General features: G+C 38.4%; 1 protein-coding gene across 1 annotated transcript; it reads right to left on the bottom strand.

Annotated features, from left to right (window-relative positions):
- Nucleotides 1–21516: 21516 nt before the first annotated feature.
- Nucleotides 21517–34222, bottom strand: LOC122805942 (vomeronasal type-2 receptor 26-like). Its single transcript, XM_044076187.1, has 2 exons — nt 33847–34222; nt 21517–22418 (listed from the first exon to the last, which is right to left on the bottom strand). Exons 1-2 carry the CDS (start codon nt 34220–34222, stop codon nt 21517–21519), a joined length of 1278 nt encoding a protein of 425 aa, XP_043932122.1.
- Nucleotides 34223–72089: the final 37867 nt, after the last annotated feature.

Here is a 72089-nt window from a genome sequence, read left to right as displayed (position 1 = left end):
TTGAAAAAAAAAGAAAACCTTAAGACACAGGACCTAACCCAATTTAGTTTCATCAAGGGCAAGTCATGCCTACTCCATCTGGTGGACATCTTTGGGAAGGTCATTATAGGAATGGATAAGGGCAAAATGGTTCCCCCTAACTACCTTGACTTGGCAAAGGCATTTGACACAATCGGGCATTGTTGCCAAACTTAAGAGGTTAGGTATAAACCCTTATGTAACTCAGTGGATACCAAGTTGGCTCACAGGCAGGACCCAGGAAGTTAGAATTGGGAAGTCCTCCTCTACAAAGAGGCCAATCACAAGTGAAGTTCCTCAGGGATCAGCCCTGGGACAGGTCCTTTTTGATATTACTTCTCTTAAGTCAATGTCAATACCAATGGTCTCTGGCTAACTAAATTAATTTGCAGATGATTGCAAATTAGGAGCTGCCACTGAATTGCCCATCAACACAATTGTTCTCCAGGAAGAGCTGACACAGACAAACACCTGGTGCCAGAGCCATGGACTAAAACTAAATGCCAAGAAATGCATAATAGTTTCCTTTGGGAAGTCATCCACCCCTGGTAACTATCATATTGCCAACACGCCTCTAACAGCTGACCCACTAGTCAGGGACTTGGGGAAACACATCAACAGTAATCTAGCCTTTGACCATCACATGTCTGCAGTAGTGAGGAAGTCATTCTATGTTGTGCAACTTATAAGCAAAGGTATGGCATCTAGGTCCAAGGAAGTCATTGTTCCACTGTATTCGACATTCATCAGACCTATCATTGAGTACAATGCCACCTTTCGTATGTAAATAACTAGGCATATCCAACAATTGGAACATCCACAGATGTTCCTCAGTAAAATAATACAGGGCATAAGTAACATGTCCTATGCAGACTGCCTCTTTCCCTGCATTCTGTCTCCTACAGGCTGTTGAGGGGAGATCCATGCATGGCCTACAAGGAGTTATCAGACCCCACTCTGATGGAGCTCCTGCACATTTCCAAAACAAACAGATAGAATTACCCATTCTAAAGAATTAATCTTTACCTGTGATATAAATAGAACAGAACTACAAGAACTAAGATAACTATGGAGAACTATGAGAACTAAGATAACTACAGAGAACTGCGAGATTCAGGAACAGTTTCTTCCCTAATGTCATCAGGCTACTGAACTCTAGTAACCACTACACTCCATGATGTCCACCTGGGTCAGTAGAAACTGTGTCAAATTGTGCATTAACCTGGTTACTAGTCTCATCTAATACTAAGTGCAGTATTCACCATGACTGTAACTTATAGGCCATCTAGGGTATTAGCAATGCAGTAAAATATCTCTTCTTTCAGTGCAATACATGTTGTGAATTCATAACTTAACTACAGTGCAATACTTTAAGGTCCATAGTGCAATACTCTAATGTTCACAGAGCAATACTCATATGTCTCTTTCTGTGCAAGGATGTGCAATGTCTTAACCAAGTACCTGTGCAATACTAAAGTCTCATGCAAGTAAGTGTTCAGTTCGAAATGTGTTAAAATGTGTTTCTAATTATGTGCAGTATTAGTTTGTCTACCTGCATGTCCACAATGTAATAGCTAGGTGTTATATGTGTAAATGTCTGTGAAAATAGTCTATATGTTGTCTGCACACTGAGTCCAGAGACACAGAATTTTGTTCAGTTTTTGCACTTGTATGATTTCTGAATGGCAATAAAGTTTACTTTGACTTTGACATTGACATACTGCCCATCCACGAGTAGCAAAGTTCTTCCATAAACCATTTCATAGGGCAGGACTCTGGTGAGGTGCCTACTGTGTGGAGTCTGCATGTCCTCCCTGGTTTACATGGGTTTCCTCCTGGTACTCTGGATTCATCCCACATTCCAAAGACATGCATCTGGAATGTCTCCCCCAGGCCTCTACTGAAAATAGGCTCTGTCCTTGTCGGACTTTCCCAGTCAACAAATGTCAAATAAATAAATAAAAATAAAGTGTAACTTGGACAATTGTATGGGGAACAGGAAATCCATCCCTGGTTTGACAACTATGTCTCTAATGGACACAGGCAGCCTGTAAATGGTTCACCTCCCAGGCTTCTTCTTGTAAATGTTTAACCTTCCATGTTCCTGTTTACACTTTTCAAGGGTGCCAGAACTTGTCAGAGATTTGGGATGCATGGCTAGGCTTAAAAAGTCCTTTATGGTCATTTGCCTAGTAAACACACATGAACCTATGAACCTATATCTTTTGCATTACTTACTTGTATTGAATTTTGAATTGCACTGCTGTCTGATCCTGGGTCATGGCTGAAAAGGGCCAGTAGACAATTGTACCCATGATTTAACAAATAGAATGTAAACAAATTAAAAAAATAAGATGAATTTCTTTTCTGAGCAACAGATAGGTGGTACAACTATCATGTGGTAAGATGTCTGATTTTCCTTTATATAGAGGATTATGATGGGGTCACATGTTTATGTGTCTGAGACATGGATGTTAAGTAATTAATCTTGAGAGTGAAGTTCTCGAGGTGAATTTTTTGGCATCCATGTTGAGAACACATAAATTGTTATGATCATTGTCCTAATCATATCATAATTCTTTGTAGTGCATGGAGCTTTATCTTATCCATGTAATACTACTTGCAAAAAAGGAAAAATGTATTTTATGGCTTTCAAAACTATAAAGCACCTAAAGGTGGTGTGCTGCCATGACTGGCTGAAGTTCTGTAAATAATTGTAAATTACCCTGTGTTAAATATGCCAGCATGACTAGCTATAATTTTGTAAATAAGTTTATTTCTTTTGATTGTTACTCTGATTTTTGCAAGACATTTGAGTCAAATTGTGGTTTTCTACCTGACTAAATGTACATGTTCTTTTTAAAGAGAATTCTGAATGTATGTTAAGCCAGAGTCAGCGGACCTAGATGTGATGTCATTGTGTGCCAGAGCTGAGAAAACAGAATCTTCACAACAGCTGTTTATTTGCTTTTCAAAGTCTGATATGAGAGAGTAGAATTCTCATAGCAGCTTCATGTTACTTTTAAAAATCTGCTAAAAAGCAGGATCTGTGTCAGTTAATGTTTAGTAGTAGTAGTTCAATTGTTTCCATAGCTGTTTGGTAGTTGTTATTCAGTTGTCTGCAGAGTAGTTGATCCAGTCATTGAGGACAGACAACAGCCAGGAGTGTGGACATAATTTCTCATCTTGCCTTGTAGAAGTAAGAATATAATCTTCCTTTGCTGAGTTATTTAGATTAGATAGGGAAAGTTATTCTTCAGATAGTTAGGGAACTACAGCTAGTTAGTTAGAGGTTTTCTAAAATGAGTGTGAAATCTGTCCTACAATGTTGTTTTCATATTTCCTTTGTGTGAAATTCTATTGTTTATTGAAATCAGTTATTCAGTATTTACATGGTGTAAATCCTTTTATTTATTATTAAATATTTTACTACCTCTCATTGTGGCTGTCTAGTTAATATTTTTAATAAACTGAGTGTTTATGTTTATTGTGATAACACCAGGGCCAGTCCGAAAAGCCTTACTGCTTGGGACACATACTACCATTTGTTTCAATATCCATTTTACCAAATATAATTGAACACACATTTTGAAGGGTATTGTGGTATTTAATTGAACACCCCTTTTGAAGGGTATTATGTTATTTGATTGGTGTCAGCCATTACCTTGAATTTTGGGCAAAGAGTAGGGTTGCCACCTTTTCAAATGGCCAAAGTGGGACATTTTCGGTACAGACATCAGATTTTACAGGCCGACACATACCCACGGTCAGTACAATGGATAGAACTTAGCTTTTTTGCCTAAATAAAAGCTTATTCTTGTAGGATTGTAGTTGCTTATTCTGTTTCTTATAACATTTAAGTATTTTAGATACAGAATAATTGTTTTATGCAAATATTACATAAAATATAGGAAATAATTTTGTCCTACAATTTCAGAACATTTGCCATTTTTTAAATTTTTTGTCAGGACACAACTGCCCAAAGAGGGACTGTCCCTCGCAAAGTGGGACAGGTGGTAACCCGAGCAAAGAGACAGAGCAGATAAGTGTGAATATCAGACATTTAAGAGTGAGTGCATCAGATACTTAGAACTGGGACACAGTGCTCTTCAGTGGTTAGAGTGGAGACTCATTTGGGGAGTGAAGCATATAATCCGGTCCCAGGTTTGGAACCTGTTCCTAGTGTAATCTTAGGGGAAATTGTGTATTTCTATCCCTGTTTTTAGTGACACTACCTTACTGGAGACAGTGGTGAGGATTGAGACTCCTTAGTTACTGCTCCCCCAGGTGAAGAGGGCTCATCACAGGGGACACTGTCAGAAAGATAGTGTAGCAATTTCCATTATGTTTGCACTTACTTTTCATGGCTCTCAACTGTGCAGATTTTTGGAGAATGTCCAGATTTTTTCCTCATTTTTTGGTCTGTTCCTCATAAATTTCATAGCTGACAAGTCATGGAGGATTGAAGTGACTGAACAGTGACATACATTTGAGTTTCAGTTAGTACTTTTTACAAAAAAAAAACCCACTTCTGGTGAACAAATCCTCTTATTCTAGCTACTTTCCAAGTTTGTACAAGGAAGGGACATTTTATCCCTTGGATAGCAGTACTGCCTCTGTCATTTACTTGTCAGTACTGTCAGAGTTGACTGCCAACCTCTAGAACTGACTTTAACAACTTACAATGGGTGCTTAACAGTTGTCCTGGTCAGAGCTTGTACCACTTTAATACTTAAATGTGTCTTTTTCTGAATTTTAGAGTGTAATCAGCACACTCCATGCACTACAAAGAGGTTAATCTGAGGATCTTTAATCACTATACTAGATATGTTCAAAAATAAATCACTTTTAGACTAGTTTATTTCTTATACCCGTGATTCAGCATTTACCAACATTATTCTTCCTGAGAAAAAAATAAAATATACAGTTATTTAAATTCAGATGGAAAATTTCAGGTACAGCATTTCCTAATGTTTAACACTTTTTCAAGAACTCACTGAATAGGATCATAGGATCATAGGATCATAGGAGTTTACTAGACTATCAACGTGGAGGTCATTTCAAGCCTAGCCGTTTCATCGCAATCTTATTCCACAGATATGCAAGTCAATACCCAGGATTACATTTAGTAATGACTGCTCATATCCAGAATGATTGTGGGTGATATCCCTGGTAAGAATTTACAGTGCCCCATCCATTCATCCAGGTTCCTTTTGAACAGTGTCATAGAGGTGCTCTGTTTCACATGAATTGGTAGTCTATTCCACAGACGCTGTCACTGGGAGACAAATATGTCTCTCCAGCATGTTCTGTTTAAGTCGCAGGCCATATTTAAGTCCCTGGAATGGGTAACTCTAGTCCCATTTGATTTACAGATTGTGCAGCAAGTTTATTAGGTTTGGGTCTGAGATTGCACTGTAAGTCAGGCATAAGTCTCTCCTAAGAAGTCTATATGATACAGAGTATAGTGACAGGGACTTTAGTCTGTCTGTTTAAGGAATGTGCTGGAGTCCTTTAATCTTCTTTGTTCGAAACCTCTAAATTCACTGCAGTTGCTGCAGGTGCTTTGTATGGTACATGCCAAATGAAGCATTATACTCAGTTATGGGCCTGAATAGTGTCGAGTACAGAGGGATTATTATCTCCTCTGCTCTCGAGGTGATGCCTTTATTAATCAAGTGTGTTATGCCTTCCTTACTACAGTAGACACATAGCGGTCAAAGTTAAGGTCGCAGTCAACTTGTGATCCCAGATCTCTTACCACTTCATAGGTACTTGGAGTCTTGTTGTTGATTTCATAGTGTGAAAGGACATTGTTTTTGCTGAAGGGAATGATGATGCATTTCTTTGCTTTCATTTGAGACAGTGAGTAAGACGCCAGTAGTTGATTTGCATAAGACCCTTCTGGAGTATACTGACATCATTTGGGTATTCAGTAATTGCACGCAGTTTGCAGTCATCTGCAAACTTTGTCAGCCACAACCCCTTAGTTTTGGCCTGAACTTCTGAGAAGTTTATACCAAACAGTAGGGGGCTCAGCACTGACCCTTGTGTCACCTCACTGGTGACAAGTCTGCTGGTTGATGTGAATTCACTCACTTTGATAGTGTGTGTGTGTCTGATTTGCCAGTTGGCAATTCATCTTACAACAAAGGGGGTTGCATTCAGTTTGCTAAGTATATCAGTAATGCCTGAGTGTGAGATTGTGTCAAAAGCCTTTGCCAATTGGAGGTATGCTGTGTGCACAGATTTGCCCTCATGACATATTTGAAGAAATCCACCAGATTTAACAAGCAGGATCTGCCCTTGACGAAGCTGAATTGGGTTGGATCCAGGGTTTGGAGGTTGCCTATGTCTTTATTTATGAGGACATTAATGATATGTTCCATGGCCTTACAGATTAGGCTGGTCAGATTTATGGGTCTATAATTCCCTGGATCCATTGCTAGGCCAACTTTGTGGAGGGGAATAACTGTTGCTGTTCTCCATTTTGCAGGAACAAAGTTTGTGGTTAGGCTGTGATTGAAAAGGGTACTTAATGGTGATGCTAGTTCACTATTTAGCCTATTTAGAAGAGAGCCTGGGATGCCATCTGGTTCCATAGAGGCTGTGTTTTTTCCTTGGACAAGGCTTTAATGACCTTCTCTTCAGATATGTGGGGGGGGGTGTGGCAAAGTTTCTGATAAGTTTGGAAAGGATAAGTTAGTGAAATTTTCACCAAACCTATCCACTAGCAGGTTTGCTGTCCCTGTGGGGTCAGGATGTGTGATATCGTTAGTCACTAGTTCAGCACACGCTTGGGTCCTACCTTTTAGGATACATAAGTGGCTGTAAAAGGCTTTATGGTTAAACTTGGCTGCACTTGCTAAGTTATTCTCAAAGATCTCCTTAGAGAATTTGACATGTTGTCTTATTTGCCTGTTGAGGCTGAGGAGGGTGCTTTTGTATAGTACATTGCTAAATTAATGCCATAAATTTTTCTTCTTTGGCACTGTATTTCTTTCTTACCCAAATGAGTCTATGAATCTTTCTTCGTCATGTAACAGCTGTTTTAGGAGTGTACATCATTGTTCTAATATCAAAATTAATAAAACTGACCATTGTCATTGACTGTTGCTGTTAATGCAATCCTTTAGTATGTATGGAATTTGGATAGACTTCCATTCCTGGAATTATTGGTGGCAGAAACTCAGGAAAGTTGTGGGACCTTATCTGTAAAATGTTATAGTGATATTCAAATTCAGCTTTATTTAAATACTTAGAAGTAAGCATGCCCACAGTAAGTTCAACATGAAATTAAACACACAGGAAACAAAATGATTAAATGTTTGCAATCAGTAAATAAAAGCATGTGTTTGAAAGAATTAAAACTACTTATGAACGATACAAACTATTTTTTGCAATATTTAAGGATCAAAACATGTCTGTTGTTTAGGAACATTTTATGGCTGCACAATGTAAAACAAAAGTATCCTAAGCAATTCAAGAATTCATCATCTGAGGGCATATGGAAAAACACCAGTGGTTTATCTGAAAATCTGTTACTGCTGTATCACAAATCTGAGTAGTATTACTGTGACATTGTTCTAGGTTTCAAATTAACCAGTAATACCCTAGTCTCTTTCTACATCAATTTTTATTGTTCTTCTGCACTGTATTTCAGTTTACTAGCCTTAACCTGTTGTTTCTGCACTCTGGGTGGCCCAAGGAAGTTTTTTTTTTTAATTAGGATGTCTTTGGTCTGCTCCCTTATGGCAGCAGAGTGATGCCAGCTCGCATCTGAGCTGGCATACACAATGTCTGAAACCTTCAAATGCAGACTTTTGGGCAGCTATTGGGCAGAGGGCTAATTTGTTTATTTGAGCTTTGTTTCTGCCTGATTCATTATCTTAGATCTCCTGCTCACTTAGTGATGAAGCTATTGTTTCCAGAGGCTTTTTGATGCATCCAGATCATTCCACTATAAGTGCCCGGAATGTTGGTTCATAGGTTAGTACTAAGCTAACTGCCCTTGCGAGCCATTTTAAGCCTAGCCAATTATCCCTTGTGAGACTCAAACTCTGCACCTTGTGCTTGCAAGGCAAACACCTTAACCATTAGGCCACCCTCCCAACCCCTTCTACACTGTATTTCAAATATTTAAAGTATTAAATGTTGCTATTTTCAGATATGAATTTTTTTTCACTTTAAACCTGTTTTTTAGCAGTTATTGCTAATGTGTGTTGGGCTGCATCCAGACCCAGCCAAAACTGCATATTTACTGCACTGTACTTTATCTGAAAATTCTGTTTGAAACCTCTTTGTACCTGCTTGCTATTGGGCAGAGAGCTAATTGTTTGTCTGAGCTTTGTTTCTGGCTGTATTAAGTCACCATGTCTGCTAACTGCACAGCCACATTTGGCAGTTCCCTGTTCGAATGCATCTACTTAGAAATGATTTTTTTTTCTCTTCAGCTGCCACTCTAATTTCCAGACTCCCTAGTTGCTCACTGAGCAGGTAGTTTGCATGCTGAGAAGCAACCACCCCTGGAGGATACCCTAGGCAGTTTTATTCAGTCTTGCTAGTAACCTACATTCCTATAGCAAACTAGTCAGCTGTGAATTTACCTTGAACTAACCCCTGTAGAGTAAGCAATTAGGATCCAAAGCCATGTAGATGCACTTCACCTGCTATCTCTGCTGCTGACCTGGTGGACATGAGCATGCTGAGACCATGTAGCAATTGCCTCATGCACACTGACAACCACCTAATCCTCAAACATATGAATAAGGTATGCAAAACTATACTTATACAACATCACCTACAATACTTATACTTATCAGTAGCACACACGACACCCACCTCAAATAGTACAGAGCAGTCACATAGACCTACATATGTGGAGACTCTAACTGTAGTCTCCCCAAACCACAATGGTGTCCCAGGCACTGCACACACAAAAAAATGTTCTCAGTAGCTCTCCGCAAAAGCAACAGCCAACAGGACACATACTGTTATAACTTATGGTGTCTCAACTTCTGAGTCCATAAGGTATACCACCACATAACCCAGTACTGGTCATAAGTGACTCTATAGTGGGGCTCATAGACATCCCACTCACCAGACTAAGCAAAGAGAGAGTCATGGTCAGCTGCTAATCAATGGCCAGGATCCCTCATAGCACTCATGCACTGAAGTCTGTCAACCTAAAGTCCAAGTTAGATTGGGTCATATTCCATGTTACTGTTACTGGTCATATTCCATGTGAGTGTTAACCTGAGATGTACTACCCTGGACTTTATGATGAGAGACTTGACTGATCTCTTATACTGAGTCTCAGGCTGTTATGAATCTAGCACTGAGCATTATTCCATCTTCTCCTAGGATGATGACACAATACAAGCAGAAAATAATTAACCTGAACAATTGCCTTAATGTATGGCGTTACTCAAAGGGGGAAAATATTTGTCAGCCTTTAAGACATCATCAACAGACCACACTGCTTTACTGGTGATGGTCTGCACCTATCCTCCATGGGATTTCAAATCTTGGTTAAAACCTCTTCCACCCCATACTGCCCTTTATTGGCATTGCCAAACTGATAAACCTTCCAACACAACTGTACCAAACCAGGCCAGTCTGAAGCTGTTAATGTTCAATGTGAGGAGTCTGAGCAAGAAACTCCACTTCTTGGTTGTTCTCCTCACCTTGGAAAATGTAGATGTCTGTGCAGTTATTCAGACATGTTTTTGTGCCACAGACAGCACTCCAGTAGTGCAGAACTACAATGTCATCCATATATTTAGACTACCTACTGCACAGGAAGGGACTTGAGCTTCTCCACATCCAAATTGCTGTAAATAAGGTCCCATATAACCTTGCAACTAATGCAGCCCCTCAGTGACCCAGAAAAACTGCAACACTTACTTAAAGGCACTTGTCACACCCTACATTCAACAAAATGTTGTATTCATGGGTGAATTCAACTACCTTAATATAAAATGGAATCATACATGATCCCCAAACATATATGTATAGACACTCCTGAACTTTGTAGATGTCAACACCCTGGGACAGCTAGCTCATACAGCCACAAGGGCCTCAAACATCCTCAACCTGGTCTTCATGAACATGCCAAAATGCTGTAACCCCTCTACCCTTTGTAATGTCCTCATTAGTCAGGCAGACCATAAAGCTCTCTCCTTTGAGGAAAACATAAAACCAGGCACACCTGGGAACCATAGAACCTTTAGGAATTGCTCCAAGTTAAACTTTCCACTACTGCACGACACCCTAAATTGATATCAAGCCACCCCTGAGAAATGTCCACAGAAACCCTGTATAACCACATTAACAGCTGTACCTACCTGAAACAAGCACAGCACCAATGCAAAAAACAACCCATTCTGGTGGAGTTCCACTATCAATAGGCTACACAACAAAAGAAAGAAAATCATAGCAAAAACTAAAAAGGTCAGTACCCAGCATGGAAAAAGGTTCTTCATCAGCCTAAGTAATCAGCTCAGGGGGTTGATAGTCCAAAAAAGCTAAATTTGAAGTAAAAATAGCCTCCCATGTAAAGGACAACCACAAGGCTATTTTCGGCTATGTCTCAAACGTTAAAGACCGTGCATGGCAATGTACCAATGAAATTGTAAATGGTACCACCTACACAGAACCAGAAGATATAGCTAATCTCTTGGCTGTTAAATGTGGCTCAATCCCCCCCCCCCAGATCTTCCAGTATCCATCTCACCCCTAACCATCAGTACAGATCAGGTCTGTAAACCCAAGAACACTGCACTGATGGATGATGATAACATCCTGAGATGCCTTTTTATTAACATGAATTATGAACTGTTGACCCCACTATAATCTCTGTTCAGCCACATTCTCCAAATGGGCTTTGCACCTAAAGAATGGAGGACCTGCAACAGTGGTAAGACTGCACAACAGTGTCCCATCCATGGATCCAGTAAACATTAGCCTCATGAGCCTATGGTGCAAGTTTATGTAGAGGGTAATCATGGATATCACAGATATCATAAAGGTAACCTACAAAGACTGGACCCAAGTCAGTTCAGGTTTGTCAAAGGCAGGTCTTATCTGCTAACCTGGTGGACTTTTCTTGAGAAGTTTAGTAAAACAATGGATGAGGGCAAGTCAGTTCATACAGCCTACCTCAACCTAGCCAAGGCATTTGACACAATACACCACTAGGGCTTTAAGAACCTCACTAAATTAGGTATTATCCCACATGTCACCTGACACATAGCCAGCTGGCTCACTGATAAGACACAAGATTGTAGAATAGGGGAATCTTCCTCGAGAAAAAGGTTAGTTATTCATACTGTCGCCAAGGACTTAATGTTGGGGCCACTGCTGTTTGGTATCTACTTCTCCAAAGTCAAGGGCCCTGGCTGACAACTTTTGCAGATGATTGCAAATTGGGAGCAGTCATATATTCTCCCAAGATAATCGTATCCTTCATGATGACCTGACATAGGCTAATAACTGGTGCCAGAATTAAAGCTTTAAATTCAATACTAAGAAGTGCATCATAGTATCTTTCAGCAAGGTATCCATCCTTGCAAACTATTAAATCGATTATACACCTCTGAGAGTAAACCCTGTAGTTAGGGACTTGAGAACACATGAAGACAGAGATTTGGCATTTCCACATTGCAAAATGTGTAAGTAAAGGTATGGCATATAGGTCCACACAAGTTATTGTCCCATACACTGCCCTCAAAAGCTCTATCATTGAATAAAACACCCCCTTCAGTATGTACCTCACTAGGCATATGCTGTAGTTGGAGTGCACATAGAGATTTCTTATAAAACAGACACAAAGAGTAGGAAACAAGTCCTATGCAAACCATCTCAAATCATTGTCCCTAAACTTTTTTTCATACAGACCTCTGAGGGGCAACCTATGCCTATTCTACAAAGCTTCCTCAGATCCAGCACTAATGGACCTGTTATACATTCAGAAGCAACTAGCATCAGAAACCTGATCTTGGCACCTAAACCTCACTAACAGTATAAATAGGACCTGATGCAATGATAGATATGTGCTTCAGAGGTTCTCCACTCTGTAGAATAGGCTTCCTATCTATGTAAAGCAGAGTTCTTCCTTGCATTTATTCAGGCAGAACTGGACCACCTATATCTCTACTAGCAAGAGAAAGCTAGCATTTTTTTGTCTGCCTAAGAATATATACCCTCCTCAAAATGTGATACATAATGCTTCCTAAATGTTTTATTTTGAGGAATTTGGTTAGGTTTAAAATGGCCACTTGGGCTATTAGTTTAGCATTCTATTTTGATACTGAGGTTAGTCATGATGCATGTTTCTTATTGTTATTGTGAAGCTGAGGACAGCTGTACATCAGAAATCTTGGAGTGAAGATTCTGGCCACCTGGAGCAGTGTAAAATAAACAAACAAGATCATTGGAACACTTTTAACAGGACAGTGTGAGAGAAGTACAGTGGTCACTCCGATCATGCCAATGATGGTCAGGGAATATGTCTTTGTTTACACCCCTTCTACTACAAGTACTCCAAAGGAGAAAGTTGTTTCCTAAAGCATAACACATATTATCCCTGTTCTGCCTCAGCCATATTTAATAGTGTGGATGATTCATTTTTTCCCCAAATTGCTAGTTTGAGCAAGCTTCTGCCGTGTAGATGATAGTGAACTGAGTTTGAGCTCTGCAGAGTACAGCAGTACAATATGGAGCAGAATGTTCAGAAGAAGATAGGCAGCACAGGTTTCAGCACCAAAATATGGTGATAAATGTATAGAAAAGGGTATGAAGAAGGGTTTATACCAATATGCATTGTGTCACAGGGGAGGATATAAAACAGAAAAGGGATATTTAAATACATATGCTAGAGAAGTTGATAGGTCATGGAGGGAACCGCATTTATTAAAAAGATAAACATAACATAGATGTGTAGATGTGCAATGACAGGGAGGACAAGTATTTTACAATTTGCACACTTGAGATGACATACAGCAAAACACTTATCAGATTTCTTGGGCTTGTATGTAGAGTAAGAAAGAATGGCATTTGAATACTTCCAGAATGGGAGGGTGAAAGTATAATACAAAGGTGGAATTGGGATGCATCCATTTGTGTAGTAGGACAGATGTAAAATGTAAAATGTATGTTTAATGTGTTCATAATGTACCTTGTGTCCTCTGCCACCACAGCTTGGTCAATAATAGGTTGTTCTCCTGTGCTTCAATGGAAATGCTATAATTGGGCAACAGATGGTAGTGACATCACCAGATCATACTATCTAGACTATAAATAAGGTAAAAGATTCTGATTTTTGCAAAGCACATCCATTGTTTCACACAGAAGAAGAGTTCCAAATGGGGACATGGAATCCTCAATAGATGATATGGAGAGACAAAAAACTGTGTATAGAGGAACCAGCATGAATAAGTGTTCATTTCTGGTGTCAGGACAGCGAAAAGTACATTGTAGAATATATATTCCTGCTAAAGTGCTAGGCTAAACTCAGTTTGAGGGATTTGCATAATGTCCAGTTAGAAATGCACAGCAAGGGATATAGCAGGTAACAGAGATCTAAGAGGACACCCACAGTCCTGAAGAAAATGATCTAAGGGAAGACCTTATGGATTTAATAGAGATGGACTGATATAGTAAGATGGATAAAACAAATAGATTACCAAACATAAACATAGCAATTGGGAATAAAGCAGAATTCAAGTGAAATAGATAAATAGAAAATGCTACTGCCCTACCGCAAAGACATAGAGCAATGAAGGAGAGGAAGGGAACAGGTAGAAAGCCCTACATACACCCACTGAAGCATTAAATCGAGAAAACCATAAAGCAGCAAAGACAAGTATTACTGTTAGTATAACATAGAAAAGGGAACAGATCCTCAAAAACTCTTAGAAAGAAGTGGTAAAAGCAACCACAGTATTAGAACAGACTAGGATGTATCTTACACTGTTCATAATACTAAACTAAAAATATAAGCATAAGCAAACAAACTTAAAATGTATGCGGATATATGCAAAGGAAGAGCACAGAACAAGTAATTCATTGATAATCTTAACAGGTTTTATAGAAACAAAGCACAAGCAATACAAATAACAAAAATGAGGAATTGGTACATTTTGCAGAAGTATAGAGAAAAACGTTGTAAACTTGGTTTAAGACAAAAATGTAAAAACAGAAGTAAATACAACCAGTCAGCCATGGCAGTTGCTGTATAAAATCATGGATTTTATTCAAGAAAAGAAAAAAAAACATAAAAGTAAGGTTAAGACACAGATAAGTGCTTTCACACCTTTCTAAACAGGCACTTCATCAGATCAAAAACTGTTAAAAACAAACCATCTTTTAAACACAGTTACCTCACCAAGTCACAGGACCTAAGAATTGGTCTTATAGGGGCAGTTCCATTAAGTCCCTTCCTACCATCTGCATGTATTTCTAGAATCCACTTTATCTCTTCACATTCTGTTTTATTCCTTAGATCACCTTTTCTATTGCTAGGTGTAAGTAATTCCAAAACTTAAAATTTAAAGGCATGACTGGTGTCATTTTTTAAAACGTTTATACAGTGCATTATGAACATCATTCTTCCTGATGTCATTTAAATGTTCTCTATTCTGTCTTTCGAACATATGTTTGTCTTACCTACATAGTAGGATTCACATTTCACACAGAATGACAGATATACTAGATTTTGACTTCTGCAATTTATAGAATGGAAATACTCAAATTTGTGCAAAGTTTCCATAGTGCCTGACCGAACAAAAAGCACATAATCAACAAAACATACATAAAAAGGATAAACTTAAGAAAGAAATTACCTTGATTGAATATGTAGAGGGACTCTCAGTATACCAACGCCATATTTGCATATGTTATCCCTAATGATGTTGACATTGAATATGTGAAGTTGTTCTTGTTGAAGCATTCAGGGTATAGTGTTGATAGGACAGAGCTTGTCTGCTCCCTTCTTGACATCATTTTAAGCAATAATGTGTTTATATTTAATGATAAGCTATATCATCAGCAAATTGGGGTTGTGATGGGCACCATGTTCTCCAACAGCTATGCAAATTTACTCTGACCTCTTCTTTTACATCTGTTGATTTCCTGGATGTGCATGTAATGATTACGGAGAATGGGATAACTACCAAAGTATATAAGAAAGAGTGTATGTAGTAAAACTAAAGTTTTACATGTAACAGCATGTATCCAAAACATGTACATGCTAATGTGCTAAAAGGACAGTTCTACAGATATGCATGTTAAAGTCCTGATGATAGCATTATATATGAATCATGTAAGAACCTTAAAAGTGACTTTCTGTGTAGGAGCTACCATGATGTGGAGGTCGAGGCTGCCTGTGATGAGGTCCTCCAACACAGGAGGGATGTTGCTAAACCGTACTTCTCTGAGAGAGTAGTGAACAGTGAAAGAAAGATCTCTGATGCAAGAGGCTCTGACTTAAAAGTGTGCATGATGTATTTTACGGATGTTCAAACTATCTGCAATATTAATAAAAACTGGAAACTACTTGTATCTGATGATAGGTATAGGTCAGTACTTGGTAATGCACCTAAGTTTTGCTATAAGAGCAACAGATCATTAAAACAGTTGTTGTGTTATTAATCCACTAATAAGAAGGTCTCTGTCTCTGAAAAAATGTGGTACATTTCCAGGAAGAGACTGCAACCTGTACAAATATATTCATAGCAGTGATTCTTGTGTACATCCAGTGAGTAAGAAGAGTTATGTCTTTCATTTTTATACAAATTGCAGAAGTCATATTCTAGTCTATTCGTCATTCTGTGTGAAATGTGAATCCTGCTATGTGGGTAAGATGAACAGATGTTTGAAAGACAGAATAAGAGAACATTAAAATGACATCAGGAAGAATGATGTTCATAATGCACTGTATAAACATGTTCTACAGAATGACACTAATCATACTTTTAAGTTTTAGTTTTGGAATTACTTACACTTAGCAATAGAAAAGATGATCTAAGGAATAAAACAGAATGCAAAGAAATGAAGTCGATTCTAGAATTACATGCAGATAGTAGGAACGGACTTAATGGAACTGCCTTTTAAGACCATTTTTTAGGTCACGTGACTTGGTGAGTTAATTGTGTTTAAAAGACAGTTTGTTTGTAACAGTTTTTGATCTGATGAAGCGCCTGTTTAGAACGGGGTGAAAGCACTTATCTGTGTTTTAACCTTGCTTTTTGGTTTTTATGCAGCAACTGCCATGGCTGATCGGTTGGATTTACTTCTGTTTTTACATTTTGCAGAAGTATTTATGAAAGCTCTGTTGAACATAATAAAGATACCAAATGAATAAAAGTTTTTTAAAAATAGTAAGAAGCTCAAATATAGAGGATACGGAATGGGAGAAAATAACAGCCAGAAAAACTGATTCAAAGTTAAGAAAATCTACTAAATTGAAAATCCTAGGTCTAGATATTATGTCTAACTTCTGGCTAAAGGTATTAACTTCTTAGCACAAAGGTTCAGTCCTGAGTAAAAAATGCATATGTGCAAATCCTGAAAATATACCAACCTGCTTATCAGTATGAAAAAACATATCCCCCCTTAAGTGTGAAAATGTAGGCCAAACTATGAATTATAGGCCAAGACCTTGTCTTCTAAAATATAAATTGCATGCTACAAGTGATGCAGACAGAATTTATAGCCATCTTGAAAAATATTAAACCATGCCAATAGAATAAATGGCTAATAAAGGACAATCATATGGAGCAAAGCATAATTTGTTGTTAAAGTCATAAGAGAGCTATAAAGGGGAAGAATCCAAGCATGGTGTAGTTAGAGTACAAAAAGCTCATTCAACAGTATTTCACATTTATTGATTATGGAATGCTTGCAGATACACAAGATAAGACTGCATTGATAAATTACATTACAGCAACTATGAAACTGTGGCAAACTACTCTGCAGCTGAGCCATGATAAAGGAAAATTATTATCTCAAGGATAAAAATTCAAGGGGGGATATTCTAGGCTGAGTCTTTGCTATCACTGCCATTGTCTTGGGCTTAACCCATTAAGCTTTTTTTACTTAACAGACTAGGCTGCGGTTACAGCTTAACTTCCAGAAATCAACCATGTTCAAAGACGTGTCATACATATTGTGGATGATTAAAAGTTCTATAGTTCATCAGAAAGGGATCCAAAAGCACAATAACAAATTGTTAATACTTTCACAAATGACATAAGAATGATTTGGTTTCATAAATGTGCAAAAGCAACACAAATCAAAAGAAAGATTCAGCATCAAGAAAATCATCTTGGGGCAGGAATGTGGCATAAAGGAACTTGAACAGAAGGGAATGTATAATCATTTGGGGATAAAGGAAGGACTGGCAATAAAACATGAATAAATAAGAACAAGTCTTAATAAGAAGTTCTTCAAAGACTAAATCTAATATTGAAAATTGCCTTGCCTTCAAGGAATAAAGTCCAAGCTATAAATCAGTTTGTTCCTCTGTTTCTAATTTACAGCTGTGGTGTGACTGGTTGACCTAAAACAGCAAACACCAAATCAGTTGGATGAGAAAATAAGAAAACAGGTTCATGCTTCTCAAATGATATATAAAAGCATTGCATAAGAAGATTTAATATCCCCTTGCTGTGAAAGAGGTATGGGACTCCTTAAAATTTGCTGCATGTATATGTCTGCAATTGATGGACTACATCCATATTTGCTGACCTCATCAAATTCAGACATAGTCAATGTTCAAAAGCATGAAAAAAGAGGTCTAAGATTATGTATTTGCTTAGTTTAGTGGAAGCATTTTGTAAAGGAATTGTAATGGAAATCAGACCAGACATACATGAGAATCAGACAGCAACTGAAAGTGATAAAAAATCAGTATAAAAAGAGAACATAAAGAAAAGAAAACATGAAAGTTCTCATATATAGTGGCAATTATGGAATAACTCCTAGAACAATCACATGTTGACCAAGGTCCAGAGCAGGCATCACTATGGAGACTTGAACATAAGCCAACAATGAAAGGTGAACATAGGTTGCCCAAAACAGAGAGCTACATGCATGTTGGTTTACAAAGTCTATAGAAGAAGTTAGAGCAACAGATAAATGCAAACAGTTGTACATCCCATTACTGCTTGTGATATACTCATGGCTGAAGGTCTGCATACTGAAATGTGACCAGATCACTGCATTGGGGTTTGTGCGAACATTATAATACATAAGTAGCTGGGAAGCATTGGAAACACGAACCAGAGAGCATTGCTGACAGCAATGATGTTCAGATCATTTGGAATCACCCAATATTAACAGTTTAGGAAAATGGCATCTATTCCTTTCATGAAATTATAAACTCAATACATTTGGGAAAAATAATGGATTAAGTTAACAAATGCAGTAAATTTGCATATAACATAACAAGAATATATTCTGAAAAATTATGAGCAGAATTTTTGAGATGGTATTGTTTCTAATAAAAAATAATCTTTGAAATATAGTTGTCTGTATGTTAGACACCATTACAATAAATCAAAATGCAACCTTCACCATCAATTTAGTCCTTTCTTGATCTTGTGTTTTATCCCAATAAGATTGTGTTTACCCGGCAATAACCATAATATAGATTTTTCTATATTTAGCTTACAGTTGGAGACATTAGAGTAATCCTTAATACTCTGTAATACTTTATGAATTGAGATTAGTTGGTTATTTAGCTCAAATATTATATAATCCACATATGCTGTGATGCATTTCAGTCTTAGGCAACTGGATTTGTTTTATGATGGGATTTGTATGAAAAATTTGTATTGCATACAATACTTTGCCAATGCTGGAGAGAATGTAGTGTACCACAATGTATGAGGGATGCTAACATAGTTACTCTCTATAAGAATGTGTGATGAAAATTATTGTAACAACTGTTGTGGCATATCATTTCTCTGTACTGTGGGGAAGCTGTTTGCATGTGTTGTCCTGAAGAGGCTCCATGTTCTTGCAGAAAGAGTTATCCCAAAGTGTCAGTGTGGGTTCAGAGCTGGACGGTCTGCTATAGACATAGTTGTCTCTGTTAGGCAACTACAAGAAAAGTGCAAGCAGCAGAACAACCTCTATATATTGGATCATAGATCATAGGAGGTTATTAGGCTAACAGATCAAGGGCCATTTCAAGCCTAGCCAAGTTCAACCCATGGTCCGAATAGAATATGGTTGAAACAGACACTAAAATCAGTATCTATTGCCCCTGTCCAAGATGGACACAGGTGGAATGTCTGGGGTAAATTTCCGGTTACCCATCCAATCAACCAAATTATTCTTGAATAGGGCCAACAAGGAGCTTTGTTTAACATGAATAGGAAACTTGTTCCAAAAGTGGGGCAACCTCTGTGAGACACATCCATCTCTCCAGCAAGTTCTGTTGATGTCACATTCCAGGTTAAGATCCTTTGAACGAGCGACTCATGTGCCATTTGATTTGAGAATGTACAGCATTTCCATTAAAACTGGGTCAGATATTACTCAATATGCAAAGTACAGGTCATCTGTGAACAGTCTGTACAATGCAGAGTAAAGTGACAATGATTTCAGTCTGTCCACATAAGACAGATCTTGAAGACCCTGAATTTTCTTTATAAGGAACCTTTGTGGTCTCTCTAATTACTGCAGGTGTTTGGAAAGGAACATACCAAAAGGAGCATTGTACTCTATTATTGGCCTGATGAGGGAAGAGTGCAGGGGGGTTATAACCTCTTTCTTCTGGAAGCAGTGCCCTTACTTATGAGATGAGCAATATTGCTTTCATTGATCTGACCAAGGCATTTGACTTCATTAGTAGGAAATGTCTGTTTGTGATTCTGGCAACGATCATCTGTCCTTCAATACTGCTTAACATTATCAGGGCCTTACATGAAGGCATGAAGAGGACCATCTTGTACAATGAATCCACATCTGAACCTTTCAAGATTCTCAATGGAGTAAAGCAGGGGTGTGTACTGGCTCTAACATTGTTTGGTATCTTCTTTTCAGTTCTGTTGAAATTTGCTTTCAGAACTGTTACTGAGGGTAACCTTCTCCAAACCAGAATGGACGGCAACCTCTTCAAACTGTCGAGGCTTAGATCAAAGACTAGTGTGCTTAGGAGGCATCTAAAGGAATTCATATGTGCTAATAATGCACCTATTGTGGCTCACACTCAGCAAGAACTTCAATCACTTAATGACTCGCTTTGCAGATGTATGTATGGAATTTACCCTCGCAATGAGTTTAAAGAAAACCAAGGTGATGGGCCAAAATGTGAGCAATGATTCATCAATCAGGGTGAGTGATTATGAGCTGGAGGATGTCCATGAGTTTGTGTATCTAGGCTCTACAATCTCTGACAATTTGTTGTTTGAAAAGGAGATCATTTGAAAAGCTGTCACAATGTTTTCCATGCTGACAAAGAGAGTATGGGCTAATAATAAGCTCCCTGTGCACACCAATGTGCATGTTTACACAGCCTGTGTTTTGAGCCCTTTACTGTATGCCAGTGAAACATGGACTTTGCACTGAAAACAGGATTAGCAGCTCAGTGTATTCCACATGCACTGCCTTAGACATATATTTGATATCTCATGACAGGACAAGATCCCCAACAGCACAGGGCTTGAAAGAGCATATACCACCTCCATATTCACCCTCATGAAACAGAGATTTATGTGCTGACTGGGTCATGACTCATGCATGAGCCATGGTTGAATATCAAAAAACCTCCTTTTTGGAGAGCTGGAGTCTGGAAAGAGGCTGAAAGTGAAATCCAAATTGTGCTACAAGGATATATGCAAGCATGACCTCAGCATTCTCTTCATCAGTACAAATGCCTTGTATTCTCTCACCTCAGACAAGATTGCCTGGAAATGGTAAGTGAAGGAAGCTCTCACTATATATAAAATCACCTTGGCAAGGAGAACAGAGGATAAGAAAGTCCTTAGGAAGATCTGTGCCTGTGATACCAGACCAGCCTCTGCCTACTGTTGCTCAGAATGTGGAAAGGACTTCCACACTTGGATTGGATTGCACAGACACAACAGATGCTTCTCTAATCAGTCCAATAGAGGTGCAAACACATGATCCTTTGGGATCAAAGGATGTCCACTGTATGTATGAAAAAATTAAAATAAAGGTTCTAGATATAGTTTTAACAAGTATTAAGATAAACAACATCACTGTCGAGTCCCTGATACTATAATTTAATATTTGGAGATGAAGTGCATTCTTTGTGGTCTCTGATAATATTGTCTAATATAGAAAATTCTGTTAACTGTCAAGCAATGCAAACTTCAAAGAAATACAATTCCTAGAGGAGTGTTCTAAAGTATATATCAAAAAATACTAATAGATGACATTTTGGTACATGTTAGTTTATTTTTTAATTTCCTTAATAATGTATTTAGCGTCTTTCATAAAATGGGTTGCTACCCCTGCAAAGTATATTTAATGGGATTTCTGTGTAATAGTTCCTCTTGTATTTAAATCAGGCCTCAGTAGAATAATAAAGCACTTTGGGAAAAAAATGCAACTCAGTAACCCAAACCCTGAGGACAAAATTGCAAATATCTCCACAGCAACTACATATTTGCCTTTGGTATTCAGGTATGCTGGAATAAATGACAGCCAGACACTAACAAAAACTAACATGCTAAATGTAATGAATTTAGCCTCATTATATCTGTCTGGCAGTTTCCTAACTGAAAAAGCAACTATGAAACATACAGTTGCCAGTAGACCAAGGTATCCAAGCATGCAGTAAAACATTATTTTAGATCCTTCATTGCATTCTATGATTATTTTGTCTTTATATGAGTCTTTGTTTTCCTCTGGAAAAGGTGATGAATATCCAAGCCAAATGGAGCAAATAGAAATTTCTAAAACAGTAGCAAGAAGTCCTATGAAACTTGGTGTGTTGGATCCCACCCACTTCTGCTGGAAACTTCCGGGAGTTGTTGCACCAAATGCAATAGCAACTGTAATTGTTTTTGCTAAAATAATTGAGACACAAACTGAAAATACTATGCCAAATGCAGACTGTTTGATAAAGCAGGTTATCTTGCTTGGTTTTCCAATAAATATTAATGCACAGAGAAAGCAAAGGCTGAGAGCTACTAGCAAACAATAGCTGAGATTCTGGTTGTTTGCTTTTACTATCGGTGTGTCACGATATGTAATGAAAATCCAAAGTACAAAGGCAGGAATGAGAGAAAGAAAAATGGTAACAGACGTCAGGGCTGCACCCAGTGGATCGCTGTATGACAGGTACTCTACAACCTTTGGAACACAGATTCTTCTTCCTTCATCAGACCATGAGTCTTCTGAGCATTTTATACAGTCAGTGGCATCTGAAAAAAAAAAAGAATAGTAACTTGTTTGCATTTGTCTATTATTCACTTTGCATACTTAGCTTCTTGAATTCATTCCCCGAGATTGTGTCCGCAGCCTCGTAATCATAATCTATGGTTTTTGCATCATCACCTTGCCAAGCAAATCACAATCTTCATGTAGTCAAGATCACAAAGGAACTATGGGATAATCATGGCAGCTCAGCAGTCTTTGCAGTAGCCAAGTCACCACTGAGGGTTATGATCATGTGACTCATCAGAAGGATAGCCTACTATCTTTTCAGTATCACTCCTATGATTTCTCAGTTCCTTAACTAAACAAAAAAAATAGCTTTCCAATAGTCACATTTCTGTCAATTTCACATACACTTGTAGAGGCATAGCATGTTTTACTTCCTGTATGAGACTATAAATGCATGTATTTATTTATCTAGGTATATAGCCTTATACTTTTCATTAGTTGTTGGGTGCATTGTTCAAAGTTTGTATATTTGTTATTTTTTTTTGTAAAAAAATGCCATTTTGTTTAAGTATACTTTTTTCCTTGCTACTTGCTGATCATCATACTATACAACTGATCAGTCCCCAGCGTTTTGTTCATAACAGCCAATCACAGAGTCAGCATTCATGCAGCAATTGTGTTTTCTGTATAATAGACTTAACTCATCATCTGGTTGCTGAACTGGGCATCTGTGTCACAACAGGGGTGCCCTATGCCCTCCCCATGGTATGAACATGATCCCACACACTTGACCCCTGAGAGTTACCATCACTGGTTAGAGATTAACAAACTCCCCATCCCATGGTTTTAGAAACATTTTAAAACTGCAGGCCTTTGCTTTTATGGGTCAGCTGGCTGATGAGAACCAACAAGTTCCTCACTCCATTTGGGTTTGATAAACTCACATTATCTACCCATATCCATCCTCCCCTACTCAGTCCTTCTACCACAAGAACTGCTAGTCAAACTCAGGATAACTGCATTGTATTATTTATAATTGGTTACTGCTGACTCTTATGCATGTGATTTTGACATTGATTGAATAATTAGTGAAATGATATGGTGCAACAATTTTTATTCTATTTTTCTTATTTTTTATTATAGTTTTTTCCTGCAATAGTCTTGGGTTAGGCTTGATCCATAAACTGATTTTATCTGATGTGAAACTTTCCACAAAGATGTCTGTCATTCATTGTTATAGTGACATTCAGGTGATATGCTGCAGACAAATATGACATTGTGCTACGTCACAATTTGTTGGCATGTTAAACAGTATTAGTTACCACATAAATTGTTCCTGTTCTCTATGATTAGTGCAATAAAGAGTTAATCCTCTTAATAAGTTTATAATTGTCAAGGGGGTTTACAATTAAATTGAAGTCTACATGATAGACTCAGCCACAGTGAAACTTTATTTATGTAGGATTATGTGAAGTGATGTTCCTAAATGCAGAGATTGTTTTCACTTAATTGGGTTATTTAGGTTTGGTTTCCATAATTTCTTAGCCAGTTACCAGGCATGTGGTCCAGAAAATAATGGTGGAACCCAGCACAATTTCCATAGAACTCTGTCTGGTCAAGAAACTTGTTTAGAGTCATAGATTATATACATGCAGCCTAAAGGAATCAAACTCTGGACTGAACTTCATAGCCTTGATCCTCTATGCTAAGTGTTTGATCCATAATTCAGTATTGGTGCATTCTCATGGGGCTTTGCAAAACATGTATTTTACATACAAAAATATAATATATTAAACAGATGAGAAAATAAGAGAAAGAAATAACTTCTTTTATTACAAAACAGTATCTGAAGTACTTAAGGTAACCAGTAATCACAAAATGGCCCTTCCCACTGTCTATTTACCCCAGCTCTCACATATGACTATTATTCAGAGAGGGAAAAGTTGGTATTGTTAATAGTAATTGTAGACAGGAAAGCCTAGAATCAACTGTTTACACATAAACAATAATGAACACGTTTGTTCTTTTGACAATTTTGTTTTATAAGTTCATAAGTTGTCAAAACCATTGTTTTAGGTGATAGGATCATATAAATATGCTGACTCCTTGAAAGAAAGATCATCTACTTTATTACTAATCCAAATATCAAGTTGACATTTAAATGTGATGAGAATTTCAGATTTGCTTATTTTATGAAGAGGGTTTTTCCAAATTTTAGGAATAGCCTAATTGATAAATTTGATATTTAAGTTGTTATTTTAAGATATATTTGAAAATGAAAGCTCATATATTTATGAGTAAGTGAGATGGACCACATTTCCAGGTTCAACTTTGCCCAATTTACCTCTTCTTTATGAGCTGAATAGGCTAAAATGGCCTTATCTCTATAATGTCAGCATTGAAAGGGATACAGATTTAATGTAAGATATCTGCCTCTGTAAGACAGATTCTTAAAAGTAGTAATGATGTTAGGGAACCTTCTTTGTACAGATTCTACTCTAGTAAGTTGTGTTCTGTTATATACACTTCTTCAACTATTGTATTCCAGTAAGGGTCTAATGTATGTTTCATAGAACATTACCACTTTCTTTTCACCCTTTAAGGAAATACACTTTATCTTGGTACCCATCTGCCTCAGTGTTGTAGCCATTATTTTATTGACTTGTTTTAAAGAATACATTTGAAATAGATTCTGTATACTCAGATACATGCAGCAAGATGAAACCATCTGATGTTAGAAGAAATTTTATTGCATTCCTGCTATAGAACATTAATCTGAAGAATAGATTAGTATTCTTTGAACCAGACTGATATGCCATTTAAGTACTTATTGATGGTAAGGTAATCATAGTTGGACACTGCCATGAAGTCAACCTTACAGTCATTAAGAAATGTATTTAACCTTCACCATTTCCAGTATGGAAAAGTCACCATAACTAAACAAAAACTGGGACTCAGAATAGAGCCTTATGAGACATGTTGTTTAATTCATGTATAAAAAGTGTTCCTTGCATAGCTAACCACTCAGAAGGACCATTAAACCAAATGTAAGTCAATTTAATTAGATATTGGTTCAATTTAAAAAAAATTCAAAGTTTAATTACTGATAAATGAGGCATGGTGTCAAACGTTGTTTCTAGGCGCAAATAAATTTCTGGGGCCTAATAAAATTACTTGAGCTGTCATGAAAGTTACGCTTAAATGAAAGGGAAGTTCACAAATTCCAGTTGTCTAAAAAAAAATGAAAAATGTCAGCAAGGAAAAATATTGTGCAGCTTGGATAATGACACCTCAAAAACAGATTGTGTGTAGCCAGCCAATAAGAACAAAAGCAGATCATGTGACAAAGCATCATAATGAATCCATTCATTATCGGATTCATTATGAAGTTTTCTCATATGATCTACTTTTGTTCTTACTGGCTGGCATACTATTTAAAATGAATGGATAATATTTTAACTGTTATGCATTGATAAAGAGCCTTAGACTCAAAAACTTTGCTTTTTACTTCATTTTTTATTGCATCTATTAAAATGTGAACATTGAGATGTTGATTTATACATTTATCTGCCTGAAAGTCCTGTGAAGCATCTTATTATGAAAAGACTGACCCCCAAATTCAACAAATTATTTGCAAGAATAAAGCTATTCTTGCACGGAATAGTACTTATCCATATAACACAGTGGTGCACCTTGCATATTCATGAAGGCTCACTGCTGTACCCCCTATACAGACACGAACCCTGAATGAGTGCAGGGGGCATGTACAAGTAGTGCATGGACACTGAACATGCCCCCTGCACTCAGAAAGTGCTGTACAGCACTTTCTTAATTGAACTGGCATAATATTAGAGATTTACTCTAATATTATGCCAGTATTTCAGTGTCCGCGGACACTGAAATGAAATAATGATCATTTCAGTGTCCACGGACACTGAAATAAAGTGTTTATGACAGCTTGGAAAAATATATAAGTCAAAAGATGAATAAACTCAAAATAAGTTTAAAAAATAAAGAAATACAGCATTTATGACAAGATAACTAAAGAGCTGTTCATGTTCTTTTATTCATTTTTAGGAGTTGTATGCAAACCAACCTTGTATACAGTTGAACAATTAATAATGCAACTGCTCTCATAGATTAATATCTTATAAGCTGATAAAAGGAATCATCATTGACTGAATGTTATCAGGAGATCTCCCAGAAAAGCAACATTAAGCAGCTCACTTATAATTTTTATTATCAGATGTCCACTGATTAAAATTTAAAGTAAATTAATAGCTAAACAGGCAGCCAGATATGGTGAAAAAATGAAATTGTTTAAAGTACATTAAAAATAGCATTAGATAGCATTATCCCTAAATGGAAAAAATATCCAGATGTCCAGAATTAACCCAATTTCCTAGAATCCAGATAACATCAAAATACAGGGAACAACTCTTTGACATGCAACTACTTTTATGATAAGGAGCAATAAACAACTTTGTCATTATGAGTGCCTCTTAAAACAAAGTCAGGCATCGGCATTAAGAAACCAATGCAGGGCAAGTGTGACAGGTTCTGTGACACACCCCTGCATTGCCAAAGTGCTGTATGACACCTCCACAACCTGCTAAAGCAGGAAATGTGTGCAAATGCACAAATAATGGGGGTTAAATCCCTCAAACGGGACCAAACACACATTGCCTACAAAACCTAGAAAGTTGAAAAACAGCATTTCATTAGCATGAATTACGGAAGGGTAGAAGTCTGAAAGCAAATGTATGCCAATATTCCCTTACCGGAGTGCATGTTGACAAAGACACACATGATGGGGGGGATAAATATCAAATCAGAGACATGTCTGAAAAATTGCCCTCACACACTGGCAAAGTTGTTAGAAAACAAGATATCTATTAGCAGGAGTCCCTGAAGGATATAAGCTCAAATGCCAAATGAATGCCATTATTTCATGATTTCAGTCCTCAATTAGTTGTCAGAGCACCACAAGACTCACTTATATAACATAATAATATAACAATAATCTATACTTATTTCTAGCCTAAGTAATGTTTAAGCATAGCTAAGTGGGTGTGCACATTATTTCCCTCTGCTTAGCATAGCTTGAACATCCCATAGCAGATAAATGCAAATATACAGGTGAACCTTCCAAGTTGAAATAGTGTAGTGGTTAAAGTTCTGGCATTGTATGCAGGAGTTCACAGTTCAAGTACCAAAACAGCCAACTTCTTTTTCTATGGGAAAGTAGTGTTAAAATTATTTTTTAAACTTAAATTATGTAGCCACTGTTTTTTGTCAACCAGAGTAGTGTAGCACGTCCAAAAGTGATATGTCAGTGTAGAAAAAAAGTGAAACCCCCATATAAACACAAGTGCCCATTACAGTATAGTCACACAAGAATATAATTTAATGAAAGGACATAGGGGGATGTCATGGAAGGTAATCTTAAAATTATAATATCTCAGTAATGATGGATCAATCCCACAATCCTGATACTTTATAAAATGAAATGTGAGCAATGCTAAGTAGTGTTCAGCTAAGCTAAGGTGGTGTAAGCATTGCTTAAATAGAAATGCTAAGCAATAAGTAGCCCAGCTAAGTGGTTTTGTGCATTGGTAAGCAGTGCTCAACATCTACCCCTTTAAGCACTGCCAACCTTAGCTAAGCAGGTTTGTGCATCGCTTAGCTTAGCTCAGCATATTCAAAATGGTCCAGGGATGACAAAGGGTGGGAAGCTGGCTCTAGTTAAACCTTGCAGGTGGGAATAAAGCCATAACCAGTTGTAGCTCATCCTTGCAGGCACTATGGCTGGCATAAGAGAGGGTTCGTGCTGGGGCATTCAGGAGTCCAGGATCATGGTTGGACTCCTAATGAAAGACCATGAGGAGAGACTGCTGCAGGGCCAGTACCAGGGCTCCCAATACAAAGCGGAGGCCTGAGACCATCTTGCACATGATCTCACCAGTGCTACTGGCATCTCTCAAACTGGTGAGCAGGTCTGGCACCATTTTGCTGACCTCAAGTGTAGAAAGAGGGAGGTCTTGGACCAGTGGACCCAAGACACATGGACACAAAATGTCCCAGAGGTGTGTAAGTATCAGTATCAATTAGTGTTCACCAATGTCCAGCCTGCGTATGTGATTGATAGATATGCATACATGTTTCTTTATCTCCTGTACAGCTCCAGATGAGAGGGCTGCGAACATAGACATCATGCCAAGAGGTTGCTAAGGCTGTGCCAGGAGGCTGATGAGTACAAATCTAGCTTGTACTATTCAAGGCAAATAAATAGAAAGGAGTAGAATATCAACTGCCAGTAGGTTAAAATGTGTACTGTGTGTAATGAATAAATGAGACATTAGCAGAGTAATACTGAAGAACAGGATATCTATCAATAAAATTGCCAGTACCCTTCAATAAAACTAAAACCCCCAGACTATTGTGTTTACTTTGGTATGTGGTGGTATGAATCAAAATGTGTACAGATTCTGTATAGCAACTATGGCTCTGACAGCATGAATTAATTGAGGCTCATCTAACAAAGATTGTGGACCTGTAAAACAGATCATCTATATGAAATGTTCCATGCACCAAGATCTGATCCCTGAATAGTAATCCGAAAACTAGTATACTGTATCCCCTACAGCAGTGCTTAGTGTTAACCATTTCTTTCCATATTGCAATATGTCAAACTATTAATACACAGTACAAGAGCAATCCGCCATGCATGAATGTCAGAATTGCAAGGTCAGGTTGTCCAACCAAGAGAGCATTAATCAGAAAACAGTCAAGCAACAGATAGCAATCCCTCAATAGCTCTTTGTGTTGAAACATAACCTTGTTTTACCTTTTTGCACAAATAGGAACAGTTCAAATCCAGGCAGTGGCAGTAAGCTGTATGCATAATTTCACCCAAGAATAGGTGAATATGTGTAGAAACAGTCAGGTAGTGTTAGCAGAAATTTCCTCCACAGGTCTGCCAGGTAAGGAAATGTTTATATTAGCGGTAAGAAGGCTGTACTAATACACTGTGTATAACACTTCCACCGACCAACCCCAAGTCTGCAAATGACAGCAAGATAAGTACATACACCAAATGGTTTCTTCCAATAAATGTCCCTCAAGTGTCATGCTGTCACAGCTAGTGGTCACTGATGCCAATACCCAGTGTTACAGATAGAAATCCAGGTAGAGTATGGCAGTAGCACACACACAAAGCATGAGTGCAGGGCACACCTTTCAGTGTCACATATGTAACTTTGAATATGTGATTATGTGTAGAAACAGTCAGGTAGTGTTAACAGATATTCCCTCCGCAGGACTGCCAGGTAAGGAAATGTATGTATTAGCTTTAAGATGGCTTTAGTAATATACTGTGTACAAACATTCCCCTGTCCAACCACAGGCCATAGGTAGATGTAAAGTGAGACCATACCTGGAGAGTAATGTGTAGAGTAATGATCAGTACAGTTGTGAACACTCAAAGCCTATTCAGTTGTTAATTGATATCCCCCCACCCTATCTGCATCAATAACTCATACACATAATCAACTGATATGTTTTCTCCAAAACTACTGTTGGGACATGTGTCCTATTGTTCTACAAATACTGAATCATTTGATTATTAATGTTCCCCATTCAAATACTATCATTGGCGGCCTGTTGCTATCAGTGTAACTTACATGCCGTTATGATGTCTACTGTTGTTACATTTATGCTTGTGTTCTGTGTTCTATGCAGCTGCTTGAAATCTCTTGTTTTGGGTTAATTGGAACACCCATGCATGCTGTTAAAACTAATTTTTAAATGTTTTGTTCATGACTAATCAACATATTTTGTAAAACCTCAACACCGTAGCATGACTAGGAAGGCATATCCCAGTGGATCTGCCTGTCCTGCCTCATCTGGCTGTGACACCAGGCCCCAGTACATCTGAGACCCAATGCAGGACATCCTCATCTGCTGGTCCTGCACCACCTTCAGGTGGGACTGTCTCAGGGGATGGGAGTGGACAGGAAACCATCACCCGTAGCCAGGTCTAGGGTTTGGTGAGTAGCGCCATCCAAAAGGAGCTCAGTCAACAGCTGTGCCAGTTTGAAGGCCACCTGGCACATCTTGAGGGTCAGCCTGCCCCTCCTGCCCAGCTCGCAGCACAGCCACTTTTGGGGTCATGAAGGTACAGTGGTGACTGCAGTGGGACTGAGGTCCCCACCCATGGGCATTCATTTGGGAGCTCATGGGCATCTGATTCCCAACCACCCTCCCAGTCAAAGGCGTTTACTCCACACATGTGTCATATACTGCCCCTGTCTGCTGTCTTGTCTGTCTTCCTACCCAACTTACCTCCCCAAATATACCTACTATCCTTCCCCAACATCAATTGTTCTCCAAAAAAAAAATTACGCCCCATACATAGCTGTCCATTTCACACGTGTCCACTGGACACATGTAATCTGGTCCAATTTGCTTCACAACACATTACTGTTGTCCTCACCCCTGTCTCAGGGGTTTGAGTGTCCAAATTCACCTCCAAATTCTGTAAAAATTCACAGCTGTTGTTGTAGAAGAAATGGACATCTATGGGCCTTTCCTACACCTGTCCTTCACATTCCTAGCTTCCTTGCATACTGTACTTCCCTCTGCATGCCCCTTTTTTCACCACTTTCCTATCACCACTTTTTCTTTTCTTTTAAAGAAATTAGTGCGGGGGTAAGCAAGAATAAGTGGTGGTAAGTGAAACTAAAATTAATTAACCATGTGTTTGCATTGCTTACCATCATGCAAACCCACTTACAACTGCTTAAAAGTGCCTTAATCACACTCTATCCATCAGACCTTATTCTGCCCAGAAACAAAATAGTCAGCGCTGCTAAGTTTGGAACCCAGGATGCTGTGCTCTATATTCACAGTAACATACCACTACTCTATCTGAGTTGTGAGAAGCTGGGGCACTTTAACAAAAATATCCTGCATTCTGGTCATTTAACATTAAGGAAAAAAAAACATCACTCCCAAGTCTTGAGCACAAGACCCTATATACTATAGTCAGAGCAATGTACCACTACACCAGCTGAGCAGTAGGAATTAATGTTGCTTTTTCAAACATATCATGCAACAGAGGCATACAACATTAGGGAGAAAGCTTTGTGGAATCATTCATGTGATATATACATGTGTGTGTCTGTGTGTGTGTGTGTGTGTGTGTGTGTGTGTGTGTGTGTGTGTGTGTGTGTGTGTGTGTATCTGTTGAAACATATATATGAAATAGTAGTTACTTAATATAGATATACATATATAAATATATAAATGAAGGGATATATATATATATATATATATATATATATATATATATATATATATATATATATATATATATATATATATATGTATGTATGTGTGTATATATATATATATATATATATATATATATATATATATACATATACACACACACACACACACACACACACACACACACACACACACACACACATAACATGCATTGCAGTCAGACCTCAGAACCAACCCTCTCAACCTTTTAGTGGAAGACACCTGTACAAAGCCTGTAAAGGGGGGGGATGGGACAGATATAGGGACATATTTCAACTATTGCTGTTAGAAACAAAGACATTTGCTACAGCAACAGGGTGCTTTTCAGCAGACAATTACCGAAAGATATGAGGATGAAAAATTAAATATTATGTCATTATTTACTGACATAAATCCTTGGACCATCCCAGTGATTTACCAGACAAATACAAATAAATTGTGGAACAGAAAAAAAGTATGGGCCAAACATCTGGACATTCTGTGAAAATTCTGGCAGTGGAGAGGTATGCTCAGGACATACCTTTCAACCTGGAAACATAAAAAATCTGGACAAGCACTATGAAAAATAGGTACAAATCTGTATGCTGATTAGCATAAAATTTGCATACATAATTACATAACCCTGTTCACTCCAATGGAATTGTGGGATACCAACTTTCAAATGCAAATTGAAGAACAGAACCAAAATATAGCACCAGAGTCCCCCTGCAGCCATTCCAATGTCCCATTACCTGGTATTTCACCCCATTCACCATAAACACTAATGTATGCATATTGCTTTACTTCTACAATGATTATTTAGATTTTATTTTTACATTTTATAGCACAATGCACAAGCACTAATCGATATCTGCTAAACAAAGCAATGATGTCTCACAATGAAAATAGATTTGGAATTAAAACGTCTCTGCCCTTGAAACTCACATTCATTGAAACAGCATTGAAACCCACACCACATCCAAAGAAAATGCATCTGGCCAGTGGTGGATAAAGATTACCTTTAGGCTGTTTTCAAATCATAGGCCCCTTGCACACAAAACAAGAAACATACATGCGTTCTTTGATACAACTTTGTGACTTTATTAAATTATATTCCTTGTATAATACAGAACACTTGTTAGACTTAAGTTAGAGCACATTTTAAATTTATTCTTTGAACATTTTTCCAGTAGGCAATGAAACAAAATGCATGAACCAATAATGACAAAACATCCCTATTCAGAACATTTCCATGATAAATGTCTACTTCTACACACATACACACACACACACACACACACACACACACACATATATATATATATATATATATATATATATATATATATATATATATATATATATATATATATATAATGTAGAATGACAGTGTAAGCCATAAGCATCTTGCACAGCTTCTTGCACTTAATTGCATTTTTACTTTTTGTTGGGGGGGGGGGCAAAAGGCCAATAAACAGGGACACATTTTAAACACTGCTTGTATAAATAAAAAACAACCAAAAATGTGACCAGTGAAAAACAGCTCTACTTTCCAGAAAAAACACTTTTAATTAAAGAACACAAATTCTCTAGCGCCTCGGCCGTAGCCTTTACAGAGTAAAAACCTTCTTGCTAAAAGACCAATCTTATATATACAATTCCAACATTTTTCAATTAGTCAATTATCCATTAGATTCTAACAATCATTCAATTTCATTCTTAAAGTTAAAAAACACTATATAAAACTTTGCCAATTACATTCTTTATTCAAACCATTTGGTAAAAGTGTATTATATTTCATTATTAAAATAGACTCCTTTCATCTTAATACATATTTTAATAACTCCACGTTTCCATATTGTAATATTACTTATTCTAGCACTGTCACTTTCATAGTGCTTATTTCACCTTTATGTTCTTTATTAAAATGCTCCGCTACAGGACTTATAACTTTATTATTTCTTATATCCCTCACATGTTCTTTTATTTGTTCTGCCAGAGGCCTTTTTGTTTCCCCTATATAATATTTATTACATAAACACATTATAACATAAATCACACCTTTACTTAAACAAGAATACGTTCCCATAGTATCATATTTCTTTCCCCCTATTCTCTCTATTTTTGTTGTTATGTATTGACATATAGAACATTTACCACAAGGAAATGTTCCTTTCATTTCCACATTTTTCAGCATTTTCTCTATTAGTCTTACATATTTTTCATGCACCAGGAAATCCTTTAAATTTCGCCCCCTTTGGTAAGAAATTCCTAATTCTATTTGTGACAATGACTGGGCATCCCTTCTAATTTGTTTCCAATATTCTTTGATCACCTTTATCATTCTTTGTGAAAATATAGTATATTTGGTGACAAAGAACATAGTCTCATTTTCCAATGTTTTCTCTACAACTCCTGTTTTTCTACCCTTTGGTCTATCTACTCTAACTTCCATCATTCTTTGCTCATTATTAAATATTTTCTGTAAACTTCCATACACATTCTCTAACTTATAACCCCTAGATATAACCATTGTAGCCACCCCTTGACTTGAGCCTCTTTATACGCTTCTTTAATGTCACTGCTCAATCTTTTGATCCTAAGTATTTCCCCATACCGAATAGACTCTATTGTATGGTTTGGGTGACAACTAGTGGGGCAAACGCCGCCCCCATTGCTGTACCCGCATTCTGTTTATATAAATTACCATCAAATTCAAACATATTATTTTTAAGGCAAAGATAAAGCAATTCTTTAATATACTGCATCCTGGGAATATCCCCTAAGAAATATTGTATAGCTTCAAGGCCAAGGGTATGTGATATATTAGTGTACAAACTTACCACATCTACTGATATAAAATACATATCGTCAGCCCATATCACATCTTCAATTTTATTCAAAAAATCAAATGAATCCTTTATGTAAGATGTCAACTTCATGACTTCTTTTACCAAGATTTCATGCAGCAAACAACTCAAATTGTATGTAAAATAACCTATAGCTGACACAATAGGATGTCCAGGTGGTTGTAATAAATCTTTATGAATTTTAGGAACACAAAAGAATTTTGCAACTGTACTTCTCCTTACATTAAGTTTATGTGTTACATCATATGTTGTAAAATAATGTAACCTTACACCCTTATTCAATAACTTTTGAAATTCATTTTGTGCTTGTACTAAATTTGATGTATCTATCCTACTATATACCATCTGATCATTCAAACGTTGCATACACATCCTATGATAATCCCTAGAATTCTTTACCACCAATTTGCCCCCTTTATCTGATGGTTTAAAGACTATTTCATCATTCTTACTCATGTGTTGTAATTTTATCCACTCATTTTTTGTTAAATTATATTCCTTTTCCAGATCTTTGAATTTATTAAATTCTCTATCAATTATTAAATTTACAGCAATACTAAAACTTTGAATGAATAAATTTTTACTTGCCGGCATAAAAGTACTATTAGACTTGATTTTACTTGTATCCAGTAAACTATAGGAATTTATTTCCGATTCCGATTCACAAGAAAAATAATATTCATCATTACTATCGGAATCTGAAACTTCATTACTCATATTTCCTTCCTTATTTTGTGTATGGAAGAAATATTCTTTTAAACACATTTTGTGTACTAAGCTATAAATTTCACCCTTAACTTCATACATTCTAGGTAAAACTGTCGGTATAAACTTAATACCTCTATTTAAAACTGACATTTCAATCTCATCAAACATATAATTGGACAAATTAACAACATATTCCCCTACAATGGTATTTTCTACCTGATTACATGGTCCATTTACTTCTTTTGAAGCGTCCCTCTCCCGAGTCTCTATTGCGGTCTGGTCCCTGCCAACCTCGCTTCCTGGTGGTGTAATTTTGTTCATTAGATCCTCTAAAGGTTTTCCGAAAGGATTCTGGATCTGCTGCTCCCTGTAAATCCGGAAAATGTTAATTTATTCTCTCTTCTTCGTCGTACGAAGACACTCCACTTTCCCCTGAAATAACGCTCCTACTCCTCTGTGGACCGGGAGTGATGTCCACTTTTTGAAATGTTATGCTCCTCCTCTTGGGTCGCTGATTAGCTAAGAGAATAAAGGCTTTCTTGGGCTTATAGTCTCTAATATCTCTATTTAATTTGTATTTCTTACGATCAACTAAGTCTTTCTCATAAGACAAAAGCTTATTATTCATATTCACCAAAAATGTCTCTAGTACTGAATTGGAGGTCATATTTACAATCTCTTCACAAGTTTGTTTCATTTCCATCAAAAGTTTCTCTCTCTTTATACTGTCTCTCTCAATGAGAATCGCTACCCACTCCAAACTGCACCGATGCGCCGCTGCTATCCACCGCTCCTGAAATTTCATCTCCAGTTCATCAGATAGCACAAAAGGAGACGAAGGGTTTTTGATGGACCTTAAACCTCTCAGTGTAAACTCCAGCTCCTCATACCTCTGGAGACTACCTATATTATAATAAACTGATGTCTCCTTAAATATCAGTTTCTCTAATTTAGAGCACAGCTCTTTTGCTGCTGGAATGTCTGATATCAGTGTTTTCTTACCCACCATAGCAAATGGGTTAGTTTTAGTCCATTGCCGAGAATCTTCCCATTTTTTATAAATATTAAATACCGGTGCCTCCGGAGTTTCAGGTATGCCATTCTTATTTCCTTGTGTTGTTATCTCATTATTTCCATTATTTGTTGGTATCACATTCCGATTACTACTTTCACCATTTCTATTAATAAAATCCAATCCTGTCTCTCGGAAAATCCGAGGAAAGGAGCACAGAGATTCACTGGTCATGAGATCAAATATAACCACTTTGTTTTTTTATTTCTAAGTAATTCAACCAAAAATGTGACCAGTGAAAAACAACTCTACTTTCCAGAAAAAACACACAGCTTGCACAGCTTCTTGCACTTATTTTCATTTTTACTTTTTGTGGGGGGGGGGGCAAAAGGCCAATAAACAGGGACACATTTTACACACTGCTTGTATAATTCTGTAAAGTTGCTTGAATAAAATGTTGTGTTACCTCCATGCTTTTCACTGCCAAGTCTTGAACACAGGACCCTGTGCACTACAGTCAGAGCAACATAACACTAAGGAAAAGCAGCAGTTTCCTGAAAGACAGGAAGACTGAAACTTAAACGGCAATCATTTAGTGAATTCAGTTCTCAATTCTCACCATACCTCACAACCTCTTAGCACAAAAAACCTGGACAAAGCCAATAATGGGGGAATACAGAATTAATTTCTCACTTCTCACCATAGCGTTCAATGGGGTCTATATTAGAACATCAAAGTTTCAAAACTTTGAATGTTCTAATATCGACCCCTATTCAGCGAAAGCTGAAAACATTGAACATACAGAACAGCAATTATTTTTTCCAAAACACATACACACAACACAAGCACACCAAACAAACAGCAATCCACACACATACAACTAAAATCTTACACCTAACCCTACACTAAACTATACACACACCACTAACTATCCACTTACCTTAACCCAAACCCTAACCCTAAGGTCTGTCACTATCACACACTCACCTTACCTGCGCCCTAACCCTAACTCACCTACCCCACCCTAACCCTCATGTCCACACAATTGCACACATACCTAACCCTTGCCCTAACCCTAACTCACCTAACCCACCCTAACACTCACATCCACACAATCGCACACATACCTAACCTGCGCCCTAACCCCAAATCACCTAACACGCCCTAACCCTCATGTCCACACAATCACACACATATCTAACCCACACCCTAACCCTAACTAACCTAACCCACACTCAATCGCACACTTACCTGTACCTGACCCATAACTTTCCACCACAGCACTAGAAATACCGAAGCAACAGAAACGGACAACCAAATTCTTTCGCTAAGAAAAAATTCAGTTTTCTGTTGCTTTTATATTTTCAGCTTTCGCTGAATAGGGGTCGATATTAGAACATTCAAAGTTTTGAAACTTCGATGTTCTAATATAGACCCTTTCAACGTCTTACCACAAAAAACCTGGGTAAAGCCAATAATGAAGGAATACAGCCCCAAAATAGGGACACATTTCAAATACTGATCTTATAAACTTAAAAATTGCTAGAATAAAAGGTTTTGTGTTACCATTTAATTTCTGAAGAAGCCTGAAATTGAAATACCTGTCATTATTTAGTGAATTCAATCTTTCAGTGATTTGCCACAAAAATCCTGAGACCCACAGATTTAATGAGGAACAGAACAAAAATATGAGGCATAAGTTCACAAGTGGTGGTGGCTAGGGACTTTAGGCTCTTTTTACTTGTACCCAAAGTGGGAGGAGGAGCAGTGATGTTAGTAACTGAATGCCTGAGTGCTCTTACCCACACTTCCCATCAAATAAGGACCAGTGGGATGTGCAAACACAGAATGGATGAGAGTGACACTGCATAAATATCAGTGTATATATGTCCATATGTACACTTCACAGCTTTACACACCTCTTTTGTCTGAATTCACTCTTATTGCCTAGTCCTCCCAACAGCAAACACTGCACAGTTTCTATTATTTATGTAGGAAAGTATGTGTGCTAACTAGGGGGTCCAAGTGGACAGAGTTCATTTATAGTGAAGGGCTCAGAATAAAATCTCCAGACATATAAAGACACTAACAAAAATATAAAAGTAATTTCTACAGACACAGAAATGAATATAGACCTTATACATACACATCTGTGGCAACAAACAGAACAGCTACATTTATAAATTGTAATTAAACAGCATTAATAAATTAACATCTTCCAAATGTCATTTTAATGATGCAAAACTGTCTTGTCCTGTGATCAGAAGAATGCCCTAGAATTACAACATTCTGGAACAAAATAAACATTCAAGGTCAATTAAAAAAGGGCTGTGTCAGTATTACTGGAAAGTCAGCAGGGCTACTTTATCATTCTTCAAAAATCTGTGAATGTTTTTTGTTTAATTTACATGACTTGATGTCATTTGTTAAGTTCCTGTGGATTGCTCAGATGCAAGAGAGCATGGAATGCATGTGGCAGCAATAGAGTCTTCTCATCCATTAAGTAAAAAAAAAATAAATAAAAACAGCCAGAAAAGCAATTTGCGCTGTGTGTACCAGCACAGTAGGACAGTTGGGCAGAATTTAGTAACAGATCAGTAACTCAGATGACTGTTAGCAACAGGAAGCAAATCATTTTTGAACAAGGCAGTAGTGGAAATAATGATGTCCATGTAGTACTACTTTTTATATTCCTTATTGAATAAGAATTCCATGTTTATGTAACCAGCAATGAAAATTCAGACATGTCCTTTCCTTTGCTCATTTGCAACTAATTTACAATGGAGTATATAAATGTGTTCACTGAATGCTTAATAGAGCATTACCCCTCCAGCTCGTGCACACACACACACACACACACACACACACACACACACACACACACACACACACGCACACACACACACACACACACACACACACACACACACACACACACAGCAGAACTGAATATGTCTGCAATTTAAGAAAAACGTGTTTCCTACTTGTTTGGTGTTCACCCTGAACTTCCCAGTCATCGCAGATAGAGAGATTTCACCCTGGAATGACAGAATACATCCAATCCATATTTGAAAATAAAAACTGAGTCCAGAAATGGTGCGTACATCCTCAAAGTCCTGAAATCAGTGCACTGAGCCCTTGAGCTCAATTCCAACAGGCTGGTAGCCCTGACGGAGCTGACATCATTGCGCACATGATGACATCAGCTCAAAACTGGGAAAATTTAAAAATAAGAAAAGAAGCTGGGGGAAAAGTCGTAAATGAAGGTGTGCCACTCGGGAATCGGGGCACCCCATTATTTGGACCACAAAACTCGGCAAAAACTGAGTAATTTGGTATGGTTGGGAGGTATGGTTCAGAACCCCTTAGTGCAATGAATCTGGACCAAGCTTGACAAAGTGGGGAGACAAAGACATGAAAATAGGGACATATCCAAATATGTGAGTAGATAATCTGAGAAAGTTGATGTAGTAACACTATGTCCTAACATATATTGACTGAAATATCGCAAGTCTGGGACTCAATTGCTTCTCATTAGTTAGTGACCTCAATCCCTACATCATCCCACTGATGTATCAGGAATACATAGCAGTTAAGGGGACCAGACCAATGATATCAGCCAAACAACTGGGCATCCTATCAATGTGTGGACATAACACAACATTAGGGAAACTGCACTCAGCTAACAAGCAACATCGAAACTACAATCAGACTGACATAACACTACTCAAATCCAGCTCTGGGGCTGTACACATGCATTTACAAATATAACAGGCACTACAGGGATGTAACACTAGTGGAAACAGACACTGGTGTAAAAGTGTATACCCACAACTAATTGCACCACAGCCACAGTGATATACCAGTAAGCAAGCTGATCACTACAGTATAATGACTGTGTGAGCAACAATATCCCATTTGGCAATCACACATTAACCCTACATATACTGCCCCGAGTCCCAGTGTAGTGGGAATCTTGAGGTGTTATGGGACATGTCACAGTCTACCCATACAAGCATATACAGGTGATAGAGAAACAGAAACTGGAACAGCATGCACAGTCAGATAGGAAGAGCCCATGTCACTCACATGTACCCCCACTACACAGCCCAAATATCATGTACGCACTACGGTGCTACACTATCTGACAGTCTGTTAACAATGGCCAGACATACACAGACTTCTCAAATGTACAGTTTCCTACAGAATGTATAGGCACAGGACTCATATCTATGGCCACTTCCTTGTTACATGTCTGGAGGTCTATGGCATCACTGGGATGGTAGTAGGAATGAAGGCAATAAGTAATGATACTACATACCTCTGAACCTCTTAGTGCATGACATCTGGACAAAGCCTGGCATAATAGGGGGACAGAGGCCCAAACACAGGGGGTATATGGGAAATATTGCTGTTATCAATTTAGACAGTTGCTGGTGTTACTGAGTTTATTGTCACATGTCTTTTCTGAGGGATATGAAGTCAGTAACACCAATGGATGTTAGCATGTACTGACTGCATTCCCCAGAGTATCCAACTGATTTGCCAAGGACAACGACTGTCTGGGGAACAGAACAAACATATGAGCCACACATCTGGACAGTGTCTAGGCCTCTGGACAGTGTAGAGGTATGACCACAGTCATGTAACAGAATGGAAATCCCCTGACAGCTGCCAAACATGTCACCCAGCACTTTATGAAGCACAGTAAGACGAACACAGTACTCTCCCACATCAGCTCTGGGCAATTACCCATGTATATTCAAATATAGCATGCACTACAGAGATGGAACTGTAGTGAAGAGCAGATAGTGGTGCAAAAACTTCTACCCAAAAACATTTGCACCACAGTCACAGCAACATACCAGTACCTAAAATGAACTCCAGAGTACAACTGTCTGAACAAACATATCCTGATAGACAGTCACACACTACACTGACATATACTGGCCAAAATCACAGTGTACTGGGAATCCTGAGGTTTTATAGGACATTTCACAGTCTGCCCTTACAAGCATACATACCTGATTGACCACAAGCAGCCGTAGCAGCATGCACAGTCAGATAGGTAAAGGACATATGGCATGCACATCTGCTACTCTCCCTACCCAGCTCAACAAACATCTACACACAACACTGCTACACAATCTTAGCAGTCTGTTCGCAATGGCTAGACATACATAACTGTCATATGTACAGATTTCCACAGAATTTCCTGGGTGTGGAACCATAATCCTGTCCCCTGCCATGTATCATAGCCAGGAGTCTGCTAGGTTACTGGGATGACAACTGGAGTGCAGTTGGTAATTAATGATATACCATGCCTCTACACCTCGTAGTGCAGGACATCTGGACAACACATGATGTCCTTGGGGGACAGGGGGCCAGAAAGAGGGACATATCACACATAATGGTGTTACAAACTGAAACAGTAGCTGGTGTTACAGGTGTTGATGTAACATACCATCCCTGAAAGATATGATGTCTGGAACACCAATGGATGTCAACAGTTAGTGACTACAATCTTTAAATTATCCTACCGACCCCTCACAAACAGACATTGTTCGAGGAACCGACCAAACATAACAGGCAAACCTCTCGCCACTCTGTGGACAACATGCCAGTTGACAGGTATGTCAGAGGCATATTACTGTCAGATGTCAAGTCACTCAGTAAATGCATGTCCAGATGAACCCTGTCAATCTAGCAACCCTTCATGTGTATAACAACACTAATGACATACAATCTGTACCCAATACTGGAGCTTTGCCCCCCATGTTGTTTGGCTGTCTCCACATGTCCTGCCCTGTGAGGTATTTCCACCTACTGACTGTGAAGCTGTAGCCCCCACACCTTCGTAATTTCCCCTGCACAGGCAAGGAAAAGGGGCAAGGCCCACATGAAGGACATCCCATATGTTGGAACTAGCAGCAGTGTCGAGGCCAACACCACAATACTATGTGAGCACCTACATAGCTGTATGATCTCAGCAGTACCTGACAGGACAACATCAACCCCCTCAAGGTAGGTTGAACACCTGTGGTGCTCAGCAGCAATACACAACTAGCATCATAGGTAGAAATGATTGCAGGATGGGCCAAGAAGGAACAGGTGCCTCATTGACAGCCATGTAACCTTGCTCTGCACAAGCAAATAAGGTTACAGGTGATGTACACTAAGGCTGTCTTTGAGTACAAACTGGATACATCCACCAAGACCAATCACTAGGCTTTCCAGACAGGTGTCTGCAATTCCAGAGGGAACACACATACCAGCTCTGTAGTGGTGATAAATATCACCACATACACATACGCCATAGATATAGGCAATTGGATGCAGGCAGGTGAAGGTAAACTTCACCCCCTATTCCCCCCATAGGTACACATGTGCATGTACAGAACCTGCCCCCTTCCCTCATAATCAGAAAGCAGGTCTGTAATGCCCTCTCAAAGGCAACACAAAGAGGTCTCCATAGGCTTGATACCATTCCTGGCTGCATCCTACATGAACACAGGCATGGGCTCTCAGACCCATTCAGCAGACTAGTCAACCACAGCCTGAGCACCGGTGTCATCCCATCTGCACAGAGGACAGACAGAAAGTTGATAGAAAACAGGTTATGCATTAGCATGAATGTTCTGAAGGAAACACATCTGAAACTGAAATGTATGCCATTATGTCATGACAGCAGTCCTCAATGACATAGCCGAAAACCTTAATACTCTCCATTTAATATAATAATATAATATTAATATGCAATAGGAGATAAATAAAAATATGCAGCTCAAATCCCCAAACCAAGGTAGTGTATTGGTCAGAGTTCCAGCTTTGCGTGCAGGGGTACACGTTTGAGTACTATACAGCCAATTCAATTTTACATGGGAAAACAATGTTAAATGTATTATTTTCATGTTCAAATATGCAGTAAGTTATTCCTGTCACCCAAGCAGTGTAGCTGGGCTGGTGTAAAATGGAAGTGTGAGTGCATATAACATGTGAAACCACCCATGTATACATGTGTCTCATACAGTATAGTTACACCCCTTGCTACTGTAATGGAAGCACGTTATATTTTATAAGAAATATATAAAACATGTATATAAATATAATATAATATAATATTATAATAATATAAGGATATAATATTATAATATTATTATAATAATATATTAGAATATATATAGAATATATATATAAAAGATATTTTATAAGAAGTAATTGTGAGCAATGGTTAACAATGCTCAGCTATGCTTAGCAGGTTTAAGCATTGCTCAAACATGAATGCTAAGCAGCAGCTATCTCAGCTAAGCAGATCTGCACACTGGTAAACATTGCTAAGTGAAGCCAACACAGATTAAGCATCTGTACATTTAACCATGTGTTGGCATCGCTTAGCGTCATGCAAACCCACTTACAACTGCTTAAAACTGCTTTAATCACTGTGTTTCCATCAGTCATTGTTCTGCCTAGCAACAAAATAATCAGCACTGCCAAGTCTGGATCCCAGGGCCATATACATTATTGTCAGAGCAATGTACCACTGCACCATTTGAGCTGTAAGGATTGTTGATGCTTTTTCAAACAAATTATGCAGTCGAGTCATTCAACAGTAGGTAAAAGATTCCGTAGAATCAGTCAGGTTTTGAATTTATACATATACACATGTATATATGCATGGAGATGCATATATCTGGAAAATATATACACATAATGTAAATAGAGATATACACATAATATATATATATATATATATATATATATATATATATATATATATATACATATGTATATATATATATATATATATATATATATATATATATATATATATATATATATATATATATATATATATATATATATATATATATATATATTTATATATATATATATATATATATATATACACACTGTATGCTCATAACATATAGTGGAGTCATACCTCACAACCATGCCTCTCAACCTCTTAGTGCAGAACACGAAAAACCAAATTTCTCAGCGTTAATGTTATACAACAAAAGAAACCAAATAATTATGCTGATCCCCTGTGTCTTGACACGCTGATGGATACAAGGCAAAAAAAGAGTAATATTCTTGTTTATTGACCAAAGTTAAGCTCTTTCACTCGCTCTATTGTGAGCTTCTTCAGAACTACATACAAATCCATGAACACATCTCAAATTTAAATAACTTCTTTGGCGCCAAAATTATACCATTTAAAATGCACCATTTAAAGTGATAAGCTTGAAATGTAACTTCCTGTATATAGGTTACTAATAGTTCAAATAACCATAAAAAGTCAAGAATAAACATGACGTTTTTATACAAATCAGATAAATATAAACATGAAAAATGGTTTTGTACATATATACTTAAAAATTATAAAACTGATAAAATATTCCTAAATATATATATATATATATATATATATATATATATATATATATATATATATTTATAAGTAAAAAAATGTACCTTATAACATTGATTTAATTCTAATAAAATCATTTAAACCTAATGATGGTCCTAATGCTATATAAATGTGCATAAATGCACTTGTTAAATTTTCGTTCAGTTTTCCCAATGTAGAATCCCTAACACGCTGCACATTTAGCCAAATAAATCACCCATCTTGTATTGCAATTTCCTTGTTTAAACTTAATATTAGTCTTGTTTAGAGGGGGAGATCTCAAAGGATTTTTTTCTTATAAAGAAACCTGGTGGCAATTATATACAGATGTCTCTAACGCACCAGGTTTAAATGATTTTATTAGTATTAAATCAATGTTATAAGGTACATTTTTTTCACTTATAACATAAATATATATATATATATATATATATTTAGGAATATTTTATCAGTTTTATAATTTTTAAGTATATATGTACAAAACCATTTCTCATGTTTATATTTATCTGATTTGTATAAAATGTCATGTTTATTCTTGACTTTTTATGGTTATTTGAACTGTTAGTAACCTATATACAGGAAGTTACATTTCAAGCTTATCACTTTAAATGGTGCATTTTAAATGGTATAATTTTGATGCCAAAGAAGTTATTTAAATTTGAGATGTGTTAATGGATTTGTATGTAGTTCTGAAGAAGCTCGCAATAGAGCGAGTGAAAGCGCTTAACTTTGGTCAATAAACAAGAATATTACTCTTTTTTTGCCTTGTATCCATTAGCGTGTCAAGACACAGGGGATCAGCGTTAACCTCTTAGTGCAAGAAATCTAGCCAAAGGCTGTCTAAATGGGGGGGACAATGGGCCTAAATTAGGGACATATTTTAAATATTGCTCTTATCAATGTAGAATTTTGCCAGAGTGACAGGGTTTGTTTCAGCATACATGTTCTGAAGGATGTGAGTTCTGAAACTGATATGTATGTCATCATTTACTGTCAGAAATCTGCAGATCATCACATCTATTAACCAGGGATAAATAAATAATGAATATGTGGAACAGACCAGTAATATGAGCAATAAACCTGGACATACTGCAAAAATCCGGAGAGTCAAGAGGCAGACTCAGAACCCATTAGTGCAACGAATCTGGACCAAGCCTGACAAAGTAGGGGGGAGAAACCAATGAAAATAGGGACATATCTGAAATACTAGATAAAATTATGCAGTTGCTGCAGTAACCTCACATCATCCCACTGATGTGTCAGAAATACACAACACTTATGGGGGCCAGGCAACAGTACATCCTACAAATATCTGGACATAATATCACATTAGGCAAACTACACTCAGCTGCTAAGCATGTCACCAAGCACTGTCTAAACTACAGTTAGACTGACACAACACTAACCCAAATCTGCTAGGGGGAATTATACATGTATTGGCAAATATATCACGCACTACAGGGATGTAAAAGCACTGAAAAACAGACACCAGTGTGAAAGTGCATACCCACAACCAATTCCACCACAGTCACAGTGACATACTGGTAAGCCAAAGGAACAGTACAGTATAAGGACTGTGTGAACAAAAAATCTCAACATGTTTGCCACTCACAGACCCCCCCCCCACATATACTGGCCCAATTCAAAGTATAATATGCTGTCTGACCATGGTATGGGACATGTCTCAGTCTGCCTCTACAAACATATAAAGCCGATAGGCAACTGAAACAGGATCAGCATGCATAGGCAGATAGAAAAGGAGCCTTAACACATGCATCCACCCCCACTCCCTACACAGGCCAAATAACATTGACACACTACACTACACTGTTACACAATCCTGACAGTCTGCCAATAATTGCCAGAAATACACAGACCTCTCCACTGTACAGAGTCCCACAGAATGTCCAGGCTTTCCCTCATATATAACGCGTCTTCCACATAACATGTCTGGCAGTCTGATGCATCACAGGGATATCAGGAATGTAGGCACTAAATAATCATATACCATACCTATCAACCTCTTACTGCATGACATCTGGACAAAGCTGGACATAATTGGGGGACAGAGGTCCAAAAACAGGTGCATATTTGAAATATTGCTGTTATAAACTGAGAATGTTGCTGGTGTAACAGCGTTAGCTGTAACATTTCTTTTCTGGGAGATATGAGGTCAGAAACACAAATAGATGTTAGCAGTTACTGATTGCAATCCCCAGAGTATGCGACTGATTTTCCAAAGACAAAAAATATCTGAGGAACAGACCAAACATAGGATTCCAAACTCTGGCCATTCTGCAGATAGCTCTACAGTTGAGAGTTATGTTAAACACATACCACTGTCAGAGTTAATATCACACAGAAGCTCCATGTCCACACAAACCCTGCTAGACTAGCATTCGTATATTTTATTTATCTTATATATCACATTTCTTTTATATTCTTATATTTTATTCTCCCGTTTATTGTAACAAATTTATACAGTTTCCCAAAGCTTTACATTTATTTTATATTCTACTTCACTGATGCTCTACTAAATCTGCTTTTGAATTCACACAGATAAACAGACACCTTTAGGTACTGACCTGGGCTAGCTGGGTGATTGTTTTTCTTTTATCATAGCTTTCCCTAAGTCACCCCCCCCTTTTCTTGTTCTCCTAACATAACTCTAGTGTAAGTTTCATATTCCTGTCAAACCTGTTTTCGCACAGCATTCTCCAAACCCTGGATCTTAGCCCCTCCTTCTCTCAGTCTCCTAACATAATCTTATTGTAATCTTCCCAGCCCTGTCAATCCTGTCTATTCCCTCCCTCTTGCTCTTGAGAGTTTACTTATTCCTCCCCTGAGCTGTGGTGCCATCTTTAAATACTAAAAACCTCTGCCTGACGACACTCTGTTTCTGTCTGTCCCACGGGCATCCCTCTGTAGTGTGCACAACTGTAAGTACCATTTGTACTTATGATTGGACTTACATATTGAATCAAATAACCTGATGTATAAAGGCACCATCTTTTGACTTAGCTTTTCTGCCCTTGCTTCATAGAAATCCCCAGTAGTGTACTCGCTTATACCATATTCCATTTTTTTCAATTAGTACTCTATTGAGTCATAATTTACTGCATGTCCCTTTCTAAAACCACTGGCATAACTACATTATTTTCCTACTTCTCAGTGAACTGCAGCTCCCCATTGGTGCATAAATAATAAAAACAAACAGAAAGGTACCATTCAATCCGAAATGATAGGCTGCCCTATTTCTATAGTTGCTAACCTTCTTGCTGATTGTTTTCTGTTTGGCGACTGCTGCTCTTCCCAGAAGGTGTAACCTGCTCCATTTGCCCTTTGGGCTCACTCCACTCCCCTACCCTGCCCCAATATCCCACCCTCCCCATTACCTGTACATTTATACATCCCCTGACTCCTCCTCACCCCACCTCTCCAATCACAATACACCTAAGCCAAACCCCAGCCACCTGTAGATCTACATCACCCCAAACATCCACTCCTCCTACAATACTCTACATAAAATCTCTTCCTATAACCCCATTTGCCCTACTCTCTCTCTCTTCTCTTACCTATCTCACACTTTTTCATGACCCTTGTCATAACTCTCATACACACGCCACTACATTTGACCATCAACCTCACTTCCCATCTTACTCATCCATCTCACATGAACTCTCTACCTCTAACCCATTCTATTTTTACAAACCAAAACTGCTTCCAACCCAACCCCCCCGTACTCCCCTCTTAAATGTGGTACCAGAAAATCACTACTCTCACACAACTCAAGCTACCCTTGCCCAACACACTGCCTCACTCTTCTACTCCATCACATCTCTCTCTCACTAGCCAGCAACATCAACCCCAACCCAGGGCCCATCACCAAACCCTCCACTCAATCCACAAACTCAAAGTCCATTTGCCTTACAACACTTAATGCACAAAGCCTAAAAATCAAAATGCCTAGCCTCCATACCTAGCTCTTCCATAACCACCCAGACATTACAGCCGTTTCTGAAACCTGGCTGAAAACCTATATAAAAGAAAACAAAATCCTACCACCAGGTTTCCAAATCATTCACAATGACAGAGCCCACAAAAAGGATGTGGAGTAGCAATAATCTACCCCACCTCCCATACCATAACTCCCTACTCCAATAAAATACCAACCTTTGCCAATGCTGAAATTATAATAGGTTTACTAAAAATAAACAACCACAAGTCCGTATGTATCGCTGCCCTCTATATTCCCCTGTAGTGATAATATCAAAATTCTTGAAAATATCCTGTCCTAGTTCTCCTCCAATATAAAAAATGAAACCTATATACTCGGTGATATACAAACATCAATTGGAATACTATTAACGCTGAAGCCCCATCCCACACAATCAACCTGTACAACTTCTCCTAACTAATACAACCTCCAACCAGGCCAAATAAAGATGGTACCTCTGGTACCATCATTTACTGGATCCTAACAACTCACCCAAACCTTATCACCAAAGCTGGAACATTACCTGATCCTCTCAGTGATCACCTACTAGCCTTCGCCGACTGTCTCCCATCTCCACTGCTTAAACAGCACCACTACATCCAAACCCGCAACCTCCCCTCTTTTGACCCTCTAACTTACTCTGAATGCTTAAAGCATACTGACTGGTCCCCTATAAAAACCCTTTCACTAGATGATGCCATTTCCTACTTTAACCACTCATTCCTAACCCTTCTCATTTAGCAAGCCCCCCTGAACCAAACGCATCAAAACCAATCCCTGCCCATGGTTATCAAAAGATACTAAACTAGCCTTGCACCAAAGGGACAGAAAATGGAAACAATATCAAAAGCATAAAAACCCTAACACCCTCCTAGAGTATAAGCAACTATGAAACTCTGTAAAAAATGAATAATTAAAGACTGCAAAGTCCACTATTACAAACTCCAATCCTTGCACTCATTAAATCCCAAAATGTCTGGGACTCCATCTCATCCATCCTGCATTCTGACAATAAAGAAAACCCCTGTCCATACCCCAACCTCTCCAACCTTGAAATATCCAGCTAGTTAAACTCACACACCCTACTTATATCACAACTCTCCACCCTACACCTCTCTCCCACCACCATTTCCTGGTTTTCCAGCTACTTTTCCAACTGCCAACAAGCTGCCTAATGGAAAACTTCAACCTCCCCCTTCCTTCCCACACCCACAGGTGTCCCACAAGGTTCTGTTCTTGGCCCTCTAATCTTCAACCTATTCATTAACAACTTTCACCAATCCATATCAGACTCATCTATCATCCAGTATGCAGATGACTCAACAATCATCTGCTCAGCCTTCTCCACCTTCGAGCTCCTAGCAAAAACCCAACTAGCCTTCGCCAAAAGAGAAACCTGAATGCAGTCTAACCATCTGGCACTAAATGCAAATCAAACCAAACTAATGTTTTTTTCCCCTACCAAAAACACTATTGACAAATCCACATTCACCATACAGAGCCAAAACAACACCATCCTTGAAATCGTTCCCAACACCAAGCTTCTTGGCATCATTATTGATGCAGAAATAAAATTTGACACCCACATCTGCTCTGCAATCAAGAAATCCCACCAAAAGTTTGGTCTTCTCTACAGGCACAGCTGCTTCCTAAGCCCCTCTACCCATCAAACTCTTGCATCCACCTTCCTACTCCCCTCCCTTATGTGTGTTGCCCCTCTTTACACCAATCTCCATCTTGGCCTTTGATATAAACTTGAGTCCTGCTACCACAAGATCTCCAAATTTGCAACCAATTCAAAAAGCTTACCCCACCACTGTCACTCCCTCTTCACCCTCAACTGGCTTGAACTACCCAACTACCTCAGTAACCTACAACTCACCATTGCCCACAAGCTCATCTTTAAACCTGCTAACTGCCTAACTATTGCTACTTCCTTAAAACCTTATATTCCCAACTGCTCTTTCAGATCCAAAAAACAAAATCTCCTTCAGGTCCACAAGCCTGCATGACCTCCTGGCCATCTACTGCTGTCCCACTCCTTAGCTAAACAGTGGAACTCTCTTCCCATACACCTACTCAACCTACCTAACCATACAAATTTCAAATCTCAGCTACTCTCTCATCTTTCTTCCAAATGGGAATGCCCTTGCCACACTCCAACTTAAATCCCTCCCCTTCATTCTACCTTGCACTGACTCATCCAACTAACTCAACTATTACTTCATCCAACCCAAAACAATCCCTCCCCTACCAAAAACTATTTTTCTCTCTAATATCTATTGCACTATACTCTCTGATCTCAATTATACTATTACCCTCTCCATGCATAATATTTTTGTAACCTACTAATGGGTTGTAGCTATATATTTTGAAATGTTAAACCTACAATTGAGTTTATAACAAAAATATTCACATTATGTAAATGTTGAAATTTCTGTACTGAATTATGTATTTTCATTTTTGTAAGGTTGTGACAAGGTAATTGCAAATATCATGGAGCTTATCTGTAAATGTTTAATTAGCTAATAATCCAAAAGAAGTACCCAGTACTCAGCGTCAGTGCAAAGGATTTAATAGCAAAATCACAACACAACACAAGTCCAAATACGTAGTTAATTTAAACTCCACGTTTCGCCAGTAACTTCCTCAGATAAAACACAACAAGACAATAAAATGACGATATTAAATACTCGTGACCAATTTTAAACTAACCAATGAAATTCTTAAATCATTACAATATTAAATAATTTCTTTCCATTACGTCACATCCACAAGACAGGACAAAATAAAATACAATTTATACAAAATGTTTGTAAAATGCAGTAAAAAATATATATGCTATACTAAACAAAAGTTAGATCAATACAATCACGAAGGTCTGTGAGTTAAAAAGTTAATATGCAATTTGTAAGTAATAAAAATGTTAATATTAAATACTTTAAAACACGTATGCAAAGTAATGCTACCCTCTCCTGGTGTAAACTGGTATTGCAATACCAAACTAAATGAAACTTTTAGTATATATATGTTTATGTACCAAGTAGTCAGAGATTATATATATAATATAATAATTTTTAATATATATTTTATAAATTGGCTGACCTAAGTTTCAGTACTGGTGTAAGAGAAATCATGTCATTGATACCTGGGTGTTTATTAGATTCTAGTACTATCTGCCAATATAGTTCTCTGTATTCCACTAAAGTTTCCCACATTCCCCCTCTAGGGTCTGTTGAGACAACTTCCAAAACAAAGAACTCAAATTTAGCTTCATTACAGATTTGTGTATGTTTGTAAAGAGAATTAGTGCCACGTCCAATTTTGATATCGTACAAATGTTCGTAAATTCTTTGTTTGATTTTCCTTTCACTTTTCCCGATGTAAAATGCATCACATTTTCCACATAAAGCAATATAAATAATACCTTTTGTGTTGCAGTTTACAAAGGATTTCACAGTCAATGTTTTGTTCCTAGCCTTCAATTAAACTGATTCTCCTGTTTTAAGGTACATACAATAACTGCAAGCTCCACATTTAAAGACACCATTTTTCTTTTTCTTGTTTACGTCGAAGACCTTGTTGTTGGTACTTCTTTCCAGTAAACATTTAATAGTTTTACCCTTCTTGTAAATATATTTAATTTCTTTTTTCAAAAATGTGACTTAAGTCTGAAACTTTAGCAAAATTTTTCCACTCCTTGTCAATAATTTTTCTAACAATACCAGATTGTCCATCATATATAGTGGAAATACCTGAACTAAAATCATTTTTACAAATATCGTCAGAACTGTTAATTGTGGTTTCCTGCATAGGCTTACCTAAAATTGGGGCAAATCTACCTTTCCTACCATCACATACTTCCTGACATATCTCGTCAAACAATTTCTCAGGATATCCTCTGTCAAGGAACATGGTCCTCAAAACACTACACTCTTCTTTAAAATTGGTATCGTCAGAGGGCATTCTACAAATCCTGACCATCTGTCCCTTCAAAACACTTTTCTTTTGATAAAAGGGATGGGAACTTGTGTAGTGTAAGTAAGTGTTTGAAAAAGTATCCTTTCTGTGTACCCTTGAAACAAATTTATTACCCAGTCTGACAATGTTAACATCCAAATAATTAACCTCATGTACATTAAAACACTTAGTAAATTTAAGGAAATTTGTGATCTCATTAATATAATCTACAAACAAATCAAACTCCTCTTTAGTACCTTTCCACAAGAAACATAAATCGTCGAGGAATCTACAGTACAATGTCCATTTGTTGTTATAAATAGGGGTTAGGATAAACTTGTTTTCCCAATATGCCATGATAATGTTAGCATAAGTTGGTGCACAATGTGCTCCCATGGCCACACCTCTGACTTGTCTGTAATATTCTCCTTCAAAAAATAAAAAGTTATTTTTAAGAACTACCTCCATGAGTACAAGTATGGTTCTAAAATCATTGTGAGAAATTTCTTTACAAGTAAGTAACATCTCTTCAAACCACAATAATCCTACTTCATGTGGAATAGATGTAAATAAATCAACAACGTCCAGAGTACCAAAACCTTTTGTTTCACTATGTGTAGAGTAATCTATCTTTCTCAAGAAATCCCAAGAATCTTTTAAAATGTTGTTGTTTTTATTTACTAGCCTTTTGATTTTACAGTCAATGTATTTAGCCAATGGTGCTGTTACTGAACCTTCAGAAGAGACGATTGCTCTGAGTGGAGGGTCATTGATGTCCTTATGCACGTTTGGGATTCCGAAAATAGATGGTATTTTGGGTTTTTCTACATGTAAGAATTTGTAAGTTTTCAAATCAATAGACCCCTCAAGTAGTAAATCATTTAATAAAATACTGATTGTTTTATACGCAATGTTTATTTCATTTTTAGAAATTCTAGTATATTTGTCTGTATCGTTCAATATTTCAAGCAATTTGCCTTCATATAATATTTTATCCATCAACACAACACCCCCTCCCTTGTCGGGTTTCATAACCCTAACATCCCTGTTTTTACTGAGTTTGTCAAGAATTTCTTCTTCCTTGTCGTTAAGGTTGGAATGCACTGTATGTTTACGTAGGGATTTTCTTAGTTCATTTTCCAACACAAGCTCAAAGTTTTTCAACTGGGGATGCAAAGGGGGATTAAATGTGCTTTTACTTGTCAGGTTGTCACCAGGGGCATTCAATTGCCTACCTTTAAAAAATTTCTCCAAATTCTTCTTCCTTATAAATAATTTAATATTCACTAAAACCGAACCCTTTTGAAAATAAATCAAAAAATGTTTTGGTAAGAATAATTTTAGAATAATTAAATATATTAAAATCTTTAAAAGTCCACTTACAACCATCTTTAACAATTTCTTCTATTACTTCCAGTTTTCCTGTCTCGGTACAGGGGGCGCCCATCCCCTCACCCTGTAGTTTTTTGAGTTATAAGCAACTGGTTCTTTTTGCATTAATCTTTCAGACCTACGTAATATAGGAAATTCATCAATATCTATATCATTTTCCTCATGTGGTGTAGTTTCGTTTTCCAAAATCCTGTCCGTGACAATGTGGTGGTTTTCAAAAACCCTCTTACCCCATAGTTTAGGTTTAGGGTAATGAGTATTAGTTTTATATTCACCTATGTCTCTCTCAATTTTATTACATTTCCTGTTCTGTACATCAGTACATTTTGATTCTATATCTTTCAACAATTGTTTGTATTTATCCTTTTGTTCTTCAGTAGTGAACATTAAATCATTAACAACAGCCTTGTTAAGTCTCTCAATAATAACATACATTTTCTCCATGTCACACTCATTATTAAAAATAATAGCTCGCATGATGGCAAAACCACAGTCGTCAAAGGCTTTAGTCAAGTTCTTATGAAAATCAGTACCTTCTTGTACATTATTTGGGTACTTACTGACCCTTAAGCCTTTGGGAACAATTTGTAAATGTAGACAGTGCTTCAAATAAGCATTGTCCAATTCTAACATTTTGTACTTGTTTAGATAATAATGTAAATCATCTAACATTTGTGAAAAGCTGCCATTAGGCTTAGTGGTCTTTTTGTCATTAAAATTAAATCTCACATTGACAATTTCTTTGAACAGTCTCTCCGTACCTTGTTTGCACCGTACAGTATTGTTCATTTCAGTTTGTGTTATGTTAGGACGCGCAGGTTCAACTAAACGCGTATCCTGTGTCTCTTCAAAACTTAAATTAGGGAAACCTTCACAACCATCCATAATAGAGTCATTGTGGTTGTTCAACAAATGCTCAGCATTGTCAGCGTTCGCAACCTGTCTGGACGTTCCTTCATTCGAAGCTGAACGTCTCAGCACTTCCTGGTTCCCTGGTAAAGACAGGGAAGTGACAACCGTTGCCAACGATTGGCTGACCGGGGTTAGAAGACCCACAAGCTGAGTGAGCTGTCCTATGAGCTTGCGAAGCTCACCAGTATCCTTTTTCTTGCCATCAAGATCCGATACACCAAGCGCTGAGTTGTCCATAGTTCAAACCAAAACCACAAAAAATGGAAGGTACTAGTAAGTGCCAATAATCCAAAAGAAGTACCCAGTACTCAGCGTCAGTGCAAAGGATTTAATAGCAAAATCACAACACAACACAAGTCCAAATACGTAGTTAATTTAAACTCCACGTTTCGTCAGTAACTTCCTCAGATAAAACACAACAAGACAATAAAATGACGATATTAAATACTCGTGACCAATTTTAAACTAACCAATGAAATTCTTAAATCATTACAATATTAAATAATTTCTTTCCATCACGTCACATCCACAAGACAGGACAAAATAAAATACAATTTATACAAAATGTTTGTAAAATGCAGTAAAAAATATATATGATATACTATACAAGAGTTAGATCAATAAAATCACGAAGGTCTGTGAGTTAAAAAGTTAATATGCAATTTGTAAGTAATAAAAATGTTAATATTAAATACTTTAAAACACGTATGCAAAGTAATGCTACCCTCTCCTTGTGTAAACTGGTATTGCAATACCAAACTAAATGAAACTTTTAATATATATATGTTTATGTACCAAGTAGTCAGAGATTATATATATAATATAATAATTTTTAATATATATTTTATAATTTGGCTGACCTAAGTTTCAGTACGGGTGTAAGAGAAATCATGTCATTGATACCTGGGTGTTTATTAGATTCTAGTACTATCTGCTAATATAGTTCTCTGTATTCCACTAAAGTTTCCCACATTCCCCCTCTAGGGTCTGTTGAGACAACTTCCAAAACAAAGAACTCAAATTTAGCTCATTACAGATTTGTGTATGTTTGTAAAGAGAATTAGTGCCACGTCCAATTTTGATATCGTACAAATGTTCATAAATTCTTTGTTTGATTTTCCTTTCACTTTTCCCGATGTAAAATGCATCACATTTTCCACATAAAGCAATATAAATAATACCTTTTGTGTTGCAGTTTACAAAGGATTTCACAGTCAATGTTTTGTTCCTAGCCTTCAAATAAACTGATTCTCCTGTTTTAAGGTACATACAATAACTGCAAGCTCCACATTTAAAGACACCATTTTTCTTTTTCTTGTTTACGTCGAAGACCTTGTTGTTGGTACCTCTTTCCAGTAAACATTTAATAGTTTTACCCTTCTTGTAAATATATTTAATTTCTTTTTCAAAAATGTGACTTAAGTCTGAAACTTTAGCAAAATTTTTCCACTCCTTGTCAATAATTTTTCTAACAATACCAGATTGTCCATCATATATAGTGGAAATACCTGAACTAAAATAATTTTTACAAATATCGTCAGAACTGTTAATTGTGGTTTCCTGCATAGGCTTACCTAAAATTGGGGCAAATCTACCTTTCCTACCATCACATACTTCCTGACATATCTCGTCAAACAATTTCTCAGGATATCCTCTGTCAAGGAACATGGTCCTCAAAACACTACACTCTTCTTTAAAATTGGTATCGTCAGAGGGCATTCTACAAATCCTGACCATCTGTCCCTTCAAAACACTTTCCTTTTGATAAAATGGATGGGAACTTGTGTAGTGTAAGTAAGTGTTTGAAAAAGTATCCTTTCTGTGTACCCTTGAAACAAATTTATTACCCAGTCTGACAATGTTAACATCCAAATAATTAACCTCATGTACATTAAAACACTTAGTAAATTTAAGGAAATTTGTGGTCTCATTAATATAATCTACAAACAAATCAAACTCCTCTTTAGTACCTTTCCACAAGAAACATAAATCGTCGAGGAATCTACAGTACAATGTCCATTTGTTGTTATAAATAGGGGTTAGGATAAACTTGTTTTCCCAATATGCCATGATAATGTTAGCATAAGTTGGTGCACAATGTGCTCCCATGGCCACACCTCTGACTTGTCTGTAATATTCTCCTTCAAACAATAAAAAGTTATTTTTAAGAACTACCTCCATGAGTACAAGTATGGTTCTAAAATCATTGTGAGAAATTTCTTTACAAGTAAGTAACATCTCTTCAAACCACAATAATCCTACTTCATGTGGAATAGATGTAAATAAATCAACAACGTCCAGAGTACCAAAACCTTTTGTTTCACTATGTGTAGAGTAATCTATCTTTCTCAAGAAATCCCAAGAATCTTTTAAAATGTTGTTGTTTTCATTTACTAGCCTTTTGATTTTACAGTCAATGTATTTAGCCAATGGTGCTGTTACTGAACCTTCAGAAGAGACGATTGCTCTGAGTGGAGGGTCATTGATGTCCTTATGCACGTTTGGGATTCCGAAAATAGATGGTATTTTGGGTTTTTCTACATGTAAAAATTTGTAAGTTTTCAAATCAATAGACCCCTCAAGTAGTAAATCATTTAATAAAATACTGATTTTTTTATACGCAATGTTTATTTCATTTTTAGAAATTCTAGTATATTTGTCTGTATCGTTCAATATTTCAAGCATTTTGCCTTCATATAATATTTTATCCATCAACACAACACCCCCTCCCTTGTCGGGTTTCATAACCCTAACATCCCTGTTTTTACTGAGTTTGTCAAGAATTTCTTCTTCCTTGTCGTTAAGGTTGGAATGCACTGTATGTTTACGTAGGGATTTTCTTAGTTCATTTTCCAACACAAGCTCAAAGTTTTTCAACTGGGGATGCAAAGGGGGATTAAATGTGCTTTTACGTGTCAGGTTGTCACCAGGGGCATTCAATTGCCTACCTTTAAAAAATATCTCCAAATTCTTCTTCCTTATAAATAATTTAATATCCACTAAAAGTTTAAAAACATCTGTCTTTTTTTGTGGTATAAAACCGAACCCTTTTGAAAATAATTCAAAAAATGTTTTGGTAAGAATAATTTTAGAATAATTAAATATATTAAAATCTTTAAAAGTCCACTTACAACCATCTTTAACAATTTCTTCTATTACTTCCAGTTTTCCTGTCTCGGTACAGGGGGCACCCATCCCCTCCCCCTGTAGTTTTTTGAGTTATAAGCAACTGGTTCTTTTTGCATTAATCTTTCAGACCTACGTAATATAGGAAATTCATCAATATCTATATCATTTTCCTCATGTGGTGTAGTTTCGTGTTCCAAAATCCTGTCCGTGACAATGTGGTGGTTTTCAAAAACTCTCTTACCCCATAGTTTAGGTTTAGGGTAATGAGTATTAGTTTTATATTCACCTATGTCTCTCTCAATTTTATTACATTTCCTGTTCTGTACATCAGTACATTTTGATTCTATATCTTTCAACAATCGTTTGTATTTATCCTTTTGTTCTTCAATAGTGAACATTAAATCATTAACAACAGCCTTGTTAAGTCTCTCAATAATAACATACATTTTCTCCATGTCACACTCATTATTAAAAATAATAGCTCGCATGATGGCAAAACCACAGTCGTCAAAGGCTTTAGTCAAGTTCTTATGAAAATCAGTACCTTCTTGTACATTATTTGGGTACTTACTGACCCTTAAGCCTTTGGGAACAATTTGTAAATGTAGACAGTGCTTCAAATAAGCATTGTCCAATTCTAACATTTTGTACTTGTTTAGATAATAATGTAAATCATCTAACATTTGTGAAAAGCTGCCATTAGGCTTAGTGGTCTTTTTGTCATTAAAATGAAATCTCACATTGACAATTTCTTTGAACAGTCTCTCCGTACCTTGTTTGCACCGTACAGCATTGTTCGTTTCAGTTTGTGTTATGTTAGGACGCGCAGGTTCAACTAAACGCGTATCCTGTGTCTCTTCAAAACTTAAATTAGGGAAACCTTCACAACCATCCATAATAGAGTCATTGTGGTTGTTCAACAAATGCTCAGCGTTGTCAGCGTTCGCAACCTGTCTGGATGTTCCTTCATTCGAAGCTGAACATCTCAGCACTTCCTGGTTCCCTGGTAAAGACAGGGAAGTGACAACCGTTGCCAACGATTGGCTGACTGGGGTTAGAAGACCCACAAGCTGAGTGAGCTGTCCTATGAGCTTGCGAAGCTCACCAGTATCCTTTTTCTTGCCATCAAGATCCGATACACCAAGCGCTGAGTTGTCCATAGTTCAAACCAAAACCACAAAAAATGGAAGATACTAGTAAGTGCCAATAATCCAAAAGAAGTGCCCAGTACTCAGCGTCAGTGCAAAGGATTTAATAGCAAAATCACAACACAACACAAGTCCAAATGCGTAGTTAATTTAAACTCCACGTTTCGTCAGTAACTTCCTCAGATAAAACACAACAAGACAATAAAATGACGATATTAAATACTCGTGACCAATTTTGAACTAACCAATGAAATTCTTAAATCATTACAATATTAAATAATTTCTTTCCATCACGTCACATCCACAAGACAGGACAAAATAAAATACAATTTATACAAAATGTTTGTAAAATGCAGTAAAAAATATATATATGATATACTAAACAAGAGTTAGATCAATAAAATCACGAAGGTCTGTGAGTTAAAAGTTAAATTTGTTTCAAGGGTACACAGAAAGGATACTGTTTCAAACACTTACTTACACTACACAAGTTCCCATCCATTTTATCAAAAGAAAAGTGTTTTGAAGGGACAGATGGTCAGGATTTGTAGTATGACCTCTGACGATACCAATTTTAAAGAAGAGTGTAGTGTTTTGAGGACCATGTTCCTTGACAGAGGATATCCTGAGAAATTGTTTGACGAGATATGTCAGGAAGTATGTGATGGTAGGAAAGGTAGATTTGCCCCAATTTTAGGTATGCCTATGCAGGAAACCACAATTAACAGTTCTGATGATATTTGTAAAAATGATTTTAGTTCAGGTATTTCCACTATATATGATGGACAATCTGGTATTGTTAGAAAAATTATTGACAAGGAGTGGAAAAATTTTGCTAAAGTTTCAGACTTAAGTCACATTTTTGAAAAAGAAATTAAATATATTTACAAGAAGGGTAAAACTATTAAATGTTTACTGGAAAGAGGTACCAACAACAAGGTCTTTGACGTAAACAAGAAAAAGAAAAATGGTGTCTTTAAATGTGGAGCTTGCAGTTATTGTATGTACCTTAAAACAGGAGAATCAGTTTATTTGAAGGCTAGTAACAAAACATTGACTGTGAAATCCTTTGTAAACTGCAACACAAAAGGTATTATTTATATTGCTTTATGTGGAAAATGTGATGCATTTTACATCGGGAAAAGTGAAAGGAAAATCAAACAAAGAATTTACGAACATTTGTACGATATCAAAATTGGACGTGACACTAATTCTTTTTACAAACATACACAAATCTGTAATGAAGCTAAATTTGAGTTCTTTGTTTTGGAAGTTGTCTCAACAGACCCTAGAGGGGGAATGTGGGAAACTTTAGTGGAATACAGAGAACTATATTGGCAGATAGTACTAGAATCTAATAAAAACCCAGGTATCAATGACATGATTTCTCTTACACCAGTACTGAAACTTAGGTCAGCCAAATTATAAAATATATATTAAAAATTATTATATTATATATATAATCTCTGACTACTTGGTACATAAACATATATATATTAAAAGTTTCATTTAGTTTGGTATTGCAATACCAGTTTACACCAGGAGAGGGTGGCATTACTTTGCATACGTGTTTTAAAGTATTTAATATTAACATTTTTATTACTTACAAATTGCATATTAACTTTTTAACTCACAGACCTTCGTGATTTTATTGATCTAACTCTTGTTCAGTATATCATATATATTTTTTACTGCATTTTACAAACATTTTGTATAAATTGTATTTTATTTTGTCCTGTCTTGTGGATGTGACGTGATGGAAAGAAATTATTTAACATTGTAATGATTTAAGAATTTCATTGGTTAGTTTAAAATTGGTCACGAGTATTTAATATCGCCATTTTATTGTCTTGTTGTGTTTTATCTGAGGAAGTTACTGACGAAACATGGAGTTTAAATTAACTACGTATTTGGACTTGTGTTGTGATTTTGCTATTAAATCCTTTGCACTGACGCTGAGTACTGGGTACTTCTTTTGGATTATTGGCACTTACTAGTACCTTCCATTTTTTGTGGTAATGTTTAATTAGCTGTATGAACTATGTCCTTTGATAACATGTGAAATGTAATGTGCAATTATTGTAGAGCTTATATCCCCAGGCCTCCACTGAAAATGGGAGGCTCTTCTTGGCCCAGTGGACTTCCCTGGTCATCAATCTTTAATAAAAAAAATAAATACAATAAATAATCCAAATTTATAACAGCAATACTTACATTCTGTCCCTATGTTTGGAACATTCACCTCCATTTTGTTGGCCTGTCTCCACAGTTATGGTTGCAAGAGATATTTCCAAATACCCTCTGTGATGCTGTTGTTCACACACCTCCATTAAGTTCTCCTCACTGGCAAGGAAAAGGGCCAACACCCACATGAAGTACTCAATTATAGTAGTGCGTTGCCATGCCATTGGCTACGTGAATAACAACACAGCTATTCTGCATGCAATTAGTAAGTGGGGGACACCAATTGGTGCACAGGCCATCAGCTATTCATGGGCATTACCTGCAAAAGGCAAGCTGCTGCCTATACAATACAGATGTACACCCTACATCCATGTGTGCGTGTGTGAGAGAGAGAGAGAGAGAGAGAGAGAGGAAAAAGTTGTCAGTTGTCATTACTCTGAAATGTTGATCCTAATTATTTCAACACAGCCACATTTGCCAACACTACTCCCTGCATCCTCAACATTCCACTATCCTCCCTCTCATTTATACACAGATATTCTGTCATAGTCCTGCTGACCTTCATTCCTATCCTCTCTAGAGCACATCTCCACCTCTCCATGTTCTCCTAAATCTGTTCTCTACTCTCAATACAGATCACAATGTCATCTGCAAACATCATAGTCAACAGGGACTCTTGTATGACCTTATCTGTCAACCTGTCCATCACCATTGCAAATAAGAAAGGGCTCACAACTGATCACTGATGTCATTCCACACCCACCTTAAATGCATCCATCACTCCCACTGCAGGCCTCACCACTGTCACACCACCCTTGTAAATATCCTGTACCAGTCTTACATATATCACTGCCACTCATGACTTCCAAATACAATACCACAAGTCCTGTTTAGTTACCCTGTCATATGCTTTCTCTAAGTCCAGAAAGACACAAAGCAACTCCTGAACTCCCCTGTACTTTTTCATCAACACTCTCATAGCAAGCATTGCATCTGTAGTGTTCTTTCCTGACATGACACCATACTGTTGACCACTACTCATCACCTCCCTGCTTAACCTAGCTGCCACTACTATTTCCCATAACTTCATGCTGTGACTGATCAATGTTATCCCTCTGTAGTTACTACAGCTCTGCACATCAACCTTATTCTTAAAATGGTACCCAAACACATTCTCTCTACACCTCAATCAACCTCTCACTTTCCAAGATATCATTACACCATCAGGTTAAAAACACCACTGCTATTTCCCCTAAACACCTCCATGCTTCCATAAGTATGACATGTGGACCAACAGGCTTTTCAGTATTCATCCTCTTCATAGCTATCATTACTTCCACCTTGGTAAGCTGTTGCACTTTCTGATTCATCATACCCACATCATCCAACCTTCTCTCTCTCTTTCTCTTCATTCATCAGCCACTCAAAGTACTCTGTCCATCTGCTCAACCTTCTATGAACACCTCCAGGACTGCATGGATTAGGCAATCCCTAATAAAACCAAGACTCTTTCCACCAAGGGCAAACGTCCAGTCTGGTGGACCCCAGCCATAAACAAACTTTACAATAAGAGGAGAAAGCTGTTACATGATAGAGCAAAATCCATAAAAGAGAAGACACCCTTGATCATTATTAGTAAAAAAATACGAGCACTCATAAAATCATCCAAGGCCAACTTTGAGAGAAAAATTGCAATAGATTCAAAAGACAATCATCAGGCCTTCTTCAGCTATGTTAGAAACCTGGGTGGAAACTCCCAGATATGCACAGAATTAGTCCAAAATGATACAAAAATCACTGAACCCACAGACATTGCCAACATACTGGCAGACAGGTTCAATGCAAACTTCACCCCCCTCTCCCCCCCCCAAAAGGAGAGATAACTATCCCAGCGGAGTGTAGCCTCCCAGACATCTCAAATGCGCAGGTGAAAGCTGCTCTCTCTAAAGCTAAAAACACAGCATCAATGGGACCGGATGGCGTCCCCGGCTGTGTGCTACACGAACTCAACGAGGAACTAAACCCACATATAAGGCAGCTGTTTAATCTTAGCCTTACCACAGGATACGTGCCCAAGGAGTGGCGTACAGCAACTGTGGTCCCACTCCACAAAGGCGGTGCCTCTACGGACCCTGGTAATTACCGCCCCATAAGCTTAACAAGCCTGGTCTGCAAAGCTATGGAGAGGATCATAATGGAACTCATAAACAAAGACATAGGGGACTTGCAGACATTGGACCCGACCCAGTTTGACTTTGTAAAGGTCAGATCATGCCTTTTGAACTTGGTCGACTTCTTCGAAACAGTTACCAAGGCCATTGATGAGGGAAAGGCAGTCTATACAGCCTACCTTGACCTTGCAAAAGCTTTCGACACAATACCCCACTCGGGTATTATAGACAAACTTACCAGCTTAAATGTAAACCCATATGTCACAAGATGGGTTGCAAACTGGCTAAAGGACAGAACCCACAGGGTTAGAGTTGCTGGCGCCATGTCAGACTCCAAGCCGGTCACAAGTGGTGTCCCACAGGGCTCAGTCCTTGGCCCACTGTTATTCTGCATCTACTTCTCAGAAGTACAGGAAAACATAGGAGGACTATGGCTGACAAAGTTTGCAGATGGCTGCAAACTGGGCGCCATAGTAGAAAGTACATCGGACACAGATATCCTTCAGAGGGGTCTCACGGAAACTGATAACTGGTGCCAGAGCCATGGCCTGAAGTTAAATGCCAAAAAATGTATAGTCATACCCTTCGGGGAAAAACAAGGTAACCCCAAGCTACCATATAGGTGGCAATCCATTAAGCACAGAAGAGGTTATCAGGGACTTGGGGACCCAGGTTGACAGTGGCCTTTCTTTTGACACTCACATTGCTAAAGTGGTTAGAAAGACCTTCTACATTGCCCACCTGATCATGAAGGGATTCACATCCAGATCAAGTGAGGTTATTGTTCCCCTGTACTCTTCACTTATCAGACCAATGATCAAGTACAATGCCCCATTCGGGATGTATCTCACCCGACACCTGCAGCAATTGGAGAGACCCCAAAAGTTCCTCACCAAAAGGATAAAGGGACTCCAAAATCTGTCATATGCTGCCAGACTGAAGAAACTCCAGCTCTATTCAGTCGCATACCGCCTGCTCAGAGGTGACCTGTGCCTGACATACAAGGCCATGTCCAACCCAGAATTAATGGACATGCTCCACCTCAAAAATCCAAATCTACCAGATCCACTAAGCATGGCGACTTAAACCTTAGCACAGATATAAATAGGACATGCTGGAGGGATAGATTTGTCACCCAGAGACTCCCTATGCTGTGGAATAAAATCCCGGTCCATGTGAGGCAGAGCACCTCGCTGGCTCTGTTCAAGAGAAATCTTGACCGGTGGATGGGAGATCGTAGGTTTACCCCAGGAATCATCTCTGTGTCACTGCTGGACAGAGGCACAACAAACTAATGGGCACAGTATTTTTTAACATAAGGGGTGGCGTAAGCCACAAAACTTTGGGCTAGGCTTATAAATGCCTTAGGGCAGATAGCCTAGTATAAACCTATGAACCTATGAACCTATGAATACACTCTCCTCATTTGTTAGTACATTTCCCTCATTATCCTTTATCACCCTTTTCTGCTGCACATCTTTTCTAGCTCAGTCCCTCTGTCTAGCCAATCGGTACAAGTCCTTTCATCCCTCTGTAGTGTTCAGCCTGTCATACAACTCTTCATATGCCTCATCCTTAGCCTTTGCCACCTCTCTCTTTGCCATGCACCTCATCTCCTTATACACCTGTCAACTTTCCTCATCTATCCGACAATCCCACTCCTTCTTCCACACCCTCTTTCACTGTATACTGTCCTGTACTTCCTCAGTCCACCACCAGGTCTCCTTGTACTCTTTCCTCCATCCACATGTCACACCAAGCACCTTTCTAGCCGTCTCTCTTACTAGCTCTGCTGTACTTACCCAAATATTTGGTAACTCTTCACTGCCACCCACTCAGTGCCAGTCTTAACTCTTCCCTGAACTCCACCTCACAATCACCCTTTTCTAATACCCACCATTTGATCCTTGGTGCTGCCCTCACACTCCTCATCTTCATGATCACTAATGTTATCTTACAGGCCAACATTCTTTGCTGCCTAACTACACTTTCCCCTGTCACCACTTTACAGTCTCCAAACTCCTTCAAACTGGCCCTCCTACATTGGATATATTCCACCTGCATAGATCTTCCTCCACTCTTATATGTCACCCTATTCTCCTCCCTCTTTTTATAGTACATATTCACCACATCCATGTCCACCCATTTTGCAAAATCCACTACCATCTCACCATCTGCATTCCTTTGCTTAACACCATACATACCCATGGCTTCCTCATCCCCTCTGTTCCCTGCACCAACATGCCCATTGAAATCTACTGCAATAACCACTTTCTCATCCTTGGGAGCAATCATCACCACATCATCCAATTGACTTCACATTTCTCTTTCTCATCCACTGTACAATCCACTTGGGTAGCATATGCATTAACAACAGTCATTACACCATCAGTTCCAGCTTCATAAACATCACTTTATCAGATACTCATTTCATCCTCCAAAAACACTCTTCACATACTGTTCCTTCAGGATAACCCCTACCCCCCTTATCCTCCCATCCACACCATGATAGCACAATTGTGACCTGCCTCTGATACACCTAGCTGTACTCCCCTTCCATCCAGCCTCTTGCACACACAAAATATCAACCTTTCTTTGGCCATCATATCAGCTGTCTCTGTCCCTATACCACTCATACTGCCAATATTAAAAGTTCTTACCCTCAGTACCACACTCCTAGACTTTCTTCTCTCTTCCTGATATTATGTTGGACATCCTCCAGTGTATGCCTGTCAATGCAAAGGCTACTGTGCTATCGTATGACTAAAGTGTGCTACTGCAAAATAAGATAGTGTCACTAATTTTGTCCCATTGCCCCCACCATGTATGTATGGTGTCCTACAGATGTCCTGCTCTAACAGGTTGAGAGGGATGATTGGGCAGCAAGAGTATGAATACAGTGTGCCATATTGACATAGAACAGAAATGTGTATCAGGTATTACCTGTGCATGTCAGTATGAGTAGATGTATCTGGTCACCTCATAACAACAGACATGGGATGCAAAATGTCAGTTAAATAAGCTGTATATGTTGTACACGTGTGTGATCTTAGTTACTTTGCATCGAACATAGTGACATTTCTAGAACTAATGGTTGTTGCATTGCCCTGCCAGAGCCATGGGTACTACAATAAGCATGATTATTAGTTTGAAATTGGAGAGGTGTCTAACTGTGTTATGACTTTGTGTCCATGCCTACTACAGCTATATGAACACCTACATAGCTGTATGGACTCAGCAGTACCTTACTTGTAAAACCTGCCTCCACCAAAGTAGAGCAATCCTCTTTGCCCTGTACAGCCAATATATGGACCAAGTCTGTAGCAAAATAGGAGCAGGCACCAACTTGGCATCAAGTCAGCCATTGTTTGAACAAGCAAATAAGGTCACAGGTGGATTACTCTAAGGCTAATTATGAGTACAAATTGGTCACAGCCACCAAGGCCAAGTATAAGACCATCTTCCCATATATCTGCAATCTCAGAGGCAACAAACCAACCCAACCTATAATGGTGGTCAAGTCAGACCACATGCACACACAGCATAGCTATAGCCAGCCTGCTACAGATAGGGTTAGGGCATACATCACCCCCCTGTTTCAGCATCACTATAGGTGGAAGTGCACAGCACCTGCACCCCTCCCCTCATTACCAGTGAGCAGGCACATACTGCCTACTGTAAGGCAACAAATGTAAGTATCCATGGGACCTGATAACATCCCTGTCTGCATCCTGCATGAACACAGACATGTGCTCCCACATCCATTACACACTGTAGATACACCAAGCCTCGGTACCATCCACACCCCATCTGCATAGAAGATGGCCAATGTCATCCCTCTACACAGACCTGAATGAGGAATAGAGGATTATGCAATTAACTGGCCCTCATTGGGGGGATATGACACATCAGGACCAGGAGTGCAATGCAAGCTGATACTGTGCTGATAGATTACAGAGGTATGGTGTGGTTGTGAGTGGTGGATACTGGTATTCAATGTAGATGTGCAGGTTCTATACATACTGTTTTCAAATGTATTAGGTCCTGTGATGTGTTTCTCTGTTTATGTACTCTAGGTGCAATTTCGCATCAGCAAAGGGCAGCTTTTTCAGTGGCTGAGACAACTATAATCATAGAAGCCATACTGCAGTACCATGCAATAATGTTTGGGTGGAGCCAGCAGCATCTGTGGGAGAGGACAGTCCTGTGGGATGACCTTATCCACAGGGTAAACGATGTCGGCCTGCATGCACGTACATATGAGTAGGTCCGGCATCATGCAACTGACCTCATACACCATGCCCAGCAAAGGTCTGTTGCCGTGGCTCGGGACCGCACAGCCACAAGTGTGGGCCCAGCCATGCAGCCCCCACTGACACCCACCAAGGAGCTCCTTGCCAACCTTAGGGCACCCATCCTAGTACAACATCAGAGTACAGACCCCCACATGCTGGAGGTGGGTGGCACCCAGACAATGGGTGAGGACCATGTAGGTAAGGCCACAGTGAAGATTACTAGACTAGTGTAGCAGACATACTTGTATCTGTAGAGCATTTACATGCATGTGCCAGGTCAGATTGCAGTTGAGGATGGGGTTTTCTAATGCACAGAAGTGCACATCTATGGTGAAGGACAGCAAATTGTGTCATAATATGGGTTGTACTGTAAATGTGCAGACATGCTGCATCCATCCTGTACCAATGACGCATGTGAGTATGCAGACAATACCTCTCTCCCACAACTACCTAGGTCCCTCTGGTCTGCATGTGGGCAGCAGCCTAAAGCTGGTGAGTATGGAATTGTACTGTTGTGGTTTGGCAATACCACAGGCATGTGAAGGGCATGCAATTTACCATGCACACTACTGTCACTCATAGCCATATTGCTTTATGTGCATGTTCACTTTTGGTGGGGTTAACCGCATTGCATCACAGTGGTTACCACAGAGGCCTATCCAAGGAGAATGTAACATTCCTGTAGCATACCCCCAACCTGTCAGTGCAAGACTTCTGGACAGAGACCAACAAAATAGGGGGACAAACAGCCTAAGGCAGGGACATGTGTGAAACATTACTTTTATAGAGTGAATATAAACAGTGTATACACCCCTGCTAAGATGCCAGGTGCTTGTGATACATACAAATTGAGACCACAATATGTTAGTTCACACCTTTTCCAACCTTTAATGTGACCCATAACATGAACAATTCACTTGTAAAACCAACCAATCAGTTAGGCACCAGATATGGAGTATGCAAACCTTACAATAAGCTGGATGCATATGTGTGCACACCCTTCAAATAATATTTTCTTGCAGCAGCTTGTGATTTACTGACAGCATTCAGTCTGCTTGGGTATACACCTGCCATCAAGTAAAGGCACTCTGAGTAGCACCAAATAATAGTCTGCTGTCCAAGTAGGATATTCATGATATTTGCTCAGTTGCCTGCAACAGCAGCAGCCATGGCTTGCAGACAGCTTACAAAGCAGCAAAGGGATCTCATATTTGAAATGTGTCAGTCAGGAGTAGTATATAACAACATTACCACAGCATTGCATACACTATGGAACACAGTGGAGACAGTCATTAAAAGATGGATTGAATATGGGACAACAGTGCTCTTGAAAAGAACCTGACGTCCCTCAAAAACTGATGCAAAGACATGTCCAAACCTGGTCAGGGAGGCTGCCAGGAGACACACAGCAACACTGAGGGAGTTGCAGGAATCTCTTGTAAATACTGGTGTTGTGTACTACATGTGAGAACAATCTCCCATATTCTGCATAAGTCTGGCCTATGGGATAGAGTCAGAAGATGGAAGCATTTCCCTACACCAAAAAACATCCAGGGGTGGATACAATTTGCAATACAGTACATCAAGTCTCGCAAAGGCATGTGTGAAAATGTGTTATGGTGTAATGAGAGTATGGATCAACTTCACAGCCACAATACCTCTCTTCATCTGAAGACCACCATCCCCTTGATGAATCATGCTGGTGGTATTGGCCTGCTGTGGGGATGCTGTTCTAAAGCTGGAACTGGGCCTGTAGTCATGGTGGTGGTAATTCTGAACAGTTCAGAATAACACCCATGTCTTTCCCAAACCCATCAGGCATCTGCAGGAATGCTGTGGATGGGGAGGGGTGTCAGCCTTCAACATGTCAAAGACCTGAAGCATACATCCAAAGCTACTTAAGAATGGCTCCACCTGAGCACACTCATGGTTATGGATTGGCCCAGTCATAAAGCCTAGACCTAAACCCAATAGCAAAACCCCAGTGTGACCTGATGAGGGCTGTGCACATGAGCTGGCCTTGCAATCTGACAGAGTTGGGGGACCTTTGCAAGGACTAGTGGCCAAATAATAATGCCAAGTCAAGATGTGCCATGCTGATAGACACCTTCCCAAGAAGAGTGAATGCTGTAAGTCACTTACAAGGTGCTTAACAAAGTATAATTTTAAGCATGTGCACACTTATGCAACCACCATATTATACATATTTCATTCATTATATTTTACACATAACACATTTGTTTTTTATTGATTGGATTGCACAGGTCATATGTCACATGAAAGGTGGGTAATATTTTTGAATGCATTATTGCGGTCTCACTTTATATATTACAAGAACATGGTATGTTAACAGGATTGTGTACACTTATCATATCTACTGCAAGGCTTAGAAGGTTGGTGGTATAGCAGGAATTGTGTGACCATACATTTACTGCTGGTTTGGAGGTCTGAAACTCAAATGTATATAATTAATTAGTGATGACACTCCTCAGATCATCCCAGTTATGTATCATAGAAACACAGGGTTTATGAGAAACAGAGCAAACATATGCGCCAGACATCTACACATCCTGCGAGGATCTGTATAGTTGTGAGGTATGTTCTGTAGTACTTACCACTGTGCTATACAGGTGAACAGCAATGATGTGTACTTGGGTGCAGTCTGTGCTGGGGAAGGGCCATCACCTGCTAACACTACTCACATATCCCAGAGCTCTGTATTATTAGTTACATGTACTAAAACTGGCTGCAATGCATGATGTTGAATGCCATGTGTCATGCATGTCACCTTTGGGTAATGTGAGGTCTGTGTAACAGATTTGTGCCACGTCACCTATAAGTGTTTGTGTGTGTGTGTGTGTGTGTGTGTATGTGTGTGTGTGTGTGTGTGTGTGTGTGTGTGTGTGTGTGTGTGTGTGTGTGTGTGTGTGTGTGTGTGTGTGTGTGTGTGTGTGTGTGTGTGTGTGTGTGTGTGTGTATGTGTGTGAGCCTGTCTACCAGCCAACCTATGTTGTCTTCTCCTCACAGGTGGTGATGGGGTTCAGGGCCCCTCCCACTTGGAAACTGATGCCATTGTCTCTGCAGACTCTGGCAATGATGATAGGAATAGAGAGGTACAGGTGGGTTATCTGGGGCTGAATCTGTGTCATTGTTTGGCATCCCGCTGTTGTCCACACTATCCCCACACACAGTGACAATGCCCACACATAACCCATCAATAGTGGCCACAGATGATGGATAGTTGGCAGGTGGTGGCATGGAACAGGCTAATGGGATGATTATGACAGGTGTGAGTGTAGACACTGGCCATAGCCAGAGTGCAGGTGAGGAAACACACAGGTGGATGGACAGGGGTGCCCACAGGTGGACTGCTGCCCATCCAGCCGCTGTCGCAAGTGCCACAGCAGGTGTCACCAGATGCATGTTTCAGGCTGTCATGGATGCATAGTGAATAAAACACCAGACAAATACTCTGGGAGGTAGATGCAACTCTTCCTAATTTATGTGGCGACATACATGACCTTGTTGAAACCACACATTAAATACTGAGGTCATGAATAGATGGTGGGGTGAGACTTTAGCAATATTCAACTGTGACATGTCTGTGTTAAAGCATGTGGTGGGAGAAGGGCATTGGCCGCATGGATGTAGGTCAGCACCAATAACAGTTAAGAGTCTATGAGGCTGTGCACCTTCAAACTCCTGTAGTGGCAGTGACACCAGTACTGCAGAAGGGAGTTACTGTCCACATTACACCACAGCAGGCCATGGCCATGAGGTCCGGGCCAGTCCCGTCAAGGACACAGATCCAGCAGACAGCAGTCACCATCAGGGAGCAGTACTGCATCTGGCCTTGGGCCTGATGGTGCCAGTGATACCCCTGGTAGGACCAGTTCCCATGTCCATGTCTGAAGACAGTGAACTGGACACCCTGCCATGTACAGTCCACAGCTGTCCAACATACCTCTGTGTAGGGCAGTGACATGGGGTGACTGTGTGCATACATACACACACACACACATCTGTATCACAGGCAGGTCATCTCTATATACACACACAGCACCTCTGCACAGCCCATCTATTGAATACCCCTCCAAACATGCATACATGATGTCAACGGTATGGCCCAGCCTAGGTCTCTGGCATACCTATACCACACCCTGTGCATATGATGATCCCTGTGCTACATCCCTGTCATCCATAGCATTGATG

The sequence above is a fragment of the Protopterus annectens genome, chromosome 7.part0 (genome assembly GCF_019279795.1).
Source record: "Protopterus annectens isolate FY-2018-M chromosome 7.part0, PAN1.0, whole genome shotgun sequence".
In the NCBI taxonomy this organism is placed as follows: domain Eukaryota; kingdom Metazoa; phylum Chordata; order Ceratodontiformes; family Protopteridae; genus Protopterus; species Protopterus annectens.
Note: the sequence above shows the minus strand (reverse complement) of the source record. Positions and strands in the feature narration are given on the sequence as shown.

What these genes read in the sequence shown, in the direction of transcription:
- LOC122805942 (XM_044076187.1), bottom strand. Translation starts at nt 34,222, where the DNA reads ATGGTTATATCTAGGGGTTATAAGTTAGAGAATGTGTATGGAAGTTTA. An exon ending in GAAAGGAACATTTCCTTGTG is followed by an intron (nt 22,419 to 33,846) that starts GTAAATGTTCTA and finishes TTTTTTTTTCAG; the next exon opens with ATGCCACTGACTGTATAAAA.